Source organism: Prionailurus viverrinus, chromosome F1 (genome assembly GCF_022837055.1).
Source record: "Prionailurus viverrinus isolate Anna chromosome F1, UM_Priviv_1.0, whole genome shotgun sequence".
In the NCBI taxonomy this organism is placed as follows: domain Eukaryota; kingdom Metazoa; phylum Chordata; class Mammalia; order Carnivora; family Felidae; genus Prionailurus; species Prionailurus viverrinus.
This window is the reverse complement of record NC_062577.1, coordinates 52,406,635-52,478,723: the sequence shown is the minus strand read 5'-3', so window position 1 is coordinate 52,478,723 and position 72,089 is coordinate 52,406,635. Positions and strand designations below refer to the sequence as shown.

The 72,089-nt window shown below is 41.7% G+C and overlaps 2 long non-coding RNA genes across 4 annotated transcripts; both read left to right on the top strand.

Annotated features, from left to right (window-relative positions):
• The first annotated feature begins 20,808 nt into the window (after positions 1–20,808).
• LOC125155382 (uncharacterized) lies at positions 20,809–25,324 on the top strand. Its single transcript, XR_007148187.1, has 2 exons — positions 20,809–21,011; positions 25,219–25,324. It is a non-coding gene; the product is annotated as an uncharacterized LOC125155382 (long non-coding RNA).
• Positions 25,325–28,109: 2,785 nt separating this feature from the next.
• LOC125155383 (uncharacterized) lies at positions 28,110–59,387 on the top strand. 3 transcript variants are annotated; one of them, XR_007148188.1, is made up of 3 exons: positions 28,110–28,303; positions 57,482–57,775; positions 59,082–59,387. It is a non-coding gene; the product is annotated as an uncharacterized LOC125155383 (long non-coding RNA). The 3 variants fall into 3 exon arrangements; XR_007148189.1 differs by lacking the exon at positions 28,110–28,303 and adding an exon at positions 41,172–41,256; XR_007148190.1 differs by lacking the exon at positions 28,110–28,303 and adding an exon at positions 57,119–57,194.
• The last annotated feature ends 12,702 nt before the right edge of the window (positions 59,388–72,089 follow it).

The following is a 72,089-nucleotide window of genomic DNA, read 5'->3' as shown; positions in this document are numbered from 1 at the left end:
TTACTTAGCCCATTTCTCATCCAAAAGTAAACTGCCTAAACCTAGTGTCTGGCTTTTTAAAGAAGACTTCGTGGAGATGATTCAGTGAAAAGGAGTTCCCCTTCAAAAGTGCACGCGTGCGCACACACACACACACACACACACAACCTCCCAACAAGACTCTCCATCATTTCTTCATGATCCTATAAAAGGGACAAAGGGGAAGACAAACATTTATGGAGAAGGAGATTTTTCTCATAATGGCCCCAATAAATATGTTTGTTGTAGAGAAATAAATGTGGAGGAAAGACATGCAAGCCTGATGTTGAAGAAAGGCTTGTTCATGCTTAATACATTGGAGAAATTTTCAAGAGCTGTTCAACCATGTTAAAAAATATTACCCCTGTAATGCTGCCAAGGACAGGGAGACCTATGGTGGTCAGCTGAGTAAGTGCTGGCCGTCCAAGTTAAAGTGCCTGGGGGCAGAAATAATTTACGCACCCAATTTTTCCAGCATGTCAACAACTGAAATTTCAAGGAGGAATACATGTATCATGGGCATATGGGCTACTTGTTTATTATACACACACACGTGCACACACATATATACACATACACTGGAGAGTCCCTGAAATTTGCCCTTTTTTCTAGAGAGGGAAAAAAAAGCAGAGGAAAATGTGTTGTCGACTTCCAACGACAAGTGCTCTGCTGTGTCTCCGGTGTTCCAGGATCATCTGTGGGCTATGAAAACAATTAAAAAAAATCTAAGGATATAGGATAATTCCAGCAAATGGGGCTAAAGGTGGTGTGGTATGCGTTAGTCACAAATAATAAAAAGAAAAGTCATATTTCTGTAAGCTACTTCAAACTTTATCCTCCAAAGGAAATTACTGCACATCCTGAAGACAGAAGACTGCTATAGTTCCTTCTTCCCAATGATCCTGTTCACCAGTAATAAGATGGTTAAAAATTCAGATTTCACAATGGAATTGGGTTGGTAAAAAATCCTTCTCTGCCTGTGGCAAAATTTATTGCAACTCTGAAAGCTCTCTGCCAATCACAATTATAATCACGAAACTGAACTAGTATTGCAGGTCATATAACCAAGTCTTCAAGGAGAGGATGACAAGATGGATAGGAATTTAATGGATTTATGGTATTAGACAATGAAGAAAAATACCTGTCTGGACTAATCATAAACTTTTCTTTAGCTGCAATTAACCTCATGTTGAAATACTATGTGGAGGCTATGTAACTGATAGCACTTAAGGACAGCAATGAATGTGTAATTGTCTGGAGCTTTTTGGAAAAGAAGAGCTCTTGAAAAGGAACATTTGCACCAAATAGTATAACATTACACTTGTATTTAGAATGTTCTCGAAAGAATATTGTAGAGCTTTCGCTTACAGTAATTATACCCAAGCATTGGTCCCAGCACCATAAAGATAGTGACCAAAATATATCTGTTGCTCAAAATTTTTTGCTAAATACTTAACTGGCCATGTAAATGATAAGAAGGGTATCATGTCTATTCAATTAACATTTGAAGCAGATACAGCAACAGAAAGAAACCGGAAATTAAGGGACAGGAATCAGCATCTTAGGAGCAGAGATCTTACCTTTTGTTGTTACTACTGTCAGTTTTTTCTGTTCCTCCCCATTTCACATCCAACACTTCTTAACACAGTGCTTGGAACATAACAAGTGCTCAAATATTTGTTAAAAGTATGTTCAACAAATAAAGTGGTAAAAATGGTATCTGGTCCCTGACCCAACATTTCAAGCCATGTCATTGACCTTAACTTACCCTGCCCCACCCCCCCGGGGAAGGTAGTTAGTCCTATAACAATCAGGAATTGTCTTCTACCAGAGTGGGAGGGAAATAATAGTTAAATTCGGTCAAAAGACTATTGTGGCTGTTAGATTTTACTGGATTTCACTTGTTATCCAGGATATTTCCACATTCTTGGTCATAGATTCTTTACCCGATTTTTTTATTTCGACTGCCTGCATGACCTTTCCATGCAAACAGTTTTAAAGGTATCTCCTCTTCCTGATTTTTGTGCCAGCCTTGGACTGACTCATAGTTTTCTTTAACCTAGATATGCCCATGTCCTTTGATCTAGCAAGGCACACAAACTTTCTTGGTCAGTGCATTCTCTCCATCTCCTGCTCTCTCTTTCTCTGTTTCGGAATTTTGCTTTGATCCCTAATTATGTTTAGAATCCCAGACCATGGTGAAGGGTTTCTAGTCTTGTCCAACGTAATGGAATTGGAGAATGGGGCTCCAATAACATACATAAAATATACAGAGAGATACATTCTTTGCTTTCAGAATATATTAATTGATGGTCTTAATTTGGATACACAGAAATACTTATTCATAGGCTTGTGATTTTTTTTCAATTAAAAAGATTCTTTGTTAACCATAAGAATAAATAAAACCTACGGAAAGCCTAGTGGAAGACAGCAAGTATGGAGTGATTATTTATTAATTGTCAAATGATTGGAATTTTTGCAACACAGACTGGGTTTGAATTTACTAGTAAATACCTGAAACAGCTATTTTTGAATGTGTGCGTGTGTGTGTGTGTGTGTGTGTGTGAGAGAGTGTGTGTGTAAGTTCTGTTTTAATTTGGAAAGTATTCTGTAATACATGGTGGAGTGATCGTATCATTCATTGTCCAAACCAGACACTTCTGAGAGGGGGAGTTTTCACGACGAATAACTCCTGCAGACCAACAGGTTTAAGTTGAGACTGTTCTGAGAAAACTAGGATGTATGGTCACTCCCAAAGAAGTGATGGGAGTCGTTTTAACAAAACTGACAGACACCTGAAGAGAAGCTGCATGGCAGCATGCACCTGAAAACCTCTGGCCAGCAGGTGCCCACCTGCAGCCAGATTGTGAGTCATCATTCTGGAAGACATTGGGTTTTCAGTTTAGACTTTAGCAGTGTTTTGTGATACATTTCCTAAAGACCTGCCAAGTTCTGGGTTGAACACATGGACTCTCAGAAATCATCCATCTTGAATGATTTGGGGCAAAAATAGATTCCAAAAGTCCCAGGGAAATATGACAAGATTTCTATGAAACAGAAAGGAGGACTAGAAGCATATACAACAGAAATGATAGGGCAGGAACATGAGAAATATTGGGAAAGGAAGCAAACATTATTAGAGGTAGCTGATGGTTATGGGTATATAGATAATTTACATGTATCATATGTAAATATGATATATTGATTATATTAGAAAATTAAGTTCTAAAAGAAATCTTCTGTTACTGTTTTGAGATGTAACTTTTTGGTTATTTCCAAAATCAATAGTGTGGTCTGATTTACCTTGGGGTCCTTAAAAGAATTCACTATCTTTTCTCATGCACCAAAGTTCCCCTAAATAGCAGATCCCCTCCAGGTGTGTATCCTGTCCTAGATACACACAGTTTCATATCCTCATAGTATAAGGTACTGAGACAGGTAGACTTCTAAAATGGCCCTAACATCCCCCTTCGCTGGTCCACCTGCCCTACACAATTTCTCCTTCCCTGAGTATAGCAGGGACCTGTGATTATGATAGGATAGTCCCTTCCTTGATGGGGTAATGTTATATGACAAAGATAATGGGATAGTCAGTTTCATGCTCACCTTACTGAAAAAGTTGATTTTTGATAAAGTTTCACGTGAGGACAAAATAGGCTTGTTAGACCATTCTGAATTGAATGAAGCCTCCCAGTCACAGACTGGGCTAGAAAACCACAGGCTATGACATTTTCACAATGGGGAGGAGCAGAAAAGACACATTCTCTGCACACACCAGATCCCAGAATATCAAGGGGCTTAACTGAGCATGCTCATAACTTCTCTCACACTCACCAATCAGATAGCTCTCTCATCCCACTTTCCTGGTAACCGGGGGGAGGGGCAGGGAGGAGCAAGAGGCAGAAAAATAGCTCTAAGGGAGTTACCTCCATATGGTATAATGAAGGCAGAGGAAAACAAGTCTTCCCTCACCAGACAACTAGGGATATATGTAGTCAATCTCTTTCTGTTACATTATCTTGAACCTACAATGGCTTAAACGCCCCCCTTTCCCCATGAATTGAAAGAATGATGTGGGAATACATAAAGAACTGTCAATTCAATCATAAGAAGGCAAACAACCTGATTTAAAAAGAAACGAGAGATTTGGACAGATACTTCACCAAAGAAGACGTATAGCCAATAAGCCACTAAAATATGCTCACGCCGTTAGACATGAGAAAGAATTTTCTTAGGACTAACTAAGGAAATGAAAAATTGACACAATATCAATACATGCCCAGTAGAATAACCAAAATTAAAAAGTCTGATAATATGAAGTGTTGACAAAGCTGTGGAGCAAGTAGACTCCCATATATTACTGGTGGGAATGCAACACGGCACAGCCACTTGGCAAAAAAAAAAAAAAAAATTGGCAGTGTCTTAGAAATTTAAACCTATATTTACCTTACAGTTCAGCAATTCCATTTCTAAATACTTACCTGAAAGGACTGAAAATATGTCCTGGGAAAAGAGTTGTATGTGAATGTTTATGGCACTTTCTTCATAACATCCAAAGGTTGAAAATAATCCAAATGATTATCAACTGGTGAATGTGTAAACAAATTGTGGTATATCCATCCAATGCAATACTATTCAGCAATAAGAAGGAACAAACTACAAATGCAAGTAACAATATGTTTGAATCTCAAAATTATTATAGTAAGTGAAAGAAGCCATTATAAAATATCATATTTTATTCATGGATGGGAAATTCTCAAGTAAAGAAAGCCTATGGTTCTAGGAAGCAGGTCAGAATTAGCTGAAAACCAGAGGTAGGGAGGAGGGTCTCACTGAAAGGTAGAACGAAGGAACATCTGGGATGATGGAAATACTCTGTATCTTGATTTGGATGGCTGTTTTGTGAAACCACACGAGACTGACATTTAAAATGGATTTTATTTTACACAAGGATTGAAATTTCAGTCCTAAGATTATTCCATCTCTTAGGATCCTGGAGAGTGAAAATCAGGGCTAGTGCACATGGTTATAGAAGTTATACGATGGCTCCTGTACAGCTGAATGCTGAATGCCCTCTTGAGAACCCCCGTAACTCCAGCTATCCACTAGCTTGTATTGTTTCCCTTCCCTTGTTTCACCCAAACAAGGGCAGAGACCATCCCGAACATGAATTGGTAATTAAATTGCCTTCTAAAGTTGTAGTCAGGAAATCTTACCCACAGAAGTATAAGCACCCTCAACTAAGTACAAGTCTTTGCCACATTTAGTAGAATGGAGACTGAATAGATACTAATACATGTAGTGGACACATCGAGTTTGTCTGCTTAGTACCTTGTTGTTTGGACACTATGCCTCCTCCATGCTATAATTATCCAGTGGACTCAATACAAATTACATGGGCTGATATTGCCTCTCCCCTACCCCAGGTCCCAAGGCTGGGCTCATAACTCAGATCCAGGAAGAGTATTTCATCCCCCTAGCTACAGTATTTGAATGCGTGGAAGGTCATGTGACCCAAACAGGACATCAGGAGATACATTCCTCGGGATTGTAAAGTAAAGAGACCATGTAAAACTAAAGCTCTTAGTAGCTTTCTTTGTACTTCATAGAAAGAGCCTGCCTGGGAATGTAGCCAGAAGCTAATTGCAAAACTGCGAGATGAAAACAAACAGAGCCCTGACAATACATTCTGGGCATTTGAATCCCGCCACGCATGGACTTTTCAGGTACGAGAGCCAACAAATGTCTCTTATGTTTAAGCTGGCCTGAGTTGAGTTTCTGTCACATGCAACCAAAAGACTGCCAACTACTACAAAATATAGAATATTGCAGACTTTATACGGTAGAACAAAAACTAAAATGTAGAAAAATTCACTCAAAAATATAAGCAGTTGATATATTGAATATTGAATTGGAGTCAAGACCCTCACCCTAAGTCTAAAATTAACACCGACTGCCTTTGTAACATGGAATCAATATCCCAGACTTTCTAGGACTGGTTTTCTCAGATCCAAAATGAGAGCACTGAACTGATCCAGGTTGAACTCTAAATGCTGCAGGGACTTCATGACTGGCAGAATCAGAGCCCTGAAACTGTTGGTGCAAACAACTCTCCTCCAAGACTTTCCAGGACTGTTGTATGTTATCAACTACTGATAAGCACAGAGACCTTATTTTATAACTGTCCAGAGAAGGTCTGGGTCTGGGTAGGATGAGAAAGTTGCCATAACAGTAACACTGAGACTGGTCTGTGGGAGTTCACAGCATGTATGGGAGCCCTCTTCAGGGGACTTTAGGAAATAACTGAGGTATATTCGATCAGCAACAGAAAGTGAAGATATCTGTAGCCAACAGACCAGTGGTGGCTCAAGCTTTGGCTATAGGGTCATTAAAGATAACTAAAATATAAAACTATACTTAACTCTGTTCATAAAAAATGAGAATTAAAATAATGTTGAATCATATTTTTAACATATTAATTACTGAATTTAAAAATTATTCCAGGGACACCTCAGTCGGTTAAGTGCTGACTTTGGCTCAGGTCACGATCTCACGGTTGGTGAGCTGGAGCTCCCCATCGGGCTCTCTCTCTGTTACGAGCAAGGAGCCCGTGTCACATCTTTCCCCCCCTCTCTCTCTGCCCCTCCCCTGACTTGCACTGTCTCTTTCTCTGTTTCAAAAATAATATAAACATTTAAAAAATAATTAAAAAAAGAAACACAAAAATCATTCTAAACCTCAGTGGCTTAAAATTACAACCACTTATTACCTCTGATGATAGTATGGGTTGACTGGACTCGGTAGGGTGGTTCATCTGGAGGTCTGACTAGGCAGGAACAATCAAGAAGGCTGATTGAAGTGGCTGGTTCTGGCTGCCTGGTAGCTCATCTGGAGCTGTTGGCCAGACTCGGTTCTCCTCCATAGGGCTTGATCCTTTTTGTCAGGGTTCCACACGAGTGAGTATTTCAAGCTTGAAGAAGCAAAAGCTGCAGATCTCTTAAGATCAGCTTCAGAAAGTGCACAGTATTACTTCCACAGCATTCTAGTGGCCAAAACAATTGGGGCCCAAACCTCAAGGCGGGGAATATAGAGAGATCCTACCTCTTGATGGTGGAGATGGCAGAAATTTTGTAGCCATCTTTATGTATGTATGTATGTATGTATGTATGTATTTTATTTGTTTTGAGAGAGAGAGAGAGAGAGACAGTGCATGAGAAAGGGTGCTTGAGCAGGGGAAAGGGCAGAAGGAGATAGAGAGTCCCAAGCAGGCTCCACACTCAGCGCAGAGCCCAGCACAGGGCTGCACCCCACAAACCTGGGATCATGACCTGAGCTGAAATCAAGAATCAGATGCTCAACCTACTGAGCCACCCAGGCACCTGCAGCCATCTTTAGCCCACCACAACTTGTATAGAAAAAAATTGGAGGTATCTATAAGAATATAAACGTATATGTACTTTGACTCAGCAATTTATTCATTGTAGTATTTTTTGTCCGCTAAATGACCATCAATAAAGGGTTCATTAAACAAATTATGGTACATCCATAGAATGCAGTGACATGTGTCTGTCTGAGATATGCTTTATAATATTTATTTATGCTTTATAATATTATGTGAAAATATATCTAAGATAAATTACATGTAAAATATGCATATTATTTTGTGAAATATGAAAATATTTCTAAACACAGTGATAAACAACAAAAAGCATATTGTGAATTTCATTAAGATTTCTGGGATCAAAAGGGTCAAAGAATTCAAAAGAATAGATCCAGTCTATAATCTCTTACCTGCAATCCTTGAGGCCAGGTGGTTTTAGAATTCAAAATATTTTCAATTTTAAAAATGCATTATTGACCTTATACCCCTTGTATAGCCTGAAGCAGCACCCCCTTAATCACATACATTGATATTTTGGTGGTAAGATATTCGAAGATGCATGTCAAGTAAGACAACATAAGACCATACGTGGGGATTTTTCAGAAAGGCAGGGAAGGAATTATAGGCTTGCTAACACACACACACACACACACACACACACACACACACACCTTTGCCTACGTAATATACACATAAATGTAAATAGGTTTATCTAATTGTTGGCTTGAATATGGAAAAAATATTTTTTGAAGGACATACAAGAAAAATGGTAACACTGGTTGCTTCCTGAGAGGCAACTATGAGATCAGCGGACAGGTGTAGGAAGGTAAATCCCCTTTCATAACTTCCGAATTTTATACCATCAGATTGTCTTCTTGTTGAAAAAACAATTGAATAAAATTACATTTTTCCGAGTCCAAACACTATGACAGCAAATTCCGCTTCTCGGTATCTACTCCCAGAGAAATATAAATCTAGATATATAAGGAGACACGTATAAAGGTGTTAGCACAGCACTGTTGTAACATGGAACATGTTAAGTATGGAACATGGAAATAATCTAAGTATTTATCTAGTGGCATGGTGAATAAATCATAGTATCGCTATATTATGGAATACTATGCAAAACTTTAAACCTTAAGCCTTCTATATAGTGACACGGAAAGCTTTCCAGGAGATGCTGTTAAACATTAAAAATTTAATGCTCATAAAAAGAACTATGAATTCAGTATAAAAACATTATTAATATATATGTAATACACACACCTATATAGATGTTCTAATAGTAGCATAGAAAAGGATCTGGGGGCCAAGGGGGAGTCAGTGTGGTGCTTTCATACAATGAAAATTATTTATTACTTGTAAAATTATATATTAATCAAATGAAATAATATTAAAAGTAAATGTCTACTTTTGTCTCAAGTTGGTAGACTAGACTCTTTTTTTTTTAAGTTTATTTATTTACCTTGAGAGAGAGAGGGGTCGGGAGGGGTAGAGTGAGGGGAGGGAGAAAGAATCCTAATCAGGCTCTGCACTCATGTGAGGCTCAAACTCACGAATAAACTCATGAACTGTGAGATCATAACCTGAGCTGAAATCAAGGTCTGACTGAGCCTCCCAGGTGCCCCTAAGATACTTTCAAAGAGTGGCTCTATGTGTGCCTTCGTGGGGTCACTTTTGTCTTCTTCTAACAGACTTCATCCCACTTGATTGAAACAGAAGATAGGGACAAGAACAGCTAAAGCAAACAGAGGTTATAAGAATGTACTGGGGCGCCTGGGTGGCTTGGTCGGTTAAGCGTCCGACTTCGGCTCAGGTCATGATCTCACGGTCCATGAGTTCGAGCCCCGCGTCGGGCTCTGCGCTGACAGCTCAGAGCCTGGAGCCTGTTTCCGATTCTGTGTCTCCCTCTCTCTCTGCCCCTTCCCCGTTCATGCTCTGTCTCTCTCTGTCTCAAAAATAAATAAACGTTAAAAAAATTAAAAAAAAAAAAAGAAGAATGTAGTTATAAGTAACAGGAAGGAAGATTAGAAGAGACAACTAAATAAAAACAAAATAACACCATTACTTCCACTACCAAGATGCCAGGTAATTTGCTAAAATGTGCCATTAAAATAATAATTTTACAGAATGAAGTGCATGTTGTTCAAATCAGTGAAGCATAGGCTTGTTAGCTGTCCTTCAACACATTCTTGAAAAAAAATAATAAAATCCCATTTTCAAATAAGAATGAGATTAGTAATGTGCTATAAACTTTCATATAGAATCCTTCTTGAGTTGAAACAGGTGTGGAAAAAAATGTACCTTATTCTATATTTACCGGAACAGTAGAGTGAAGGTTTCCTTTCATCATTAATTCATTTGAAGACAGGTCTTGACCTTCCCCGTGAGGTACACAAATTCTGCACAGCATGGTAGACGAGACAGGTATTTAAAGACACACAGGAAGCAAATGTCTAGGAATACGGCTGACTACTAATTTGGACTTGAGGGAGGCATGCAAGGGTGATTAAAAATTACCATTAATGGGGCGGCTGGATGGCTCAGTTGGTTAAACCTCTGACTTTTGAGTTTGGCTCAGGTCATGATCTCACAGTTGGTGAGTTTGAGTCCCAAGTCGGGCTCTGCACTGACAGTGTGGAGCCTGCTTAGATGCTCTCTCTCTCCCTCTCTCTCTCTGCAACCCCCACTCGATCTCAAAAATAAATAAGTAAACTTAAAAAAATTACTGCTAATAATATTTTAACATCTAATACTTTGAGTCCTTACCAATGCCAGGCACTGTGCTTTAAGCTTTACGTACATTTGCTCTTTAATTTTTTCAGCATGATGTAGATACTGTTATCCGGGTTTTGGCGTAAGGGCTCTGATAGTTAAAAGACTTAAGTAATTCCTTCATGGTCCTGCAGTCAATCCAGTGAACCCTGGATTCCAGCCCACTTCTTTCTAACTTCCATGCCCTTACTTTTTTTTTCTTAATTTTTTTAATGTCTATTTATTTAGTCGGGGGAGGCAGAGAGGGAGGGAAAGAGAGAATCCCAAGCAGGACCCACACTGTCACCAAAGAGCCCGACATGGGGCTTGAACCCACAAACCGAAACCAAGAATGGGATGTTTAACCGAATGAGCCATCCAGCTGTCCCTGCCCTTACTTTTTTAGGAGTCATTCAACATCACTGGTCTCAGCCAGTGGTTTTTGATGGATTGTTAGGCTTGCACTATGCGACTTGGGGCTAGGCATAAGAAAAGGTAGCATGAAAACCAACTGGTGGTTTAACTTGGCTGGAACTCAGGGATTATGAAGGAAAGTGTCAGGACATGAGGCTAGACACATAGTCAGAGGATGAACCATAAATGGTTCTATGCCAGTAAAGGGATTTGCATTTTACCAGATGCACCATAGAAGGCTATGGAAATGTGAGGACCAGTCAGGATCACAACTCTTACACAGAGTGCAAGGTATTCCAGAAGTAATCTGAAGTAAAGAGATTAGTTAGGAAGTAGGAAGATGTTTAAAGAATCCAATCAAGACCTAAAAGTGGCTTGAATCAATAAGAGTGGAGAGAGGGTCAATGTGAGAACCCTTTAGTCTCTCGAATTCATTAGTTGCCAACCTTACCAACCTCCTGAGAGAAAAGCAGTAGAACCGTGCTAACTAAAACTCACTATCGGGCTCCAAATGTACTAAGCTATTAACATTCATATTCCAACACTGTGGCTACAGCCATATGTTGCTATTTCCTACCTGATTTTAATCCTTGGGCCGTTGACTCTGGTCCCTGAGCAACTCTTTTATTAACATTGGGCTGAGATAATGTTGATTTGAATTGTTAGGATTTCATAGCTCAAAAGATTGAAAGATAGAGTGCAGAGTTAACGAATTTGTCAGTGGCTTACAAAATGGAATGTACCGTCATTGCTAAATATCAGCTAGTTTGCTAATATGCAAGGTCTATTGTGTTCCATGTTTCTCAGTGTCCCAGGGTAAAATCCCCAACAGGTCTTGAAGTGGGAAAAAGATAAAACTCAAGCCAGTTAATTTTGCTGCTTGATTGCAGCCATAGTAAAAAGCTTGGTACACAGGAAGATTGAAAATATTGGTTAGAGTGAGACTTGGGATTATTTGTTTTATCCAATTATCCAAACACCATGGAAAATCAAGAACTAGTCACACTGTCAAGAACACTCATGTGAAAAGAACACATCTCATGTAAATGAGTGCTGTAGTGGATTACTTTGGGCTTCTTTCTCAAGCTTTAGGGTGTTGATATTTTAAATGTGCCAATTTTTTAAAAGTATCATAGCTACTACTTGTCACTATTCAGGCAAATATGTAGGAACTCAAAGAAATTTTAAATGCAAGGACAATTCTTTTCCCTAAGGAAAACTATTGGTTATAAATCTTTTTGTTATCAGAGAAAAGAATTTAAATCTTTTCTTTCTTTTTTTTAATATGAAATTTATTGTCAAATTGTTTTCCATACAACACCCAGTGCTCATCCCAAAAGGTGCCCTCCTCAATACCCATCACCCACCCTCCCCTCCCTCCTACCCCCCATCAACCCTCAGTTTGTTCTTAGTTTTTAAGAGTCTCTTATGCTTTGACTCCCTCCCTCTCTAACCTCTTTTTTTTTCTTCCCCTCCCCCATGGACTTCTGTTAAGTTTCTCAGGATCCACATAAGAGTGAAAACATGTGGCATTTGTCTTTCTCTGCATGACTTATTTCGTGGGTTCAAGCCCCACCTTGGGCTCTGTGCTGACAGCTCAGAGCCTGGAGCCTGCTTCAGATTCTGTGTCTCCCTCTCTCTCTCTGCCCCTCCCCTGCTCATGCTCTGTCTCTATCTCTCAAAAATAAATAAACATTAAGATTTTTTTTAAATATTTTCAAAATTTTGAATCCTAATGACAATCAATACTAACCTAAAAGACTTGCTTTAAGTCCTCCTGTCACAGAAGAGGCAGGGTGTGTAAGGAGTAACCATGTAGACTGAGAGTTGAGGCACCGGCTTCCTCCTCTGCACCTACTGCCATGTTGGTATATCACCCTATACCCCAGGGCTTCCTCATCCCCAGGTATCAACTGGGGGTCCAAATGTTAAAAAGAGCGGGGTCCGTGCCAATCACCTGGTGAAAAATGAAGATTTCAGTGAATGGACTGTTTTTGGTTTTTTGAGACCATAGCAACAAAGAGAGTGTTTGATTGAGTTTTTCCACTAAATTAAGGGACTTTGAGTTTTGCTGAAGTGATGGAGTTGGGCAGCACTTTGGTTCTCTTTTCTTAGACTGACCCCACATCTAGTCAAGCCCACACCCTTAATGATTTTATCCTCCAAACATTCCTCATAACTGCCTTCTCCTTTCAACAGCCACACCAATTCCCTGGCTTGAGGACATGGCACAGCATCTTTCTACCAGTGTTGCAGTACCTGCTTAATTGACCTCCCTGCCTCCGTGTTTGCCTTGCTTAGATCTCTTCTCTTATTGTAGCTGGGGTCATTTTTCTACACTCAATCTGACCTGTCTGTGGCTCCCTATTTCCATTGGGATAAAGTCCACATTCTCTAGCCCAACCTGCAAAAATTTTCCTGAAATGCTCTCCTCTGTCTTCAATTTTTGTTCCTCCTCCTACTACCTGCCTTGTGTTTCATGCCCCGGTAACACCAAACCTCTTGCAGTTCCTTGTATATCCCAGGCTATTTCATCCAAGACTTTCTTCTGCATGGGACATTGTTACCACCTGTTTTTTGTTTTTTTTTAGTTCACTTATTTATTTTGAGAAAGAGAGAGAAAGAACACAAGCAGGGGAAGCACAGAAAGAGAGAGAGAGAGAGAGAGAGAGAGAGAGAGAGAGAATCCCAAGCAGGCTGTGCACTGCCAGTGCAGAGCCTGATGTGGAACTTGAGGCAGGGCTTGAACTCACAAATCGTGAGATCATGACCTGAGCAGAAATCAAGAGTTGGACACTTAACCAACTGAGCCACCCAGGCACCCCTCATTCCCACCTGTCTTTACCCAGGTCACACTTCTAATTACTTAAGGATTCACTGGCCATCATCTCCGCCTGGAATCCTGCCTTAAACATTTATTTGATTTCAGCCTTCACCTTATTTCAAAGCCCTCTGTGCATGTCACTACCCATGAACTTATTTCCATACTAACATGGCGTTCTCTCACAAAGCTACAAGTTCTTTAATAGCATGGACTAGATTATTATCATCTGTGTCTCCAAAACTCAGGACAATGGATGGTTGAAGGTTACATTCAGTAATGCTCTTTGCTCTGATTCTCCTTCACTCTTATGTCCTCATTGTTTTACTTCTTCTTTAGAAAGTTAAAGCTGGACTTAGAAAGCATTTTTTCCTATTCTTTTCCCTCCTACCCCATTTACAGAAAGGAAAACTGAGATCAGAGTTATGTACCCAACTTCATACAACCAAATAGTGGCAGAATCAGAAATACAGCCCAGCTCTCCAGAGAACAAGAGCTATGCTAAGTGAAATAAAAGTTATGGTAAAGTTCTTGGCAGAATGCCTAGCACATAGTAGGCACTTCATAAATGATGGTCCATTTCTCTTCTTGGTCTAGTTGTCATTCCACGATACTGCACTGCCTTTCTCTTCGAGAAACTCTTCCCGTTGCTTTTTTTTTTTTACTCCCCAGTCTCTTGGGTAGATACAGCTACAGAGATTGTAGCTCTGAAAGTACTCGAGAGGAACAGTATTTTATAAATCTAACATTGCCAACTGCTGAAGGTATGCCATTAAAAATGGTAACTCGCCAGGACCAGAAACACCCCAATGAGAGTGCAGAGTTTTCCTGTTACATTTAATTAAAAGATCATTTTTATGACAACATCATATTAGGGGTGATAAAAGGATCGTAAATTGCTTCATGAGGTCACCAAGAAAGTTCCAATGCCCCATTAGTTTTCATTGTCCAGTCCCCAGATATCAACACTCACTTTTATCACAAAGTACATAAAACATACGACCTTTCTGGTTGCAGTACACAAACGTTCCCCAAAATCATATTGAGCTTCTTTCACATCCTAAACTTATTACCGCCAAGGGCACATGCAAAACGTGACTAATATTTTACATGCAGTAAAATGATGAAGTCCTGGAAAATTACGGATGTATGTGATTTGATCTATGAAACTTCACATATCCTTCTGTAAATATCACGACTCCAACCTCCTAATTTTGCTTTTAGAACTACAACCTTGGGGCGCCTGGGTGGCTCAGTAGGTTAAGTGTCCGACTTTGGCTCAGGTCATGATCTTGCACTCCGTGAGTTCGAGCCCCATGCCGGGCTCTGTGCTGACAGCTTAGAGCCTGGAGTCTGTTTCAGATTCTGTGTCTCCCTCTCTCTCTGACCCTCCCCCATTCATGCTCTGTCTCTCTCTGTCTCAAAAATAAATAAACGTTAGAAAGTAAAATAAAAAAAAAAGAACTACAACCTAAAACACGCAGTGGAAAACCGCATGTAAACAACACTGAGAAATAGGAATGATAACTACATAACCGAAACATGTGAATTTGTTGTTTAGAATGGAAAGCATTTTAATCTCATTATTTTATTTTATTTTATTTTTGTTACTTATGGAAATACAGATGCTATTCTGCAAAGATGTATTTTATCACAGTCCCTAATAAACGGTTTTATAACAGTATCAAAGGCTACACTATTAACCATGATTTGGTGAAGAACCCATTCATTTCCACAGAAGGGACTGAATCTTCTGTGTCTTTGTATCTTTGGTTTGGACATGCCTGCTTAATATTCAAAAAACCACAGTGTGAAGGAATTTCCAGAAGTCAGGATCTCCAGCGTGGCTTTACAAAGGACTAATTTCTAAAGCCTTTATAAAATGATTTTATTAAGACCTTCACTGAAAACCTTGATTTCTTTCTTTCTTTCTTTCTTTCATCACCTGGTTTTCTCCTCTTTCCAAAGGAAGTGACCAGCCAAAACTGTCTGTATGCAACAAAAAGATAAAAATTTCAATTAGGCTCAGTGCTGTCATAAGCAGACCACATGAGAAAGCTTGAGATAATCCACATTACATATTGATGTCTATCAGCACAGAGACCACAGCCGTGTTTCATTCCAGGCCCCTTTTGTAGGTTTGGCAGCCACTGCACCCAATAAAGGCCTAATCATATTAATTTATGCCCCTATCAATTATACATTCAGATTCCCCAGATAGCTTGTCAGTTTTTATTCACTATTTTCCGAAAAACGCGCCTATCACAGTTACTGTGCAAATAGTCGGACTGTCAGAAAGAGAGATTTAAAGAATATTACTTAAAAGAGGTGGGCTTCCTTAATTTATAAATGTTGTATTATATGTCATACATGTGCTAGTTTTAAAATCAGGTGCATTGTGGAGACGGATGTCACATGAAGGACTTTCAGGAAAGCAGGGGATACCTTCTCAATCACTTCGTCTTGTGTTAGTGGTTCTTTACAGTGAATAATCTTTGGCCTATCTCTGTAACACATCTCGGGTATTTTTACTTGTGATGATCACTTATTTTTGTCCCGCGAACAATAATGATCAATTACATAAGACTTTAAAGGGCACAATCCCCACATTCTGTTTCGAAGGTCTTATGAAGGTGGTTCTCAGAGTGTCTTGGGGCTGGGCAGGTACAGGGTGCCTCAGCAGGGTAGGAGACTCACTCTCTTAAGTCAAGGGATGAGATAGTATCAGGATCGCCGGGAACATGGTGCGGTGAGACATTTCTGCATTATAGAGCAATTCGAGTCATAAAATTCTGGGAGTCGGTCAGTGAGTTAACCAGAGCAGAGGGTGGGGAAGCAAAGCAAGTCTAGCCTGGTGGTTGTGTGTTTGTCCTTTTCTTGTCTCCATTCCCCAAATCAGCTAGCTGCCCTCTCACTCCATGCTCATAGGTTTTGTTAGCTGACCACTAGCTCTTGATGACATAATTCTGAGTTGGCTCAAAGCTGAGCCTTTCCCAGAAGAGGTGCAAAAAAAGATCTCTAGGAGGGTGCCTTGAGTAGTTGCCTAACCACTATACAGCAGAATAGGGAGGCTGGATTTGTTTAGAACATGTTGGGCAGGGGAGAGTCCTTCATTCATTGAACAAAAACACAGATGTCCATAAAAGACTTGAAGGCTGATTCATGGAGCTTAGATTCTACCAGGAGAGTGGTAAACCAACAAAGATATATTGCAAATTATGTTAAGGGCTATGAAGACAGATGTGAGATAGTACAAGAAAGCCAAACAAGGGGCCTCATTTTGATGGGACAATCCAAGAAGGCTTCCCTGAGGAAGTGACGTTGAAGCTGAGAGTTGAGTAGGAGTCGGCAAAGGGAAGAAGAGCAATGTGAAAAGACATATTATCTCCACTTCCCTCCTAACTCTGCAGAAATGACAATAAGAAATTGAAAAGTATACACTACAAGGACAAAAAGAGCAAGAGGAGAAACCACAGCAGATATATTAACAAGATATTGGAAGTTGGAGAGTCGAGTCTTACTGCGGGTTCTTCCTGAAAACAGAGGTGAGAAAGGCCTTATTTGAGATGTGAACCAAGACAGCAAAAATGAGGGGGTGGGGAATGTGAGATGGGAAAGGGGCGGTCCTGAACTGGTTACCTCTGAGCACAACTGGGTCTCAGGTTCTTTGGGAGCTTTCTGAGGAACCATGTAGAACTGGCTCAGAGCAGGTGAGAGCTTTTATTCGTGACTCTCTCCCCCAACCCTCAAGGGCTGCTTCCGGGACTATTAAAACTTTCCCACTTCCGGGCTGTTTCCAGGCAGGGGGTTCAGACAGTCCCTGGGCAGCAAAGCCCAGAGAGACTGAGGTCATGCTTCATGTGGGATACAGACTCTCCATCACTGCCCTGAAGTCAGCTGGACTGAGGGTTTGTGCCTCACAGTGACCCACAAGTGTCTGCTAAAGGCAGAGAGCAAACAGACGAAGCTGGACTCTGACTGCCTTCCAGAAAAAGGTATTTTTGAGACCGCAGCTCTCATCACCAATCTCACAGCCCATGAAATCGGGGGTGTGAGGTCGTGTTGACAACAGGGAATTGCTTGAATGTCTGTGGAAGAGGTGCCTGAGACCCCTCTACCCCCTTCGCCAGCCCCAGTGTCAAAACAACTCCTCCTCCCCCTGCCTGAAGAGTGGAGGCTCTTTCCTAGGGACCCCAGGGGGTCAACACTAGAAACAACCACTAGTAGTGTTCCCTTGTTCCCACTCCCTGGTTATCTTTCTCTGTCTTTCTTTCTCTTTCTTTCTTTCTTTCCTTTCTTTCTTCCTTTCTCTTTCTTTCTTTCTTTCTTTCTTTCTTTCTTTCCTTTCTTTCTTTCTTTCTCTTTCTTTCTTTCTTTCTCTTTCTTTCTTTCTTTCTTTCTTTCTTCTTCTCTGAGTAGCTTTAGTCTTTGTCTCTACTTCTTTCCCTGTTTCTTATTTTGTTTATGCGGTTCTGTTATTTTTTTAATCGTACAGATTTTATTTTACGATTTACCTACTGCAAATCACTATAAATTAACAGCTGTGCATGATGAAGCTGGTTGGATAAAATATAAGCCAAATACATCAAAATTGTATATGGACAGAATAATGGATAGGTGAAATACATTAAAATTTTAAATCAAAACTGTCTCAAAACACTTTTAACCTTAAGTCTTGATGATTTATAGCGGCTCCATCACAGGGCCTCCCCTGTGGCCCCGAGGCACCCGCAGCACAGGCGAGGTAGCACAGCACACAATTCTCTGGTTTTCTGTAAGGATCCTCCTCTACATACTGTGAATCTCAAATGAACGCTTGTGTGTGTGCGTCACCAGAAGCTACTGAGAATCATATGAATGTTTCCTAATTGCCACTCATCCCAGGAGAAGGAAAGTCTGCCTACTTGCTCTTCAGCCAGACATCTACTTCCGTTGCTTTCCTTGTGATAGATAACCCTCAGAGGATGCCGTGTCGAGCTTCTTCCCACCCTCCTCCATCCTTCCCACCCCGCTTTGGCTCCAAGCCTGAAGGTGCTGTGGATTACTTCCACAAACATATCATTGAATAGAGCTCGTCATATGGCCCACTGAGGTACAAGGGAAGCTGGGAAAGGAAGGCTTCCTGTTCCCAGAAGGAAAACAAAAATAGCAAGTAAACATATTGCCTGTCTCTATGCAGTAACTCTGTTCGATGCAGTTTCAGAATTCCAGAATCCCTGGGATATTATTCTCCTGCCACTTCACCCCAAGCCCATACGATCTTCACTCCTCTCTATTTGCGCACTGACGTCTGGGGGCCAGATTTAAGTCATCCAGTGCAGTGCCTGGGATGTCCTCTGCCTCCTGCCAAGAGAATGGATGTCCCCTGCAGTATATGAGAGGATGTTGGTGAATGCTGGCGTGGAATTAGAGGAGACAAGACTTGTTTCATTTAAGAAAAGTGAATGGCACAGGAGCAGACAGATGAATCTGATGTAAGGAGGCATCACTGTGAATATCTCTTGGAAAGTGCAGCCACTAGAACCGGTGGATCCAGAAAAGATGAATTCCACGAGGAGAAAGAAAATGGACGAAAGCAGAAAGAAAATGTCCTAGTTAGCTTGGGCCGCTATAACAAATACCATAGACTGGATACTTAACAGATATTTCTTTCTAATAGTCCCAGAGGCTGGAGTTCAAGATCAAGGTGTTAGCAAGGTTGGGTTCTGGTGGGAGCCCACTTCCTGGATTGCAGGTGGCTGCCTTTTCACTGTGTCCTCACATGGCTGTGGGGGGGAAGCTCTGTGTCTCTTCCTTTTCTTAAAAAGACACTAATCCCTTCACGGGGGCTGCACCCTCGTGACTTCATATACATCTAATTACTTTCCAAACTTCCCACCTCCTAATATTACATTGAGGGTTAGGCCTTCCACCTACGAACTTTGGGCTACAGGTGAAGGTGGGGTTGGGAACACAAACTTTAAGTCCATAACAGGGAGTTAGTTGAGAAATAAAATTTATTGATGAGTGGCTTTTGGCAAACATGTCATAGGGTGCCTGGGTGGCTCAGTCAGTTGAGCATCAGACTCTTGGTTTTGGCTCAGGTCGTGATCTCTTGGTTTGTAGGCTGGAGCGCCCCATCGGGCTCTGAGCTGGTGGTGCAGAGCCTGCTTGAGATACTTTCTGTCTCTCTCTCTCTCTGCCCCACCCCTGCTCATACTCTCTCTCTCTCTCTCTCTCAAAATAAATAAATAAATTTTTTAAAAAAATATTTAAAAACAACATGTCAGAAAGTACAGAAAGTAAGCATTAGGACCTTCCTATTTATTACAGGATATTTGATTACTTGTTATTAATCAGAACAGAGAAGTTCAGGATGAGCAGCTGGCAGGATAGTAACCCATGGATCTGGGTACCATTTGCTATATCTTACACACATCACTGAGAAAGAAATCCTTTAAAAAGAAATTTGACATCGTAAATTCCTTTAAAAGATAGTATATTTTACCTGAGTGTCTAAAAGACAAATTTGTCTCCTATTTTTTAAAGAGTTTTCTATTGTTTTATCAACTTAAGTTATGCAGATTTCACATAAAACTTGGCTCAACTGGGGTCTTTGTATTGCAGGCAGCTCTCAATTTTCCATGATGGGATAACACTCTTCACTTGGCATTTGAGAATTTTATTTAACAGTTGTTGTTAAAATATCCACTCTATGCAAGATACATTTATTGGAGTGAACAAAATAAAGTCCCTGTTCTCATGGAGCTTCCACTCTTTTTCACAAAGACATGTGCAGGACAAGTAAATGAACTAGAAAAAGATCAGATGGTCATAAGTGACATGAAGAGAATTCAACCAGAGAGTAAAATAAGTGGTCAGGAAGTGGGAGAAAGTCTGTCTCAGAGGAGCACATTAAGCTGAAGAGTCCACCAGGCCAACATCGGGGGGAAGAATATTCTAGACAGTGGGAGCAGCAGATTCTCTGAACCAAGAACAAGCTTGTTCAATTAAATTACAGAAGACCATTATGGCTCAAGAGTTGAGGCAAGAAAAGAGAGCAGATGGCAGGGGATGTTGATAATGGGGGAGCCTACGCATGCTTGGGGACAGAGGTCAGAGGAAATCTGTACCTTCTGCTCAATTATGCTCTGAACCTAAAACTACTCTACAAAATGTCTATTAAGAAGAGAGAGAAAGAGTAGATGTGTTGAAGAGGTAGATGGAGGTCAGATCACGCAGTACTTCGAAAGCCATAGTAAGGATTCAGAATTATCATCTATGTGTTATTGTAATTTTTCTCGTCTCCTGTTTTGCACATCCCTCTTTGTAATGCACCTTTGCATTGGTCTCATAAATGCAGACCTCTTTATGATCTCATAAAGAGGTGGAGGCTATTTCTCTGCCTCTAGAATCATGGTTTGCTTTGGCCAATGGGACATAAGGAAACATGACATAAACATAGGCTAGAAAAATGCTGGTACATTGGGGCTTGCTCCCTCCTGCTACTCTTTGGAACTTGGAGTCTACCATGGGAAGAAGTCTGGGCTAGCCTGCTGGAGTGGTAGAGACCACATCTGAGAAGAAAGGAGCCATCCCAGTTATATCCTCTACTCCTTGACCAGCTAGGTAACAACAAAATCTGTAAGGCCTCTCCCTAAAGCATTCAGCCTCAGCTGATCACTTTATTTTTTTCAGCTGAACACTTTAGACCATTCAGTCAACAGAAACACACAAGGAAGAACTAAAATGAGTTTGTGTGGCTTTAAATCACTAAATTTTGGGGTGATCTGAAATACAATAGAAACTAATTTCGTGTGAGAGGAGTCCTCTGGAGGGTAATAACAAAGTGGCCTACACGGATTTGCATGTATGTTTTTCGAAATCACTGTAGCAACAGTATGGAAGGTGGGTACAGGGAGAGCAGTTAGAAAATTAACAAAGAAGTCCAAGTGAGAGATGAAGGGGGCTTGGGCAAGTCTGAAAATATTAGTAATAACAGTTTCTGTGATTTTGTCCAGTTTTATGGTTTTAAATGTCATTTACTTACTGATGACTTCAAATGTACATGTGCAGCCTGGACCTCGTCCATGATTCCTGACTCGTATGTCAAGTGTGCCTGCTGGATATGTGCATTCTGATGTCTACTTGGCATTCCAGTTGAACAAAATCCATGATTCTACTGATCCCACCTGCCAAGAAGACATCAAACCTGCTCCTCTGATAGTCTACTATTCTCAGTGATTGACCATCCCACACTTCTAATTGCCAAACACCTTATAGTCATCCTTGACACCTTTCTCTTGCATTCTGCAACCACTCCATCAGCAAGTGCTGTTGGCTTGACCATCACAGAATGGATCATAGATCCAATATGTACCCTGATCCAAGCCATCATCCTCTCCCATATGGATCATTGCTATTTCCTCCTTAACACGTCTGTCTGCTCTCTGCCACCGTCGTCAGCTGGGTTTGTTCTCTAGTGCTGCATAACAAGTTACTACCCATGTAGTAGCTTCAAACAACACCAATGTATTATTTATGGTATTTGTCTATTACTTATTATGAAAACAACAACTTGTTTTCTCAGTCTGTGCGTCAGCGGTCCAGGTCCAGGTTAATTGGGTCTTCTCGGGGTCTCCTCAGGCTGAACTCAGGCTGTCAGCAATCTCTTCTGAGGCTCTTTCAAGCTCACAGGTTGTTGGCAGCATTTCATTCCTTGTGATTGGACGACTGAGGTCCTTGCTTCTCATCAGCAGTTGACCAGGGACTCACGCTCAGCTCCTAGATGCTGCCGGTAACGCCTCACCCTGGGGCCCACATAGACACTTCACAGCGTGGCTCTTTGTTTCCTTCCATGCTGGCAGGTTCCGACCTGCTGCTGCTGCTTTCCTTTTTAAGGGCCTACCTCAGGCTGAAGCGGCATAATTTCCCTTGTGATCAGCACAGTCGATTGATTAGTAGCAAAATCACAGAAGTGATACTCTATTGTATTCACAGATTCCACCCACACTCGAGCAGTGAGAATGGTGCGGCGTGTGTCCAAAGTGGGGAGGGTCCTCGTGGCCCATCTAGAATCCTATCTGCCACACCAACTTTAACTCGGGTCTCTGAGGAGCAGATAGAGTAATCCTGCTTTAAAAAAAAAGTCAGATCATGTCAGTCTTCTCCTGACAACACTCTAATGGCATCCCATCTCAGTGAAAGGAAAAATCCAATCTTTTTCTGGGTCTGCAAGTGGTCTGGTTCTCCCCCAGTTACCTGACCTTTTCTCCTCTCACTCACCCCCTTGCTCAAGTCATTCCGGATGTCTTGGCTCCTTGCTGGTCCTTAAACACACCAAGCACGCTGTCATCTCAGAGTCCCTACACTTGCTATTGCCTCTACCGCAATATACACTCTTCAGATATTTGCACACCTCGTTTACTCATGAGTTAACAGATTCTACCCATCTGATTAAAAAGGCATTCAATAGTTCTATGTATTCTGTGATAATTCTGTCTCTGAGTCACTTTCTGTCTCCCTGATCCCATTTAATTTTTATTTCTCCTGCTGACTCAGTCTGCATCCTCCAAGAAGCAGATGCTAAGGTGGATTTAGATGTGCAAGAGCTTTACTGGGGGAAATGCCTTAGAAGGATAAAGCGAGAGGGAGGAGGAGAAGATGGGCAGAGCCTTCGGACTTGAGTGCAGGTCTGATACCAGTGAAGGAACAGAGGAAAGGGGGGAGGGTTGGTTAGAAGAGCAGGTAGGGAGGGCCTCAGATTGCAGTGTGGCCCTGAGAAGGTCTTGGCCAGCCTGATGGGGAGCCCTCACGTGAAGACAGCCTGTTAGTGGAGTCTCCTGTGAGGAGAAATGACCTAGCTCTGGCACCCCTGATCAGTCAGTTTAGAATCAGCCTGGGGGAAGAGATGGGGGCAGAGAGGGGGGTACACAGTAGGTGGTCCGGAGGAATGACAATTAGAGATCAGCAGCCACCTCTGTTCCTCATAGCTGGTTCTCTTAAAGGAATATCAGTGACTCACGTCCGTAGTAACTGTAGCGGTCACGTATATTTATTCATTTCTACCACCACCTCCCAGCTCCCATTAGAAAGTGGGTTCCTTAAGGCCAGAATCTCTGCTCTGTTCACTGTTAAATCCTCAGAAACTACAATAATGCCTATCCCATAATAGCCATTCTACAGTATTTGTGAACAAGGGACTGAGTAACTAGTATTTTTTGAGTGTTTACGGTGTACCAGGGATTGTTAAAAGTGCTCATACTTTGGGGCACCTGGCTGGCTCCGTTGGGAGAGCATGTGACTCTTGACCTCAGCATCATGAGTTCAAGCCCCACATCAGGTGTAGAGATTACTGAAATGAAAAAAAAATTTAAAGTGCTCATACTTTAAATTGATTAATTTCACAACAACTTCACAAAGTATGTGCTATTTTGCCTTTCTGTCACAAGTGACAGAGTGGAGGTATAGAGACCCTAAACAACTGAACTAAGGTCTCACTTCTAGCAAGGAGCAGAAGCAGGGTTTGGATCCAGTGTATAAGCTCCTAACCTCTGATCCATACTTACTCCCAGAGAGAATGCATGCATTCAAACTCAGGATACAGTTGTAGTTGAAATCAACTAAGATACAAATGAATTTAATGTGAAAAATAGAGAAATCAGAGAGCTCTTCAGTATTTGTCTTGGGCAATTCGGCAAATAGTGGGTTTTGAAATGAAAAAGTTTAAAGTTTTCTAATCTTCTGTAGGTTTGAGGGGGATTTTTTAAGCAGGTTAGTTTTGAAAAATGTAATAACGGGTCATGAAATCATAAAGTAAATGTCTGAATACCTAAGACTGGATTTCTAGGGACCCGGAAATATGGATTTGAAAATCATCATCATAGAGCTGGTATTTACAGCTATGAGACCAGATGAAGTTACTTGGAGAAGCTATGGAGATAAAAACGGGAAGGAGACTCAGGGAAGACCCCTAGATAGATCTTAAGAGAATTATTATTGAGTGAAAACAAAAAGCCAATCATGACACATATTGTATAATCCCATTTAGGTAATGCACTCCAAGGAACAAAATTATAGAACAGATCAAAGTTGCCTGGAGGTTAATCTTATGTGAGGTGGGTGGTGTGGGGGTGGTGAGGTGTGAATATAAAGTAATAGCATGAGGAAGTTTTTTTGTGGTGATGGAATATTTCTGTATTCTTTTTTTTAATGTTTATTTATATTTGAGACAGAGAGATAGAGGGAATGGGGGAGGGGAAGAGAGAGATGGAGACAAAATCTGAAGAAGTTCCAGGCTCTGAGCTGTCAGCACAGAGCCTGACGTGGGGCTTAAACTCATGAGCTATGAGATCATGACCTGAGTCGAAGTTGGACACTTAACCGACTGAGCCACCCAGGTGCCCAAACATTTCTGTATTTTGATTGCAATGATGGCTGCATGAAATTATACGTGGGATAAGCCTTCTGACAACCATCAACAAACATGCAAAAAAGTGCTTGTAAAAACTGGTGAATCCCAAATAAGAATAGCTGTGTGGTTATATGTATTATAGCAAAGTCAGTTCCCAATTTTGAACAAATGCATTCTATTATGTGAGATGTTATCAGTGGGGGGATCTTGGATGAAGGCCAAACAGGGACTCCATGTACCATTTTAGTAACTTCTTGTGAGTTTTAAACTCTTTCAAATTAAGAGTATTAAACAGTATGAAGATATTCTCTCTGGAAAAGTGATATTTGTACATCTATTTAGATTTCCTAAAATGCTTTTCCATACAATTCTATAATTCTTTATGGCCCCTTCCCAAAAGAAATAGATTCTAACTAACTTCCTTTTGCTCCTGGACAGAAATATTTAATGAAAGAAATAGGATGCAGTGAAGAATAATTTATGCAGAAGGCCATTTCATTCACTCAGTTAAACTGGAGAACCCATGATATGCTGGGCAATAAGCTAGGCAGAGAAAGAAGCACGTGTCAGTAAATGGTGCACAGTCCTGGCCTCGGGGACATCTCATCCTAGCGTGGGACAGGCAAGTAAACTAATAGCTACAATGCAGTATTTTACAGGTGATTTAAAGTTCTCATTGTGATTACCTAATTGTGGTACATATGGAAAGGAAAGCAAGTATCAGTTTAAAACTCTAAAAATACTTTTTTTAAAAAAAGGCAGAGACATTAACCTTGTATTAGTCTTCAAGGTCTAAGGACAAGATTATTTTGGCTTCTAATTTTACCAGACTTCAGCTCCTAATACTATTAAATCATTTCCTAAGCAAGAAAAATGACTTGGGTCAATAATAATTAGGCTATGCTTCTACTGCTCAAACCTTAGAAGTAAATAAGCCATTGGAAAGCCTGCCCGGTTTTGATGTGCACTTAGTTAAGTTGCAATTGGCAGGAAGGGATCCCTGGTACAGATGGTAGGAAGGGACACAAGAGTAATAAAAGGACTGAGTCCGGATTCCAAGGAGCTGCTGCTGGAGTTGGTTTGTTCTTTTTGTTAAGATGCAGATCAACCTCTTCAGTTTTCTCCTAATAGAAGCCTTAGCAGGGATCCAGCAGAGACAAGCTGTGATTCAAAGAGGAGAAACCTAGGGGTGCCTGCAAGGCTCAGTGGATTGAGCATCCCACTCGTGATTTTGGCTCAGGTCATAATCTCACAGTCATGAGCTCAAGCCCCACATCAGGCTCTATGCTGGGCATGGAACCTGCTTAAGATTCTCTCCCTCTCCCCTGCTTGCTTGCTCGCGCTCTCTCTCTCAAAAAGAAATTAATTAATTAAATTCAAAAGGGAGAACCCTAAACCGTGAGAATGACCTGCCTTGTCACCAGGGGCAGGAGATTAGGAGTGACTGAAGGTTAGTGTCACTTCTTTTTTGCCCACTATACTCAGTGAATTATTCCCTTTTCCTTTAAAAAAAAAAATGGTTGTAATTTGATAAGGAACAAGCTGTTTACATAGTCCCAAGTAATTTTCCCAAATTATTTATAAATCTAAAATACTATCTTTTAGGGGTGCCTGGGTGGCTCAGTTGGTTAAGCATCTGACTTCGTCTCAGGTCATGATCTCAGGATCATGAGTTCAAGCCCCACGTCGGGCTCTGTGCTGACAGCTCAGAGCCTGGAGCCTGCTTCCGATTCTGTGTCTCCCTCTGTTCCTCCCCCACTCATGCTCTGTCTCTCTCAAAACAAAACAAAACAAAACAAAACACATTAAAATACTATCTTTTAATAATAGAGCCACCTAGCAGACATACCTTAGTGAATCATAAGAATTAACATCCCCAGCATCAGGACAGACTGACATCACTCAATGAGGCATTGAGAAGGACACAGCATCACTTCTGTGGTGCTCCTGCCAAAAATGATGAGGCTAAATCTAATCATACGGAAACATCAGATAGAGCCATACTTCAGGACATTCTACAAAATTAGTGTCCCGTACTTTTCAAAAATGTCAAGGTGAAGAAACAGAAAGGCAAAAGAAATGTTCAGGTTAAAGTAGACTCAAGATGTATGACGACTAATTGCAATGCATGATTCAGTATTGGATGCTGGACTGGGGGGGGGGACAGGAGAAGGGATAAAAATAAGGACATTATTGGCACAACTGATAAAATCTGAAAATGGACTATAGACTAGGTAATAGTATTATGTCAATGTTAAATTTCGTGATTTTGATTTTCGTATTTTAAGTACGTAAGAGGATGTCCTTGTTTTTAGGAAATACACAGTGAAGAATTTAGGGGCAAAAGAATGCAATCATTACAAATTTCAAATATTAAAAATTCACACGTGTGTGTGTGTGTGTGTGTGTGTGCAGAGAGAGAAAAATAGTGCAAATGGAGCAAAAGGGTAATCGGTGAATCTGGGAAAAAGGGGAACATGGAAGTTCCTTTCACTATTCTGGCAACATTTCCCTAAGTTTAAGATCAAATCAAAAAGTACGATTTGAGGAATATGTCTTTGTCATTGAGTGCTCACTTTGGTTAGCTCCTTTTTGTGCATTTAGTTGCATCAAGGTAGCAATTTTCCTGAGCTCCTAATGGGTTCTTGGAGTCCATTCAACAACACAAAGAGACAATAATAAAAGTTTGCACAGAGACTGTAAAAGCCCAGAAGAGAGGCTCCCAGCTCAGGCTGTGTGTGGGTAATAAATTGCTTCCCAGCACTGGTGATCCTTGAACTAAGTCTTAGAGTATGAAGAGTTGTTAGCCGGTCAATGGAAGTTTTCTTGGTGGCAGCAATGTTCAAAAAAAAAAAAAGATTTTGTATCTTTTCTTGCCCCTAAAATAACACTCTCTGTCCTCCCTTCTCCGTGCCTGGGAGGTTGATGTCTATGGACTGCATCACTTGGACTCCCTTGCTCTGTCTCCCAGAGGTTTGCTCACTAGAAGACACTAGCAGGAGATGCAGGGGCAAGCACAGAGGGGAGTTGGGATATTATCCCCACTGTGGTTTCAGCAGTGCCTATGGAGAGCTACTGCTCCTGTGACTTGACCCCTTTCCTAGTTCTGGCATTCTCCAGGCTTCAGTGCTCCACATATCCCTCTTGCCTCTTCAGTCATGGAGTAGTAATGGCTTCCTGTTATTGCTAGTTTCTTGGTGCATCACTAACTTCATTAGTTCCTTTAATTTCCCAACTTCCTGAAAATAATTCCTCATCAAATAATTTTTTTAGTTAAATTCTTTTAACCGAGCCATGTGTTTCCTGGTAGGATCCTTCCTAAACCACAAAGCGTAGCTGAAGCAGAAAGCATATGGAGGAATGGTGGGTGAGGAGACTCACATGAGGCATGGGCCAGACCAGGAAAAGGCCAGATTTGGCTTTTATCCTGTTACTGCAACATTCCAGACATTACAGAAAACAGACATGACAGGGCTGTGTGGAGGAGAGACTTCTGCAGCTAGACCTCAGTTGTGCGACCTTGGTAAGTGACTTAATCTGCCCAAGTGTTTCCTCATTTATGAAGAGATTAACCTCACAGGGTCCATGTGAGGAATAGATGGGGGAATAGAACAAGTTTATCTTAAAGTCCAATCCCAGGACCATCTCCTTCAAGAGTCTTCTCTGACTGGATCACTTCCTAGTGACCTCTTCCTTCTCTGAATGTCTGTTGTGCAAAGAGTCACAATCCATAGTTTACATCTCAGTGTTTGTAATGATTTCATGGATGTATATGTCTATTCGGTTGCTGTGATTCTCCAGCTAGATCTTACCATGGTTCAAGTAAAGGGCCATGTTTTACACATCTTTGACTTACCCCATGTTGGGCATATGAAAGCCTTAATATACCAGTTGGTCTACAAGTGGACAGAAATGATTTTGAGTGTCATGGTATTTAAGGGCGCATTCCTAATTCTCTCCCATTGTTTCTGACTTCTCTACTTCTGCTATAATATTGTAAAAGTAAAACAAGTGAAAAGTCTTTCCTTTCTTCCTTTTAGCATACTTTTTAGCATCCCCTATATGTACATAGCTACAGACATTTTAGGTCTGTTTCATTAACTGTAATCATTTAGGAAAGGGGAAATTGGAATGGATATACATTTCTTTTTTTTAATATGAAATTTATTGTCAAATTGGTTTCCATACAACACCCAGTGCTCATCCCAACAGGTGCCCTCCTCCATACCCATCACCCACCCCCTCTTCCTCCCATCCCTCATCAACCCTCAGTTTGTTCTCAGTTTTTAGGAGTCTCTTATGGTTTGGTTCCCTCCTTCTCTAACCTCTTTTTTTTTTTCTTCCCCTCCCCCTTGGTCTTCCGTTAAGTTTCTCAGGATCCACATAAGAGTGAAAACATATGGTATCTGTCTTTCTCTGGATGGCTTATTTCACTTAGCACAACACTCTCCAGTTCCATCCATGTTGCTACAAAAGGCCATATTTCATTCTTTCTCGTAGCCAAGTAGTATTCCATTGTGTATATAAACAACAATTTCTTTATCCATTCATCAGTTAATGGACATTTAGGCTTTTTCCATAATTTGGCTATTGTTGAAAGTGCTGCTATAAACATTGGGGTACAAGTGCCCCTATGCATCAGCACTCCCGTATCCCTTGGGTAAATTCCTACCAAACTCCACACCCGAAAAACAAATAATCCAGTGAAGAAATGGGCAGAAAACATGAATAGACACTTCTCTAAAGAAGACATCCAGATGGCCAAAAGGCACATGAAAAGATGCTCAACGTCGCTCCTCATCAGGGAAATACAAATCAAAACCACACTCAGATATCACCTCACGCCAGTCAGAGTGGCCAAAATGAACAAATCAGGAGACTATAGATGCTGGAGAGGATGTGGAGAAACGGGAACCCTCTTGCACTGTTGGTGGGAATGCAAACTGGTGCAGCCGCTCTGGAAAGCAGTGTGGAGGTTCCTCAAAAAAATTAAAAATGGATATACATTTCAAAAGTGAAGCTATATTCATGTTCCCCAAATCGCACTGGCTGAAATGATAGATGGTACTTCAGAAGTGGACAAACAGGGTCCTTGCTATAGCTGTGTCGATTTGCTATTTCCTTTGCTAAAGTTGTTTTGATAATTGGTTTTTTTTCCCCTCCATCATCTGTAGTCCTAGATATTTCCATTTAACAAATTTTTCTTTAAAGATAAATGAGAAGCATAAAATAAGTAGAATGAAGACTAACATTACCATAGCACTTACTTGATCATTTGCTCACATTGTCTCATTAATGCTCAGGGCATCCACAAGGTCACTAAATATGATTATTATCACTTTTGGCCAAATTAAGATACCAAGGAACAGAGAGGCTAACCGAGTTCACCACTCCCTACACACAACGTTACTGCGTAAATGTAACTCACTCTAAGATTCAGCCTGATATTCATGGTTACTTCTCTATGCCCCTCTAAATGCCTTCTCCAGCAAAGAAAAAAAAATTAGACGAGATCCTAAACCAGAGAAACTAGAGTTGTTGTTTTCTTAGGTCTGGAGGATGTCTCCTTTTTTGTTATGCTCAGGAAACAACTAAAGGCAGCCCTCGCCTGGACGCGGTCAGCAATGAAACTGGTCCATCACATGGACACCTGGGTGGCTCAGTTGGTTGAGCCTCAGGCTCTTGATTTCGGCTCAGGTCCTGGGACTGAGCCCCACATCAGGCTCTGCACTGAGTGTAGAACCTGTGGGACTCTCTCTCTCTCTCTCTCTCTCTCTCTCTCTCATTCTCTCTGCCCCTCTCTCCCATTTATATCAGGCCAGTGTAATTCCCTCAGGACTTTTGCCTGTGCTCCTTTCCAGACCAGACACCCTCAAAAAGTAGGGTTTTCCACTAGTCATGCAGTCCTGGCTCCGGGATTGAGGTAGGAAAGTAGCTTCCGAGCTTTCCTGACTTCTGTGCTGAGAACAGGGCAACTATTCACCAGAACCACAACGCCAAGAAAGGAATGTCTCCTAACTTGCCACAGTGTATTTATTCCCCTGTATTCATCAGTGACAAAGTGATTAGCACAATACCAGCTATTGGCCCTACCTACAGGAGGCTGGTGGGTTGTGTACCTGAAGACAGGGAGCAGAGTAGATACACATGCATCTGCATTCCTGGGGTGAGTGGTCAGCCTGGGCAAGATGCCCAGCACAGGACCAGTCTGAAGAGACAGCAGGCTGCTTTGGGCCCAGTGGGAATAAATACAACGATGTTTGAAAAGAAGCAAGAAATCTAGATTTATGTGGTAGGATGATTTATAAAATTATGTGAATTTTGTTTAAAATGTTGTACAAGGCTAACATTCCATTGGTAACCACGTTATGGCCCCTTTGATAAGGAGAGATGCTATTTGACTGACAAGCATGGTACTTGTCTTAGTTTGGGGTCACCCAAAGTGGACCCTGAGACAAGGTCTTAGGTGCAGGCAGTTTATTGGGAAGGTGATCCTGGGTAATACACATGAATAAGAGGAAGGAGAAATGTTCATGGAGTGTGCATTAAAGGACAAGTTACCTCCATGGACAACTGGGGTTCAAACTTAGTGGGACCCACTGAGAAGCCTTGGAACACACTTGAGCATCAGGAAAACGGGCTGGTCGGGGCACGTACATGGACTCAGATCCCTCATTGGCTGAGTTGCAACATTCTCAGGAGCAACTTCCAGATTGCCCGTGCTTACAAGGTAGCAAGTTCCATGGGACCAGAGAAAGTCTCGGGCAGGGACCAGAGATATAGGTCAGGTGGGAAACTGCTGCATGCTGGGAACTGTCTTATGCCTGCAGGTAAAGTCAGGTGGGCCAAGGCCACGCGGAGCCAGGCATTGGCAGCATGTGCTGCACCTTTCTTGTCCAAAAGATACAGGCATGAAGGGTAAACATCCAAGTGGAAAACGTCAGGAGCTGAGGATAACAGGATGCTGTTAGGACCGCTCCTTTTCTATGTGTGGGTCTAGCTAGGAGATAGACAATAGATAGAAACAAATATTCTGGTGCAGGTTAGAACTGAGAAGAAAAATGTGGCAGGGGAGGCCTGGGTGGCTCGGTAGGTTAAGCGTCTGTCTCTTAATTTCAGCTCAGGTCATGGTCCCAGGATGGTGAGATTGAGCCCTGCCTCAGGCTCTACACTGAGTGTGGAGTCTGCCTAGGAATCTCTCTCTCTCTCTCTCTCTCTCGTTAAAGAAGAAATCATACACAATCCTGGTATGGGTGGGTTAGATGACACCTTGAGAAACTGAGAAACTCACACCACAGCCTCCTACTGCATTCACCTCTGGTCCTTGGCGGGGCTCACTTGTCGTCTTACATAGTTTTGCTATCACTGAATTTTCAATGCTTTGTTCATTTATTTTTGAGAGAGAGAGAGTGTGTGTGTGCGCATGAGTAGGGAAGGGGCAGAGAGGGAAACAGAGGTCCCAAGCAGACTCCTGCTGTCAACACAGAGCCCGATCTGACCTGACAGATCAAGATCATGACCTGAGTGGAAATCAAGAGTGTGGAGCTCAACGCAGTGAGCCTCCCAGGTACCCCTTGCCATCACTGAATTTTTACTTCCTTTGATTCAAGAGAGTATTTGAGTATTGGTTATAGTTGTGGAGAAATTTGCACAGGTTTACTATTGAAGTTTCCAAGATAAGGATAGCTGTTTACATGTCCTGAACTTTGAGAGGCATACTGTAGGAGTATACGTGTGTGTATTCATGGGCATGAATGAATGATGCTCGGGTAGGTGGGGGACCAGTGATATTAGAAGCTATTTTCTTTTTTTTTAATTTTTTTTTTAATGTTTTATTTATTTTTGAGACAGAGAGAGACAGAGCATGAGCAGGGGAGGGTCAGAGAGAGAGGGAGACACAGAATCCGAAGCAGGCTCCAGGCTCCGAGCTGTCAGCACAGAGCCTGACGTGGGGCTGGAACCCACGAACTGTGAGATCATGACCTGAGCTGAAGTCGGACGCTTAACCGACTGAGCCACCCAGGTGCCCCTAGAAGCTATTTTCATAGGGAACCAGCATCAAATAAAATCAAGTATTTACTTTTTGCAAACGCTGACATAATGGTGTCTGGGATTTTTTTTAAAGGAGTTTCTTGTTTGCTTGTTTGTTTGTTTTTGTTTGTTTGTTTATGCCATTAGTATAAGGTCAGGTTCTGTTGGACTTTCCAAGGATGGTAGTTTTTGTCTTTGTCCAGTAGTTTACAGTCAATATTTACAGTGTTTGTAGCTGATTATTTCCACCCCCACCCCATGCTGACCTATACTCTAAAAGTCTGCCCAGTGCATTTAAGGGCATTCAGTTTTGCGATGATTCCATTCTACCAATAGGTTGCTAGAGTTGATTCCGTCCTCTGGATGTCCTTCAAGACATGCTATTGAAACTACTGAAGGCTGCAACACAAATATTTAATGCCAAGAGAGGGTTGATTGCGTTCAGTAATGTGGGGTCTGGGTAGTTTCACTTCACATGATAGGCTTGTGGGTGACATGTGACCAGAGCCTTCCCTGTCCTCATTAGCCAGCCATGCCTCTGTCGAGAAAAGAATTAGTGTTAGTCATGGACTGGAACAGGTCTGTTGGTTTTCGCTTCCACCTTGCGTTTTGGAAGCAAATATATATTGAGGATGTCTATAGAATCTCCCCAAATGTGTCCTGTTTCCTTCCAAGAAATGTACGTGAAGGATATTGAGAGACCATATTATCATTTCTGTATGTACCTTAGGAAAAGTTCCATCTAGCCTGGAGTCTGCTTTAGCTGCTGCTCCTATTTAATAACTTTGTTTCAGGTGTTCCAAAAAGATATGTTCTCCTTGACTTCTGAGGATGTTAAATGTTCTTATCGTTCAGATGGCTGCTCAACTTTTACAGAGGCATCACTAATACCAACATGCTGTCTCTTAAGTGGAAAGTGTTAATGAAACTCTTCTACCCTTAGTGGAGACTTCAGTTACAGTCTTTATTCTTCCTGTAGTAATAATTCATATGAGTAACAAATATCATATGAGATAAAAGTAGGAATGATGTAGAGAGGGGAAGAAAAAAAATAATGTAGTAATGGTTGTTGTGTATGTCAGCTCAAGGGCCGTAGAAAAATATCACGAACTGGGTGGCTTCACAGAAATATATTTTCTCCCAGTTCTGGAGGCTGGGGGTTCAAGATTAAGGTACTTTCAGTGTTAGTTTCTGGTAAGACCTCCCTTCTGGCTTGAAGATGGCCACCTTCTCACCACTGTATCCTTACATGGCCTCCTCTCTTTGTGCACATGGAGGGAGAGAGAGACACAGAGACACAGAGACAGAGACAGAGAGACAGAAAGAGAGAGATCTGATGTGTCTTCCTCTTTTTTCAAGGATACTAATCCTATAGAATTAGGCCCCACCCTTATGACTTCATTTAGCCCTGATTACCTCTACAAATATGTATATGCAATAAATCTTAACACATCTATATACAATGTGTGTATCTACCTATAGATACATTCAGCTACGCAGTATATACTTATAAACTGAAACCTCAGGTTACTTCTCCCATAATCCACCAAATGAAATACAAAAGTATAAATACATATTTTAAGGCTTCTCGTCTTTGAATTACCAAACTATAGTCATTCTCAGGACTTAAGCTGGACAAACTTCTGGTTTGTTATTCACATTCATTTTTCACTTGGCAAGCTTTCTCCTTTTACAAATGACTAAAACATGCCTCTCCCATCTTTCCATTAATACTTGTCTTCATTTTTCTCTCAAAGTTTAATGAAAAGGTAGTTTTTGGGGCATCTGGGCAGCTGAGTCAGTTAAGCTCTTGGTTTTGGCTCACACCAAGATCTCACAGTTGATGGGTTCAAACCCCGCATTGGGTTCTGTGCTGAAAGTATGGAGCCGACTTAGGATTCTCTCTCTCCCTCTCTCTCTGCCCCTCCCTGGCTTGTTCTCTCTCTCAAAAAATAAATAAACATTAAAAAATAAAAAAGGTACTTTTTGTGAGGGGAAGGGGGAGAGGGAGATAAGACAGCAGGTGGTGACCTCCCTACCATGCCCCCTTCTCCCAGACATGTCTCCCTTCAATTCAGCATCCTGTGAGCACTATTAGGTAGCATTAGTCAGATTTGTCCTTTTTGGGTGTTCTTAAATATTTGTTTGTACTTCCTCGAAGCACAGAGATTAAGATTGAAGCTAGAAGATGCCAAGCAGCTCATCAACTGAGTAAGAACAAAATTAGTCAAGCTCTTTACTTAACTGCATCCACTGTCTGCTGACACAATGACCTCACTTGGGCTACATGGTTTTTGGATCCTCCAACACAGAACATCACCACAGTCTATATTCATTAGTTACTCTCAAAGAATGTCGACAGAGGCTATGTCTGTGCCATAGAAAACTAACTGGTTGACAAGTAAAATCTTAGATCTGTAAAATTATCTACTGAATGCCAAACAACTGAATTCACTAAAAACAACAACAACAACAAAAGAAACAAGTCACGTTTTGATCTGAATTTGCAGGCATGGCCGAATTTCTGACATGAAATGACCTTCTTAACTTTTTTGTGGGGAGGAAGTACACAAATTTGTTTTTAATCTCAGAACACTTGCAATATATAAATATATATGTATATATATATATATATTTCTATATGAAGAAATATAGATATTCAGTAATCACATTCATTCTCTACATAATGAGAGTTTTTATTGGTCTAGTGAAATAAAAGAATTTCTTCAGTACAGAAGATCTTCTATAATCAGTATCAAGAGTTTACACATACTGATACACACATACAGAGTAAAACCTCTTATATGAACCCACTCACAGTAAGCAAAGCAAAAAATAGTATAGTATAGTACCAATTTTCAGGACTTTCTTACACCAAATCTTTATATTAGGACCAACTACCCTTGCAATTTCTTTTTTTTTTTTTTTAATTTTTTTTTTCAACGTTTATTTATTTTTTGGGACAGAGAGAGACAGAGCATGAACGGGGTAGGGGCAGAGAGAGAGGGAGACACAGAATCGGAAACAGGCTCCAGGCTCCGAGCCATCAGCCCAGAGCCTGACGCGCGGCTCGAGCTCACGGACCGCGAGATCGTGACCTGGCTGAAGTCGGACGCTTAACTGACTGCGCCACCCAGGCACCCCTGCAATTTCTTTTTTTGCAATCAACCAAGGAATAGCTGACTGCTTGTTTTGAATCCCCCAAATTATGTGCCCTGATGGGTATGTACTGTTATTGGTCAGGTTGATTCACCACCCTCTGTAAAATCAAACCAAACAGAGCAACTGATCTACAAGCTCCTCTCACTGTGTAGAAAACAAAAGAAACAAGGTTGCATTCACTGTGGTCCCTTCCACCAGTTGCCTGGGGCCAGCTAGCAAGAGGCAGCAACAAGGTCTCCTGGCTTTAATGATGCTTCTGTTGAAACCATTTGAAACAGTGTTTTCTTCAAGTGTGCTCTGGGAAATACTTGCCAAGTGAGATGCTCCACAAGAGGAAGGTTCTATGGTCAAGCAAGTTGGGGGAATACTGACCACTTGTCTCCCTCCAGGACATTCTTCATGTATGTTAGCTTATTACAGGCATTGCAGAGCCCCAGAGTAAAGCAACCTATTGAACTTTATTTAAAACAATATTTTCTAAACATAGATAAGTATTAAAATTTTTTCTCATAACATTCCTTTGGGAAATGCTGGTTTACAGAATTTTAGTCTGGTCTTGAACTAAGCAAATTGATCTAACTGTTCAATGATAGAAAAACATCCAGGGAATTTTCCTTTTCGTGGTTAATTAATATAATGGAAACCACAAAGCTACTCAGAAATTCCAAGAGAAAGCAATTATGACAAGGAGCTCATACCATTCCTCAAAAGAATAAAGGCAATAAATGACACAATACCAGATATCTAGTACTGCTTTATTTCTTTTCACTGCTATCAAGCCGGTTTTTCAGCTGATTCAAACCCTGTGCTGCACCAGCTGACCCAGTGGGATCACCACAGGCTATTTCACATGAATTTACTAGAGTAAAGTGGTGGAGAGTCTCCACTGTATATATTTACACACCAAGATTCTACACTGAAGAGAAATGTATGCTGTAGTATATCTGAGTAATGACCCTTTGGACACTCTTATTCTGTGTCTTTTGGGTTGTGCTTACTGCCAATACATCTTAGAGATGATATTTGCCTGTGAAGGGGTGTGTGTGTGTGTGTGTGTGTGTGTGCACTATCTTTGATAGTAATGCCATTTGAGGAATATAAGAAAAGCTAATACATCACGCCAGTGGTTTTTTCCAAACCTGTATTTTATCAGTGCTTTGTTGTACCAAGAAATGATGGCATGAGTAAGTATTTGTCCTGTCCTTTGCTTTCTTCCAAGTAGTATGTTTTCTTGGCTTTACTGTCATCTTGAGCCTTATTTTGGAGGGCAGAAGAATGCTTAGGTCATGTTTAGTTTTTATAGCCTCATTTAGTGGAAATGGATCCTTTGGGCCCAGTCTATGCCCATTGCCTAAATTTAAAGTTCCTTTTCTTGCAGGTGGCTTAATTTATATTTGTTGATGGCACAATGAATGCAAATAACCACACAGGTGACCTTTAGGAGGCTGTGAGATCCAAACCGGTTATGTGAGTGAACTTAAATTCAGAAAGGGGTTGTGATACATTTTTAGCATTTCTATAAATACTCTTTTCTTGAGGAAGGAACATGTTTCATCACCCAGGAGGTATTTTGGAAAGATATAGAGAGTTAATCCGTGGCAAACGATCAGGTATTTCAATACCACACTGCTAAATGAGTGATATGGTAAAGGGAAACATGAGCTGAATTATGGAACCCGTAGAATGGATTATCTGTTCAGCCCATTTCATCACATTCCTTTACATCCTGGCAGGACTACACCTTTACCTAAAATGAGAGCCTAATTAAGACTGAGTCATGGCCTAATATGATGTGATATTTGAGAGAAATAAACAGTTTTTTCATGATCCGACAGCTCTTCTGTCCAAGAATCTGTCCAAAATGATGCTTTGGCTGCAGCTAATAATGGAATCTGGTAAATGAAATACCTGATTAACCAAACCATTGATTAATATTCTATAGGTTGCCAAAATACCTACTGGTGGTTAAATAGTTTTTTTCTCAGGAAATAAAAAAGGTGTTTATAGAAATGTTAACAATGAAAGAAACCCTAGGGCACCTGGGTGGCTCGGGCCCTTGAGCATCCAACTTGTGCTCAGGTCATGATCTCATGGTTTGTGAGTTTGCGCCCTGCATTGACTTGCTGCTGTCTGTGCAGAGCTCGCTTTGGATCCTCTGTCCCCCTCTCTCTGCCCCTGCCCCATTCATTCTCTCTCTCTCTCTCTCTCTCTCTCTCTCTCTCTCTCTTTCTCTCTCACAAATAAGCAAACAAAAAGGAAGAGACCCCTGTCTGGAAGCAACAATACAGAAGTTACTTGATCCTAAATGTTCTGCTCTATTTGATTAGAGCTAATCACATAAATCTACATATTGGAAACTAATAAAGCTTAATTCAAATAGAAACATCTCTGATCTAAAAACTGATTTTGGGGGTGCCTGCGTGTCTTGATGGACAACTCTTGGTTTCAGCTCAGGTCATGATCTCACAGTTTGTGAATTTGAGCCCTGTGGCAGACTGTGCCCTAATTAGCACAGAGCCTTCTTGGGATTCTCTCTCTCCCTTTCTCTCTGCCCATACCCTGCTCTCTATATTTCTCTTTAAATAAATAAACATTCGTCCAACACCTTGGAATCTAGTATTGTGACTGGAGTCACCCTGACCCCTGGAACTCCAGTCGTGAAGACTGATGTTCCAACTTACCCCACTGTATCCAGTCGTCCGTCCCAGTAACCCACCTATACGTCAGTCTTATGGAATGAGTGCTTTCGACTTGTTGACAGTTTGGAAGCTAGAATCTGATCTCTGAAGTTCGTCCTAGTTGCCTAACTTTTGGGCTGGCGAATCAACTGTCTCTGTATTCCCCGCCACCAGCCTCCCAGGGGCTCTCATCATCTCCTGCTGTGGTCTACCCACACTCTGCTTTGTTTGCAAGGTGACTCAACTGATTTCACCTCTCCAGCTGTGTTCTATGACATAGCAGGTGTCTCATCTGTAATGAAATTGAAAAAATAAGTCTATAAAATCCCAGTCTTCTTAGAAGGTAAAGTCTTCATTAGAAAATTGCCCGATAGGAATTTTAGAATCTTTGTTGACTTGCTAGGATCATTTATGTGTTTTTTTGAAAGGATTTTAGCATGGTTTCAGTATTTATGTTAAGTAAGAGTATTTAAATTGTTTAAAGTTAATAAAGAATGAACAGAGTTTTACCTGGTAACTCACTGGTTGGAAACCCAAAAACAAAACTATTATTGAAAGAGAATAGGTAAAATCTCTTATGATGAAATTGGTAAGAAACAACTTTGAAATATATGCAATCAGAAAGCATATATTATATTGGGCCAAAAAAAAAACAACCCAAAAACCAAAAAACAAAAACAAATGAACATTGAAACTTGATTGGGTTACTTGTCCTTTCCTGTGCAATAAAGTAAGAAAAAGAAAAGACATACAAATTGCAAAGGAGGAAATACAATCATTTGCAAACAACATGGTTGTCTATGCGCAAAATGCCAAATAATCTGTAAACAATCTAGAACCAATAAGTGAGTCCAGCAAAGTTGCAGGACACAAAATCAATGTGCAAAATTAATCATATTTCTATATAGAAACAATAGACAATTGGAAACTAAAATTGAAATCAATAACATTTAAAATAGCTTCAAAAAGGGGCATCTGGATGTCTCAGTTGAGCATCTGACTTCAGCTCAGGTCATGATCTCACAGTTTGTGGGTTCGAGCCCCACATCAGGCTCAGTGCTGACAGCTCAGAGCTTGGACCCTGCTTTAGATTCTGTGTCTCCCTCTCTCTCTCTGCCCCTCTGTGTGTGTCTCTCTCTCAAAAATAAATAAACATTAAAAATTTTTTTTAAATAATAAAATAGCTTCAAAAAGAAAAGAAATGCTCAGGTATAAATCTAGTAAAACATACAGAAGCTTGCTAAGGTAAAAACTACAAAAAACTGATAAAAGAAAACCTAAATAAATGGAAAGACATATTTAGTTTATGGGCTTAAGACTCTACATAAGAATGAAATTAATTCCTCCCCAAATGATCTGTGAGTTTCATGTAATTTCCATTAAAATGCTGGTAGTGTTCTTTGTAAAAAGAGATGAGTTTCTAAAAGTATATGGAAAGAAAGGATTATAAAGAAAGAATGCAGACTAGCAAAAAGAATTCTAAAAAATAAGAATAAAGTTGGAAGATTCACCCTTTCTGATTATTAGAATTACCGTATAGCTACAGAAATCAAGATGGTAAGGGTATTGACAGAGTGATAGACACAGAGATTAATGGAAAACATCAAGAATCTAGAGACATACCCACACAAATAGGGCTAGTTGATTTTGATAAAAATGCAAAACCAATGCAGCGGAGAAAACACATGCCTTTCAGTAAATGGCATTAGAAAAATGGGGGATGTATAGATGAAAAAAAAGAGCTACAATTGAATTCTCATACCTTGTACAGATTTTAACTCAAAATGCATCACAAATCTAACCGTAAAATTATAAAATATTTAGGAGAAAATCTTGGTGCCCTAGGATTAGGCAAAATTTCTTATTCATGATACCAAAAATGCACACACACACACACACACACACACACACACACACACACACATAACTGATAAACTGGGTTTCATAAAAGTAAAAAACTTACTCCACTAAAGACACAACTAAGAGAATTAAAAGACAAGCTACAGATTAGGAGGAAATAGTTGATTTCTAAATTAAACTAAAGTAAAGGTCTGTGACAGATCCCAGAGAGCTTTATACATAGAAAGAAAGTCACAGAATGATAGAGAAAGGAAAAATGTTCATTAGGTAACATTCACAGCATGTAATTTTTCAGGATATTATTGCTATTTAAAGTAATTATTTTTTCCCAAAGTAAACAACTTCTGTGGTTCTTGCTCCATAACTAGACTAAAATCTAAAGTCTAAACTGGTTATTCTAATAATGTATATAGTGAAATGGGAAGAGTGTCTAACTAGGAATTGGAAAATATGGATTCAAGTCTTAGTTTCTCCTAAGAAAGTGTACTGATCTTCTCTGATCTGCAATCGTATTTAAATGGGAATAACATTTAAATGTTATTTGCCCTCTTTGCCTGTGTCACAGAATTTTTATGAAGACCACACAGGTAAAAATGTGAATTTTGAAAAGTGTAAATCACTATATACATAAGGTATTATTATCATATTTAACAGATGCAAATGAAGAGCTCCAAAGGAGTATTAATTCTACTTGAATACATTTCATTGTGGAAAGACAAGACTTTATTTTATCTGAACATTCAAGGTATTTGTGCTTTTGATGATTTCCTTCCAGTCCAGCTCAAAGGTGACTGTTTTCTTATTCTTCTGCTTAAAGTCCATTTCACCTCCTGTTCCCTCATGCTCTCCCACCCTGTCCCCAAAAATCTCCTCTCTGAAAATAATTAAAAGTCTAAAATAGGAAATAACCCCTTTAATAAAAAAGATAATCTCTCTTCTCCACACCCCTCCGCATCAAAAAAGTAATTGTGAATTATAGGATTGTGCCCAGAGAGTGCAGAAATATTTGTATTAACATGTAAATATGAGCTGTAGGTGAGATTGGCTTTTGGCATGTGTAGATCTGATTTATTTCTTAAAATCTTTTTTATTTAGAAATAAATACAGGCTCCAAAGAAGTTGCAAAACAGGACAGAGAGGTCCCACATATCAATCGCTTTGCTGCCTCCGAAGGGTCACATCTTAAATAACCAGAGGTTAACAAAACTAAGAAATATACATTGGCACAATTAACCAGACTGCAGACGGACAGCTAAAGATACAAGTTTGCCGATGGCAGGGAATTAAAGGGAATTTTAGAAACCAGAAGACAGAACCAAGATCAAGCAGAAGGAATTAGAATGTGGTTGGAAGACAGAAGACGGAGCTCATAGACCAAACATGAAGGAGAAGGGGTGGTGTTTGAGGTGGTGTCCAGAGAAGTAGGTCTCCTTCAGTTTCTCAGCGATTTAAGATGATATAAGAATCATTGTTAAGTTTACACCAGAGGTTTCGGTGAAAGGTGAGGAAGAAAGAAGAACAATTCAAATATATCCTGTCCCTGAGAGTATCTCAAATTGAACTGATCATGTTGAGATTTTCTACCCGTAGCTTGTCTAAATTTTCATTCTCCCAGTGTCTGGGCAACCCACACCAGGAGCAAACGCCGTAGATGGGAAGGATGTATTGCAGAACGAGGAGGTTTACGGGGAGAGGGAGGGGAAGAATCACAATATGAGGAGCCCAGCCTCGGGAGGAGAAAATCCGAATCCTTTTGGCAAGTGGTGAAGTAAACATTTTCGGCTTGCCGGGGGCTTTATTTCCTTTCGGCTTCAATGAGAATTCTTTTTAAAAAAAATTTTTTTTCAACGTTTATTTATTTTTTTGGGGACAGAGAGAGACAGAGCATGAACAGGGGAGGGGCAGAGAGAGAGGGGGACACAGAATCGGAAACAGGCTCCAGGCTCTGAGCCATCAGCCCAGAGCCCGACGCGGGGCTCGAACTCACGGACCGCGAGATCGTGACCTGGCTGAAGTCGGACTCTTAACCGACTGTGCCACCCAGGCGCCCTTCAATGAGAATTCTTAAAGCAGCCCAGATCCAATTCTGTTGCACCAATCGGTCTCAGCCAAAATGCGTGAAGAGAAGAGCAAAAACACTTCCGGTATTCCAGGATGACAGAAAAATTTGAGTTTCACTTTTATTTATACTATTCGCTTTAGTCTAGACAGAATCATGTGTTCAACTGGTAAATGATTTCAAGAGCCCTCTGCTCTCCTCAGAATCATTCTACACAAGAGTCACACAAAGAGTTCGAGAAAAGTCTAATTTTTGTGTCTTTGAAGCACTTCACCTGATCTTTACATTTTGACCTTGTTGGTATTTTCAGAAGCCATGTGTGGAATTGTGGACTTGGTCAATAATATAATCCAATCATCGATAAGATACAAACTTCTTGTTTATTAATACATGATTAAAAATGTATATGTGAAAAGATATTGACCGTGGCCAAGCGTGTGGATGACAAGAACAATTATGGTTCAGACTCCTAATCACTGTGTGAGCCACCTACCCAGGCAAAAGTCAATAGTCTGTTTTAAAGTCACAACACATCCTTTCTTCTTCTTCTTCTTCTTCTTCTTCTTCTTCTTCTTCTTCTTCTTCTCCTTTTTTTTTTTTTTTAATTTAAAGTCCAGCGGTGATGCTGTTATCTCTTCTATCTGCATTTACTTGTATACCTTTAATTCACTGAGGAAACACTTCTGGCACCACCATCCTGGCTGTGGCCCAACACTAGGCTCTGGTGTGACAGAAAAACTCCCTGCCCACAGGGGCCATGCTCCCTGCGTGCTATCTAAATCTCCGAACTGAAACAAAGCGTAGGGAAACCAGGAGCATCGATGTTTTACCATCCTTATTCGAAGATCAGTCATCAGTGCGCATGAGCTTTGAGCAGAGACACTTTGGGCTCCACTTGCTTTTTCCTCAGATAAACACATCTTCCCGAGGCCGTGCAGACTGGGGGGCGCTCTGTGTGACCAGGAAACCGAATGAGGAGGACTGACCATACCAGCCCCCCGGGTGCTTCTTTGGCTGAATTAACCCACTAAGCAGCCCAGACAACTAAAGTTTTGTAGAGACTACAATTATGTTTCTATAAATAAAGGTAGATACATACATGTGTGTGTGATTTATATTCCAGTAAATCTGAAATAGTTGAGCGGAGGGCTTCCAGGGGGTTGTAGCCAAGCTGGATGATTACTGTTTATATCAGATATAAGGAAGAATCTGTATATCTTCAAGATGAAAGAAGAGGAGAAAGTCTTTTTTTTTTTTTAATCTTAATCTGGGAGCCATTCTTCCCAGCAGATTAGAAACTACGAATCACCAATGTCCAGCCTCTGCCCCCCAATGTCCACAGGTAGGAGAGATGGTGAAATTACAATGCTTCACAGACCAAAATCACTTGTGAATATTAGTGCTGGTGGCATCACTTTGCAGGGCTTGCTTGAAGGAAAGCAATCCTCTTAAATGCGGACTTGGAACAGATCTGGAAAGCAGCTATAGTTTAGCAACATAGGTGATACAGGCCTTGCATGAAGTGTGAACTTCGAAGAGCTAACGCTAAAATTTGAGAGCCTGGGCATTCTTTGCAATTATTATTAGAAGCCCTCGTACACAGAAATAACTTCAATTTATCCTCACATGACAGTTGCACCCATAGGAAAAGAAGGACGAAGGAAAAAGAATATACAGTAAAACCTTGGTTTGTGAGCATAATTTGTTGCAGAAATATGCTTGTCATCCAAAGCACTTGTGTACCGAAGCGAAACTCCCCATAAGAAATAATGGAAACTCAGCTGATTCATTCCACAAACAAAAAATATTCATCTAAAAATGATTATAATATGGTAATATAATACAAAACAATAAAGAGACTACAAAATATAAAGAAAAATAAACAAATTAACCTGCACTTGCCTTTGAAAACCTTTGTGGCTGGAGTGAGGGAGACAAGAGAGAGGAGGGTTATTGTGTAGGACAAATTTCACTATCACTAACAGATGTTGACTACAGCACAGGATTAATAAACTCTTCTCATAGACTGTATTGAACGTAACTGGCAATAAGGCAGCAGAGGAAAGGGTCTGCAGGCAGCCTGACCTAGAATGAAGCAAAGCGTTCCCAGGCTCACTCTTGGATGGAAAAGCAAAGGACTGTCCACAGGTGCTTTGAAGGGACAAAATACACTAGTGAAGCTTGTGGGCACTTTCCAACGTTCTGAAAAATCACTGATTTCTTCCAAACACCGCAGCCTGAGACTGAGCATCTGAGCATGGGACACTATCACCCACAATCTCACAGCAAGAGAGAGAGAGAGAGGGACGAACCATTGACTCAATTGAGCTCATGTGACATTTGGCCCCACGTAGTACTCGTGCTGCAAGTCATTGTCATTTATCAAGTTACAATGTATTAGAAATGTTTGCTCATCTTGTGGAACGCTCACAGAACAAGTTACTCGCAACCCAAGGTTTCACTGTAAAGGCGTTTCCTAAAACCAGCCATGGATAAGAGTTTCAGTTTGTTTAACAATTAGAAAACCCGTACGGAAGCCGATATCCTCACTTTATGCCATTTGTAATTGCCTACAGTATCTTTTTGCTGATACTAAATCACACCCATCCATAGTATAACTTTAGGCATTATCAAATAATCCTTTTGTAGCCATTATAAAGTTCCTGCTTCAGTTTGAATGAAAGCACACTGAAAGATGAAGGTATCATTGGAAAAGGTCAACCAGCTGCCTGCCAAGAGACTTCCTGAGATAGTGTGTATAGCTCATTGAGAACTCGCCAGGTCCAGAATATCATTCTTAATATCAGAAACTCGAATTTGATGCTACGTCAAAAGCATCTACTGCCAAGGGTTAGATTCCTATCACTACAAGTAATGAATGCCTGATGTATAAAACCGGACAATGCTTTGAAATGTGGGTTTAGAATGAACCAGACTGGTGTTTGAATCCTGGCTCTGCCATTTACTTAGCTGTCTGACTTACACAAGCCTTTTTTTTTTTTAACCAGCAAAGTGGAGATTAAAACTTGTTTTAAAGACTTTTTAAAAAAGATTATTTGTAAAATGTATGTAAACTGCCTGACACACAATAAGCACTTAATAAATGGTGGGTATAGAACATGAATTTACAAGGAATAATGATATACCTGTTCTAGGATACAGGTCTTGGGTATAGCTGTACAATCTCTGGACCATTAGCCCTCTCTTACCTGATCGCACCCAGTTTGTTCAGAAAATATATCCTCAGAAAAGATGCTTCCCAAAACAGGCTTGTTCATACTGAATTAAAAATCACACACCATTCTTGTCTTTCTGAGGCTAGATTTGTGCCACCTCATTGGGAGTCTCGAGTGCTCCCTAACTTGCCATATTTTATAGGCAACTCCTTGGTAGACATTCTCAGTGTTTAATCACATTACCGCATATTAGCCAACCTTATTTGCTTAATTTCTAAATTGTTTAGAAGAATTTCCCTCACACCTTCAAGCCCTGCCCACTTTCTGTAGCTAAATACTCTTGCTTGCAGATAGATATCTGGTCTAGATGGTCCCACCTGACAGTGAAACTTATTTTTATGGCAAATAGAGTGGACAGACCAGATAAATAGCCAGATGACTGCCGTATATAAAGGCTTTCCCTTACCTAGTGTGCTTCAGATACATTTTTAGGAAATAATAGATATGATTTTCCTTTTCATGAGCATACCCAAAAATCTGTTAAAAAAAATGAAACTGAATCGAACCCATAAATTCCTAATGCAGCCCGGCAGGTGTCAGAGAGTAGAGCACCTCTGTATATCTCCGCTTCTCATCAGTAAAACAGGGATAATGGAGCCTACCTCAAGAAGTTGCATGAGGGGGCGCCTGGGTGGCGCAGTCGGTTAAGCGTCCGACTTCAGCCAGGTCACGATCTTGCGGTCCGTGAGTTCGAGCCCCGCGTCGGGCTCTGGGCTGATGGCTCAGAGCCTGGAGCCTGTTTCCGATTCTGTGTCTCCCTCTCTCTCTGCCCCTCCCCCGTTCATGCTCTGTCTCTCTCTGTCCCAAAAATAAATAAACGTTGAAAAAAAAAAAATTTTAAAAAAATAAAAATAAAAAATAAAAAAAAAGAAGTTGCATGAGAGTTAACTGGGAAAGTACATATAGCTGTCCCAGCACAGTGTCTGGCACAAAGTGAGTACTCAGTAAATGACAGGGCAGATGGCAGTGATGGGGACTATAATGGTAGAGAAAAATTAATATTATCCTCTTTCCCAACTAAGCTAATGCGTGTTTCCCAGTTGTATAGTATACCGTGCTCCACTTAGTAACAAAATATGTTCGTTGTCTGTCTTGGAAATATTTCTTGGCGGTGAACCCCGTGTACTAATTCATGCTATTTACAAAGCTATCTTAACATTTAGTGTTGCATGCATATTCCTTCGTTATTAGTGGATAGAGATAAAATATTATAGAAAGATTTTGCAAAGCAGCAAGACCTAGGGTCTAAGAGTTAGGATACGCTAGTAACAAGTTATTAACATCATAATTATTGAGATTTTTTTAAATTAATAAACTTTATTTTATAGAGCATTTTTAGCTTCACAGCAAAATTGAGTAGGAAGTATAGAGTTACCACACACTCCCTGCCCCCACACATGTCCAGCCTTCCCTATCAAATCCTGCCCCAGCAGGGATATTTGTTACAATTGACACTTTGTCATTTTGTCATCACCCAAAGTCCATAGTTTACATTAGGGTTCACTCTTGGTGTTGCACATTCTATGCGTTTTGACAAATGAATGATGACTTTATATCCATGATTGTAATATTATACTTAATTTCCCCACCTAAAAATCCTCTGCTCTTTATCTATTCATCCCTCCCTCTCCCCTAACTTCTGGAAACTGCTGATCCTTTTAGTGTCTCCATGGTTTTGCTCTTTCCAGAATGTCACATAGTTGGAATTATGCAATACGTAGCATTTTCAGATTGGCTTCTTTGACTTAGTAATATGCATTTAAGGTCCATCCATGCCTTTCCTGACTTGGTAGTTCTTTTCTTAACCTTGAATAATATTCCATTGTCTGAATGTACCACAGTTTATTTCTCCATTTAACTTACTGAATGACCTGTTGGTTGCTTCCCAATTTTAGGAATTAAGAATAAAGCTGTTATAAACATCCATGTGCAGGTATTTGTATGGACATAAGTTTTCCATTTATTTGAGTAAACGACAAAGAATGTAATTGCTGGATCATAAGGTAAGAGTATATTTAGTTTTGTAATAAATTTCCACTTCTTCCAAAGTGGCTGTACCATTTTGCATTCCTACCAGCTTTGAATGAGTATTCTTTTTGCTCTACATCATTACCAGCATTTGTTGGTTGTGGTATTTTGGATTTTGGTCATTCTAGTAAGTGTGGTGTTATCTCATTGTTGTTTTAGTTTGCCATTCCCCAATGACATATGCTATTAAGCATCTTTTCATGAGCTTACTTGCCATCTGTATGTATCTTTGGTGAAGTGTCTCTTCAGATCTTTCATCCATTTTTTAATTGGATTGTTAGTTTTACTATTATTGAGTTCTCAGTGCTCTTTGTATATTTTGGATAACAGTCCTTTATCAGATGTGTGGTTTGCCTTCTCATTCTCTTGATATTGGCTTTCAGGGAGTAGAAGTTTTAAATTTTAATGAGGTCTGACCTTATCAATTATTTCTTTCATAGGTAGTGGCTTGGTGTTGTATGTGAAAAGTCAGCACCATACCCAATATCATTTAGGTTGTCTCCTATGTTATCTTATTGGAGTTTTCAGTTTTGTGTTCTGTATTTAGGTCTATGATACAATTTGTGTTACTTTTTGTTAACAGTGTGAGGTCTGTGTTTAGATTCATTTTTGCATGTGAATGTCCACATTGGTTGGACAGTATTTGCTCCGTTATTTTGCTTTTACTCTTTTGTGAGAGATCAGTTGACTATTCTTATATGTATCTATTTCTGGGGTCTCTAACCTGTGCTATTGATCTATTTGTCTATTTTGTCACCAATACCACACTGTCTTGAATACTGTAGATTTAGTAAGTCTTGAAGTCACGTAGTGTCAATGTGCCAACATTGTTCTTCTTCAATACCACCTTGGCTATTTGGGGCCTTAGAATCAATTTGTTGATACTCACAAAATAACTTACTCAGCTTTTGATTGGAACTGCACTGAATCTATACATCAAGTTGGGAAGAACTGACATCTTCACAATGCTGAGTCTTTCTATCCATGAACATGGAATATCTCTTATTTATTTAATTTTTCTTTGATTTCTATTTATCAGAGTGTTGTAGTTTTCTTCACATCAATGTTGGACATATTTTGTTAGACTTAAACTTAAGTATTTCTTTTTGTTGGCACTAATGTAAATGTAATGAGTTTTTAATTTAAAATTCTTTTTGTTTATTGCTATTATGTAGGAAAACAATTGACTTTTGTATATTAACCTTGTATCTTGCCACCTTGTAGTTGCTTATTAGTTCTAGAAGGCTTTTTTGTTCTTGGTGATTCTTTCAGATTTTCTACATATAAACAATCATGTCATCTATGAACACACAACTTTTTCTTTCTCGATCAGTATACCTTTTATTGCCTTGTGTTCTGTTATTGCATTAGATAGGACTTCCAGTGTGATGTTGAAAAGCAGGTTGAGAAGGGATAGCCTTTCCTCGTTCTTGATCTTAACAGGAAAGCTTTTAGTTTCTCACCACTAAGCATGGTAGTTAGAGGGTTTTTGTAGATATTCTTTATTAGATTGGGAAGTTCTCTTCTATTCCTGGTATTCTGAGAATTTTTATGATGAATTGGTGTCAGATTTTGTCAAATATTTTTTTCTGCATCAATTGATACCTGTGGCTTTCATGTGACTTTCTTCTTTAGCTTGTTGATGTGATGGATTACATTAAATGCTTTTTCAAAAGTTCAACCAGCTATGTATATCTGGAATAAATCCTCCTTAGTCATGGTGTATAAATCTTTTTATACACTGTTGGATAAGATTTGCTAATATTTTGTGGAGGATTTTTGCATTCATGTTAATGAGAGATTGGGTTATAGTGTTATTTTCTTGTAATGTCTTTGTTTGATTTTGATATTAGGGTGATTCTGGCCTCATAGAATGAGTTAGGAAGTATTTCCTCTGCTTCTATCTTTTGAAAGAGATTGTAGATAATTGGCATCATTTCTTCCTTAAGTGATTAACGGAATTCACTGGGCCTGGGCTTTGTGTTTTGGAAGTTACTAATTAGTGATTCAATTGATTTAATAGATATAGGCTCTTCCAAATTGTTTATTTCTTTATATGTGAGTTTTGACAGATAAAGTCTTTAAAAATTTTTTTTCCATTTCATCTAAGTTATCAACTTTGTGGGCATACAGTTGTTCATAATACTCCTTTATTATCCTTTTAATGTCCTTGAGATATGTAGTCATCTTGCCTCTTTAATTTACGATATTAATAATTCATGTTTCCTCTTTTTCCCTCTTTCTTTTTCTCTATTTTTCCCATTAGCTTGGCTAAAGTCTTATCATTTTATTGGTCTTCTCAAAGAACGAGCTTTCAATTTTGTTGATTTTCTCCATTGATCTCCTGTTTTAAATTTCATTTATTCCTACTCTAATTTTTATTATTTCTTTTCTTTTGTTTACTTTGGATTTACTTTGTTCTTTTCTAGTTTCCTAAGGTGTAATCTTAGATTATTGATTTTAGGTCTTTCTTATTTTCTAATATATACATTCAATGCTTTAAAATTCCCTTTAAGTGATGATCTTGCCAGATCTCATAAATTCTGATAAGCTGTATTTTCATTTTTATTTTGTTCAAAATATCTTTTAATATCTCTTGAGCTTTCTTTTTTGACTCATGAGTTATTGACAAGGGTGTTGTTTAATCTCCAAGTATTTTGGAATTTTCCAGCTAAATTTTTGTTATTGATTTCTCGTTTAATCCTATTGTGGTCTGAACAGACATTGTATACTTTCTATTCTTTTAAATTTGTTAAGGTGTATTTTATGGCACAGAATGGGGTCTATTTTGGCGAACGTTTCATGTGAACTTAAGAAGAATAGATGATCTGTTGTTGTTGGATGAAGTAGTCTATTTTTTTTTTATTTTTTTTTCAACGTTTATTTATTTTTGGGACAGAGAGAGACAGAGCATGAACGGGGGAGGGGCAGAGAGAGAGGGAGACACAGAACCGGAAACAGGCTCCAGGCTCTGAGCCATCAGCCCAGAGCCCGACGCGGGGCTCGAACTCACAGACTGCGAGATCGTGACCTGGCTGAAGTCGGACGCTTAACCGACTGCACCACCCAGGCGCCCCTGGATGAAGTAGTCTATTGATGTCAATTATACCCAGTTGCTTGATGGTGCTGTTGTCTTCAACTATATCCTTACTGAGTTGTTGCCAACTGGATCTGCCCATTTCTGATACAGGATTATTAATATCTCCAACTGCAATAGTATATTAATTTATTTCTCCTTGCAGTTCTATCAGTTTTTGTCTCACATATTTTGATGCTCTGTTGTTAAATGCGTAGACATTAAGGATTGTTAAATGTTTTTAAAATATTGTGCCCTTTATCATTATGTAATATCATTATGTAATGTCATTTATGTAATGTCAACTTATCCCTGACCCAACTTTCATTGTTCTCCTTTGCCTGAAATTAATATAGCCACTCCCATTTTCTTTTAGTGTTTGTGTGGTATATTTTCCTCCATCCCTTTACTTTTAATTTCTGTGTGACTTTATATTCAAAGTGGGTTACTTGCAGGTAACATAGAGTTGAATCTTATTTTTTTGATTCACTCTGACAATCTTTGTCTTTTTATTGGTATATTTAAAGCTTGGGTGTTTAAAGTGATTATTGATATAGTTAAATTAGTATCTACCCTATATGTTACTGTTTTCTATTTGTTGCCCATCTTCTTTGTCCCCATTTTTGTCTTCCATGATTTTGTCTGCTTCTGTGATTTTAATTTTTATTTAAAAAATATTTCTTAGTGTTTATTTATTTTTGAGAGAGACAGAGAGACAGAGCACGAGCAGGGGAGGGGTAGAGAGAGAGGGAGACACAGAATCTGAAGTAGGTTCCAGGCTCTGAGCTGTCCACACACAGCCCAATGCAGGGCTAGAACTCATGAACCTTGAGATCATGACCTTAGCCAAAGTCATATACTCAACTGACTGAGCCATCCAGGTGCCCCTGCTTTTGTGATTTAAATGAACATTTTATATTATTCCATTTCCTCTCATTTCATTGCATATCAATAATAAGTATAGCTTTATTTTTTAAGTGGTTGCTTTAGAGTTTGCAATGTATATTTACAACTAATTCAAGTCCACTTTCAAATAACAGTATACCATGGTTTGTACAAGTACATTATAATAACAAAATAATTCTATTTCCTCCTTCTTGTCCCTTGTAACATTGCTGTCATTTATTTTCATTTATACATAAGCTATAATCATCAAATATATTACAACTTTTATTATTTTTAATAAATTGTTATCTCTTATTTCAATTAAGAGAAAGGCAAAAATGTTTTTATTTTATATTCACTATTCCTTCTCTAAAGCTCTTCCTTTCTTTATGTAGATCCAAGTTTCTGACGTATATCGTTTTTCTTTTATCTGAAGAACTTCTTTTAACAGTTCTTATAACCAAGTGTACTGGAAACAAACTCCTTCAACTTATGTTTGTCTGAGAAAGTCTTTATTTCTCCTTCATTTTAGAAGGATAATTTCAAAGGGTACAGAATTCTAGATTGGTAGTTTTTTCTCTCAATGCATTAACTGTTTCACTCCACTCTTTTTTTGCTTGCACAGTTTGTGGAGGAATAAGATGTAATTCTTGTTTGTTCCTCTTTAGGTAAGATTTCTTCCTCTGGCTTCATTCAAGATTTTGTCTTTGATTTCCTAAAGTTTAAGTATAATATACCGAGGTATAGTCTGGTGTGTTTTATTTTTGTTGTTGTTTTGTTTTGTTTTGTTTTTGTTTGTTTGGTTTTTGGTTTTTTTTTGTTTTTTTTTTTTTTAACATTTATCCTACTTGGTGTTCTCTGAGATTCCTGGATCTATGGTTTGGTGTCTGACATCAGTTATGAGAAGTTCTTAGTTATTACTGCTTCAAACATTTTCTGTTCCTCTTTCTTTCCTCTTATGGTCTTCCCATTGTGTGTGTTACAATTTTTGTAGTTGTCCCACAGTCCTTGGATATTTTATTCCTTTTTTTCTTTTTTCTCTTGGCTTTTAGTTTTCAAAGTTTCTTTGGTCATATTCTCAACCTCAGAGATTTTTTCCCTCAGCTGTGATAGGCTACTAATGAGACCATCAAAAATGTTCTTCAATCAAAAATGTTTTCGATTTAGAGAATTTTTGATTCTTTCTTAGAATTTCCATATCTCTGCTTACATTATCCCTCTGGTCTAGCATGTTGTGTACTTTTCCATTAAAGCCCTTGTCATATTAATCATTTTTTTTTATTCCTGGTTTGATAATTCCAAAATTCCGGCCGTATCTGTCTGATTCTAATGCTTTAAACTGTGTTTATTGCTTTTTAGTATGCCTTATAATTTTTGTTGAAAGGTGGACATGATATACTGGGCAAAAGAAACTGCAGACAATAGGTTTTTGGTAATGCGATGGTAAGGTGTCGGGGTGGTGGCCATGTTGTGTAGTCCTATCATTAGGTCTCAGTGTTTGGATGAGCTTGTGCCCCTGGACTGTGAATTTCACCAGTGTACCTCAGTTTCACCCCATTAGGTGGGACATGATGGCTAGAGGGGGCTGGAGTTTTGTATTCCCCTTCTCTCGGGTAGGTTAGGCTCTGATGAGCCCCCATAGGTTAGACTATGGCAAAATAGTTTCTCCTGAAGGCAGGCTTTGTGAAAACAAAACAAAACAAAACAAAAACCGACATATTAAAAAGTGATTCCTTTTCCCTTCCTCCTTCCAGAAGTATGAGGCAATTTTATCTGATATTCACAGTGAGTACCCAGTAGAGCTACTGGGAATAAAAGTCATAAATATGTGGGATCTTATCTGTGATTAGCTTCTCCTGGAGTTGTAAACTCTCAGATTTGTCCATACTGAGCTCCCAGCAACTGTCAATTGCAGTTCCTATTTTCCTACCCCCGTACTGATTCCCAAGGAGGTTTTCACACTTGGAATTTTACTACCATAAGTTGTGATTGGTTGTTTTCATCTGTCTTTCCAATTTGGGGGATGGGATTTTTCCCTGTGACCTCACTTCTCTGATGGGTCTAAGATTTGTTAATTTTTCAGTTTGTTCAATTTTTTCTTGTTAGAACAGAGTAGCAACTTCTGAGCTCCTTATATGTCAGACTACAATTATTGACTTTTGAATGTCCTTATTACCTAGTTCGTAGTTCTTGGCCATAGAATTAAGTACTGACTTAACAAAACTTCTGTCCAGTTTTGGTTTAGATTTGCCGAATCAACGGTGACCCATTGTAATGGCCTATGGTTTATCTTTGTTAACCATCATATTTCAAAGAGCTTATGATGTTGTGTCCTGTGACAAGGAAAGCCTTAGAGGAAGAAAGAGAATTATTTTGAAAACAGCCAAGATATGAATAGATAAGCAAATAAATAATTCTCCCAGATCCCCCATATCCCAACATCTATTGACACAATTAATACATCTAGAAATGTTTAATGGCAAAACACAATCTGAAAGCAAACAAATTCTTTCTTTATCTTAGAGAGAATGCACACTGAGGTAGTAGCATCTGATTTGTAAATGTGTTAAATGACACAATACCAGGCAGGTGTAGTAGTGTTCATCATATCTAAGCTCTCCTGGTAGCCTTAATTAGGTCTTTTGTTCCCTGTCCCTATTCTCTAATAAATCTTGCCAGAGATATTTCATTTGGGTTGTAGACATATATACATAATCTCTTCTGTACTACTGCAAAAGATGTGTAGTTTGAAATTTTTCAATGTTTATTTATTTATTTTTTGAAAGGGAGAGACAGGCACAAGGGGGGGGAAGGGCAGAGAGAGAGGGAGACACAGAATCTGAAGCAGGCTCCAGGCTTGGAGCTGTCAGCACAGAGTGGAGTACAGACCTCCAACTCACAAGCTGTAAGATCATGACCCGAGCTGATGTCAGACGCTTAACCAACTGAGCCCCCAGGTGCTCCGGTGAGATGTGTACTTTAAAAAATAAATAGTTTTCTTTGGTTTGTGCAAATTCATCTGCCTTCTCATCTGTTCGTTTTGTTACCTCTGGCACATAATTGTTCATGGCGGGTCTGAGTTGGGGGACGTAATAATATGCAGCTGTTGAAAAGAGTTAGCCACAGGATCAATTCTGGCCCATGTTCTAAACTAAACAACTAAGCTAACTAGCCCTAATAATTGGCTGTTCGTTCTAGGTATCACTGAAATAATTGAATAAAATAATTAGCTCATTAATTTTCCATTATGCAATATCAAGCAACCATTTGACCCACATTATACTGGATTACTGTTTTAAAGCTGAAAAGTTAAAAAAAAAAAAGCCAGCGACTTTTGTTCAACGGAGGGCAGGGGAAATTTGTTTTGATACTTAAAATATCTAGTATTCAATTGAACGGCAGAGATCTTAGCTACCTTTTGGTTAGGTCAAACCAATCTAGTGCTATTTGCAAGCATCTGGAAACAAGACATAAAAACAATTATTTAGGTTCATGCATATTTATTTGTTATCAGGCATGCCCACTTATACAGTAGTGCATATTAGTTCCAAGCGTTGTAGAAAAAAGAAACAGATGACATCATTTTACTAATTATTGTCATTTCTTTGTTTTCCTTTAAATACCTTCTCTGATGACCAAAAAAGCTACCAAAAATGGAGAAAAACCCACAATATCTCTAGTAGGATATCTTCATGATTCCTAAGGATTATTATCTTTTAGTTACCTAGTTGTGTGTGTGTGTGTGTGTGTGTATGTGTGGAAGATTTATGTCTTACTTTGTAATACACCTGTAATGCACTAGTACTTCAAAATTTGAGCATGGTTATTCTCAAACAATCTCAAAGAACACTGAATGTGAGCAGATACGAGGTGATTTTTAAAAATTTGCTTATGTTAGTCTCTTGGTTTGAGTCCGTATGCTTCCTAGTCACCCTGACTTGATGACTACACTTTAAATGTACAGTTTTCTTTAAAAAAAAAATGGCCTATGTGTTGGGGTGCCTGGGTGGCTCAGTTGGTTAAGCATCTGACTCTGGCTCAGGTCATGATCTCATGGTTTGTGACTTCAAGCCCCGTGTCAGGCTCTGTGCCAACAGCTCAGAGCCTGGAGCCTGCTTCTGATTCTGTGACTCCTTCGCTCTCTGCCCCTCCCCCACTTGTGCTCTGTCTCTATCAAAAATAAATAAATGTAAAAAAAATTTAAAAAAATATTTAAAAAAATAGCCTAGGGGCGCCTGGGTGGCTCAGTCAGTTAAGGGGCCGACTTCAGCTCAGGTCATGATCTCGTGGTCCGTGAGTATGAGCCCCGTGTCGGGCTCTGTGCTGACAGCTCAGAGCCCAGAGCCTGCTTCCGATTCTGTGTCCCCCTCTCTCTGACCCTCCCCCGTTCACGCTCTGCCTCTCTCTGTCTCAAAAGTAAATAAACGTTAAAAAAAAATTTTTAAATAAATAAATAATAAAAAATAGCCTATGTGACTGAACAGAATCAGAGCAAATAAGAACTCAGTTTCTTTCTGATTTCAATTTGACATTGTGGTTCCTGCTGTTTACAGATCACTGGAATTCAGAGAGAGTCAGACATATGAAACAAAGTTCAGGCAGGATTAGATGCAGACCATTGCTGTGGATATGAGACGATGGCCTTTGCACGACTCATACAATCTCTGAAGAGGCACACATCTTCTAGAACTGCTCTTGCGGTTTCTGATGCCACCACTACATGCCAGTGTGGAAAGGTCTTAGCTACCCTGAATCAAAAATATTACCTCTATCAAGTATCAAGAAATGAAAACGAATGCCATAAAGGAGAGTTTAATGAAGTTTCTCTGTTAAGTCACAAAGCAAATTAGCAGAAGAATGTTGATGACGGCATAGATATGGAATAGAACCGCCACGACCCCTTTCTTTGGGTAATTCTATACACAGTTAATCCATCCTTATAGGTTAAAAAATGTAACCAGAAAGGCTAGTTACTTCACATATTCCAAAATCCTCAAAAGATACAGGTTGTTATAGGCCAATTAGATGCTGAGGGCCTGAAGGACACAGGAGGATTCATGTGTCTTTAAAGTCTATATGGTTCTCCTATAAGCCACTTACCAGCTTCCTTTGAGAAAGACAGAAGGGGGGGGGGGGAAGATAAATGCTCACAGGAACTGATGATATAACACCGTGCAGCTGCTAATGCATATGGATGTGTCATGCAAATGTCCCCAGCAGAAACACATTCTTTAGTTTCAACCTGCAACCATATTCAGCAATAAAAGAGTTTCCAAATCAAACTGCTGACTCCCTTTTTTTCCTCTCTTATCAAAACACCCCAGCATACATCTTACCAGGCGGAGTAAATCAAAAGAGCCAGCTGGAGTTACCAACTCCTGTTTGTCCCTGGATATCAGGTGTGTGCTGCAATTTTGCAGATCAATTTGCGAGCTGAAATAAGTAGCTGTGGTCCACTAAAACTCAAAACAAAGCCATTTGGGTAATGCTCCTGCTAACTTTCCAAAGGCCTTATCTTTGCAAAGGGACACTGTAATTTACTAACTTGATTGTTTTGTTTTCCGACACATCTGAAGATGTGTGTTGATTATACCTTTCTCTGAACATAAAAAGATCTGGAGGAACTCAGAGGAATTATTGATAACAGATCTTCGCTTTCTTGTCTATATCTTTTCTGTTCTTTCAGTTTTAAATTTTTGCAGATTCTCCGATACATTGATTGGAAAAGCAGCTTCCAGGGAAGGACAAAAAAAGGAGAATAAGAAGAAAAAAAGAAGAGAGGTGGAAGGAATTTGGGGAGCAATCTTGTCACATTAAATTTTGCAAAGCATCGACATAGTGAGAGCATACAGCCATGAATTTATTGCGACATATACTTCTCCTCGTGCTGGTGCTGAGTATTTATTGAAAAGTTCTGTATTGGGGAATGAAAAATGTCAAACAAGAAACTTCAGCTGTTACCTGGAGGGGACGTTAAACGGTAACTTGGGAGTGATTCACTCCAACTTTTTTATGGCTAAGAGAAGGAATACCACTTTGACATTTTTTTATAGGGAGGTATGCTGCAGCTGAGCATTTAGAAGAGCGAGGCCGTTGAGATTAGATGCGGAAAGAGAACATGAGTACGTATCTGGGGATTAACCCGCATTTGTGCTCTACAGGGAAGCAGGCTAGGCACTCACTTGGAAGGCACCACTCCAGTGAAACGCCATCAATTCTGAATGAAATTACTTAGGGTGAATTGCCTATCTGCGGGTGGCGCCGGCCCGTGCCGCGCTCCGGGTTTCCTCCGCCCTCCAGCCGGGATTTGACTGGCCTGCCTGGAAGATCACCCCGGAATAGTCGAGCCTTGGTGACCGGGCCTAGAGTCCTAAAAATAGCCGCTGGTTCCTTTGCCGTAGCTGAAAGCGGTGCGCTCCAAGGAGGAGGGGGGACACCCATTCCTTGTTCCCAGACGCGGGCCCCCGAGGGTGGTTTAACCTCGGGGAGCCCGGGGCGAAGGGGAGGAGGCTGGGAGTAGGAAGGCCAGGACCACAAAAGGCAGCCGCTGTCTGGTTCTCTGCTTCCACCAGGCTTCCGGGCCATCAATTCTCCTCATTAACAGGAGAACTCTGCATTTAAAGAGCTCAGGCCCTCCACCTCAGCTCAGGCCCAAGTCAGACCGGTTGGAAATGGTTCAGGGCGAGTCTCCTTTCTTCCTCCTAAGTTCCCCGCCCAGGGTCAAATCACATTAAGGACTGTAAGAAGCCCTCTTCTGGAGCCGGTCGATTACTCTTTTTTCTTTGTTTTCCTAGAGGTAAGGCGAGAAAAACGTTCGCAGGAAGAGCGCGAGCGGTTGCAATTTGCACCCCCTCCCGCCCCTCGACGCAGGCAATTCCTCGCACGCACCTGGCGGCGCGGGCCGCGCGGCTTCCGCGCGGCTAATATACATATTTCGAGGGGGAGGCTGGGCGTCTGCTTCTTCGCCGGGTCAATGTGTTAATTAAAAGTTGGTCCGAGTTGGTCAGCACGCAATCCCAGATGTGCTTAACAGCATGCAATTAACACATAAGGCAAATCTTTTTGAAGATACCAGAATTGAAAACCCCCCAAAGAAACCCCGCCCGCCCCCGCCCTTAACGCGGAATAGCAACGGCAAGTAAGGGAAAAGTCATTAAAAGACGTAATTAAATGTGGGCCGCCGTTCTTGGAGGGGGTCGGGCTGGAGAAAAAATTCTCTAAATCTATATTTTTCAAAAATAAATAGCAAATTGATTTTTTTTTTTTTTTTTTTTTTTTTTGTGCAGGACGTGCAGGCCCACGATCCGTTTCCCTCCGTTCCCACCCCATGTATATTAAACAGCCGGCGAGCGGCGGCCGCGCGGCGCGGTGACCTAGCGAGCGCCCGGAGTCCCCGGCCTCCACGCGGGTCCGCGCACGGCCGCCGCCGCTGCTGCCGCCGGCGATTGCAGAGGGGCGTCTCGCAGCCAGATTGGTTTCTACATCCAGGGATAATTACCGCACTCTCACTTGCCTAGCGCCCTTAATGTTTTCAAAAAGTGCAGGGGGAAGAGGGAGAGTGAGAGTGAGCGTGTGTGTGTGTGTGTGTGTGTGTGTGTGTGTGTGTGTGTGTGTTGTGACAGAGTCACTCTTGATAAAATTTATTAAAACTTAAAAGTATTGGTGGAGACACTTAATATCATCATCGCCCCCAGCGGAGAGGCTGGTCCGGGTTCCGCTCGCCCAAGGCTGCCTCTGCCAGTTCACGCCTGCCGGTAGTTTTCTACCTTATTTAGCCCCCTGCCCTGACTTCGCAGGCCTCCACGAGCCAGTCTGTTTCTACCTGTCTTTTAATTCGGGTTTACTCGTGTATTCCCCGCCCCCCCCCCCACCTCTCATAGCAAACAAAGACCCCGATCTGTTTTACCCCTCCCATTCTTCTGCTACACACATTCACGCGGGCACGCGCTACGCGCGCACATACACACACACACACACACACACACACACACACACACACACACCACTTTGCAACTTCCTCGCTTCCCGGGTCTTTCGGAAGCCAGATGAGGACTTGGTGCCCAATTGGGCACATGGACACCACACCGAGCCCTCAGCCAACTTCTTGCTTATCATCTTAGACTTGTGAATTAGGATGGTTTGGTTTCGGGGATGATATGGGATTCCAACACCAACACCACCCATAAAGGTACCAGGGGTAGCCATTCTAACCAAATAATTGTATGTGTCGCATCTGAAGGGCGTGCCTTATTGATGACACCTAATGAAGCAAATAATGGATTTGCAGTATCTTAGCTATTCATCTGGTCGTTCTGGAAACCTGGGTGTTAAGGACAGATGGATAGTGATGGATGGAGAGAAGGAGCGAAAGAGGGCAGGGTAGAGGGGGGGAGAAGGGGTCGGCTGCAGATCCTTGGAAACGGATCAGATTTGTTGAATGTCAGCTTGAAGAAGGCAGTCTGAACCATGATTTAAACACGGGCAGTATCATTGTTAACTAGTGTCCAACGACTACCCCCCCCACCCCCACTCTGCCTTCCTGCCTCTCCCTTCTTTTCTCCCTTTTGTAGGATACAGAAGGTGAATAATGAAACCATTTTGCTAATAGTTTATGAGCCATGAGATTGGAAATGTATATGGATAGACCGGAGCACCAGACTAAAATCATTTGAAAGAAGCGTGAGGCTTGGCAGGGAAAGAAACCCGCGGTGTCCTCTCTCCCCAGCCTGGAGCGGAATGGGACGGATGAGGTGGCCTGGTGCCTCTCCGCTCCATCCGAGGGCAGCGGCTTGGCCCATCCTCCCGCCAGCCCCTTACTCTCCTCCTCTCCCCGAGGGGCTGGAGAGAGAGGGAGATGAATTGGGGCGATGGCGAGATAGCGCGAGCAGGAGATAATCGTTATCACCAGGATTTTTCTTCCAGTGATGGGCTCTAAAAAGATCTATCACACTGGGCAGCTTTCCCCGAGGCAGAAAACAATAGACGTGAACTTCGCGCTGAACACAGCCAAGGGAACGCTGCCTTGTGCGTCGTTTTTGTCTCCATAGGGCCTGTTCCTTTAGTACGATTACCCAGAACCTTAGAGAAAAGCCGCAAGCACCCACCTGACCTCCACACTCCACCAGCAAGGTTTCCATCCGCTTTCCTTGCGGAGTTAACCCAAGGGAATGGGGGGAGGTGTGGGTGGGGTGAAAGGTAAGGCGCTGGCCTGGACCCTCTCTTCCCAGCCCACCAAGGGGATCCCCACACCTGGGGAAATGCTCTAAATCAGCTCGAAACAGTGACCCAAGCCAATGGCCCGCGAGAGACCGCCCCATATCTGGCCCAGCGTCCGGGAGGGCGAGGGCGCGCCGGGAGAGGGCGGGGGCGGGTTCCGCTAGACGCGGCGGGCTCCAGGCCCGGCTTCCCAGCTGGGGTGTCGATCGGAGCAGGGAGGCTGGGACAGGTACGTAGCAAGGGAAGCGCCAGCCAGGCTGGTGTGCCTCGGGCCGCCCGGGCTCCGTCCACCTCCGTCTGGGAGCACCCTTAAGTGCGCTTCAGTCCGGGCCCTTGGGAAGCGCGGGGAGCGCAGCCTTCAGACCCCGCGCTCGCGGCGCGGTCTTGTGCGTGTGTGTGCGTGTGTGTGTGTGTGTGTGTGGAGGGAGGGAGGAGGGCCTGGAAATGACCCGCGGGCCTGCAAGAGTAGAGTCAGGGGCGGTGGGCGCACCCCTCAGGGTGAGTGGCCACTGTAACCCCTTAGCGCCTCTGCTTTTTTCCCTCTCCTTACAAACTCGGCTGGTTTCTGGGAAAAACAAAATAACTTTTCCGTTTCTGGGGAGGGAACAGTCAGAAATTGGTGTTGGAAGAAGCGTGAATGGGGCAGCAACGCAACCACAGCAAGTGCGTTAGGAGCCCTCTCTAGTCTTCTCCGGGGGATGAGGGGTAGAGGTTAGGCATTTGACATTTCCGTTAACAGGGGGCGGGATGGTGGTGTCGGGCTGGGGTAGGCAATGGAAAGAAAAAGCAGCACCGTTCGCTGGCTCCCTCTTCCCTCCTCCCAGCTAGAGGCCGCCTTTAGGCCCATTAGGCGGGCTTGGCCCCCGCTCCGCAGGCCTTGCGTGGAGGACGGAGCCTCCAAAGGGAGCAGAGCAACCTCTTTCAGCTGCGGGTTTTCACCTGCTGCGCCCTCAATTTCTCCAACCCCCACTCCCGCCCCTATTGATACACTGCTGACTGTGGTTCCTGTGAAACATCCAGGATAAATTTAGTGAAGCAATCTCCTGAACTAGGGAGTTTGGAGAGTGAGTGTACGCCGTCCTCGGGGGCTTTAGTTTTGAAGAAGCACCTGGAAAGAAAATGAAAATCGAACCAACCCAATCGCCATTGGCAATCCGGCCTTGGCGCAAGGAAAGGGGGCGGGCGGACGGCTAGCGGTGTTCAGTACTCCTGGTCGAATAGATCTCTTCCGGTCGGCAGGTGTGAGCGGGCTCGGCGAAAAGGTGTCCGGCCTCGGGAAGCCAGCGAGCCAGACCTTGGGGCACCAGCCGGCAGGACGCGCTTCTTCGAGAGCTTGCGGCCCCCAAGGCAAGCAAGGACTCAACCCCGGCGTGCGCCTTCGGTCTCCCGGCCCCGCCAGGCCCGAGGGTTCAAGTAAAGTTGCCGAGAGGGGGTTTGCTAGCACCGGAGGGTTACTGTTGCCCTGGGAAAGGAAACCCGTACTCTAGGAACTCCTTTGTGCCCTCTCCACTCACCCTTTCGCACTTCCCTCCCAAACTCGAGATTACCTAAATTCCCTTCCTGGCATCTGAGGAAACCCCCAAACGCTGGCAGTTTTCCGCTTTCCTTCTGTCGCTCCAAGTAATCCCCAGGGAAGCCCGGCTCCGTGTTCCCCTCCCCCACCCTGCACTACACTCAACCCCTAGGATCACCGCTCTCCAGGACCTTTGCCCTTCATGGCAGGTACCTGCGCGCCTAGCAGCGTGTGGGGGTGGGGGTGGAGGGGCTGCAGCCAAGGTAGGCGGAAAGGGAGGGTCAAAGAGGCGGAGTGCCCCCCTTGCAAAAATACCAAAACTACCGAAAATTCCACAAAAATTAAACTCCACCTCGCTTTCCGAATCTGTCCCCTCCCAAATCCTGTCTGGAGAGGGGCGGGAGGGGTGGTCGGGTCGTCCCCGGAAAGGGGGATTGCGCGCAAATGTACGCCCGCTCCTCTCATTTGTTAGCTGATTCCGTCTAAAAGTTCGCTATTTATAGGCTACTTGCGGCGGCCCGAATCCCCGTGCCCGCTTTCCTGCGCGAAGTGCGCGAGGTCCCCGCGGCGCCGAGCGGCCCGTCTCGATTGTGTCCCGTGATTTGTTTTGTTTTTGTTTCTGCCCTTGCACCGCAGGCGGCCGGGGAGAAGATCTCGGGGAGTCCCGAAACCACCCACCCGCAGTAGTTGAGAGCGGCTCTGCAGTCCGACCATGTGAGTCCGCGCTTAACCCCGCTGGGCGCTCGCGGATGGCAGACGCGGGGGAGGCGCAGCGGCTCCGCCGCCGCGCCCGCGCCCGCGCCCCTAGGGCTTTCCTCCGCCTGTGCCCCGGCCCCTGCGACCTCCAGCTCCGCTCAGCGCTCTCACCCCCTCTGATTTTTCTCTTCTGTCTCTCTTTCCTTGCATCTCTGACTCTGCCCTGCTCTCAACTTCCAGCTGAGTTTGCATCTGGGCACAAAAAGAGACGGCACTGGCCTTTACGCGGGAGGCGGGGTGGGCTGGGCGTGTGTGTTTCATCAACAGGGAAATTGTGTGGGGCTGAGGGCGGGGGAGGGGCGTGATGGAGCGGGTCTGGAGCGCGGCCCCGCGCGCTGGGGGAGGGGACTAGGAGCGTTTGGATCCAGACCTTTCCTTTTGCCGTGGCACGGATCGCGGGATGAGAGTTAAGTGCTCGGGAAGCCTCGCCATTTAGGACCCTCCCTCTGCGCTGCTGGGACAGATGTCTTAATCAAAATCTCGGAACCACCCCAGTAGAAAGGAGGGAAGGACGTGGGTGCAGGATAAGGCTAGCTGGGAAATAGGGTCAGCGTCAGTTCCCTAAATTCCACGTAGAATTGGGCGTTGCGATGCCCCCTTTTCCCCAGCGGCTGCGGACAGGACTCGCTTGCGCAGACCGCAAAGGCGCAGGCGGATCTCGGCGGTCCGTGGGCCTTGCCCTTGTCCTGTTTTTTATAAATGCCAGAACCGTGGAGGATGCCTATGTGTTTTAGAAGTGAGACGTCAACAGGGCGGGGAGCCGGGCGGGCAGGAGCGTTTCCCGAGTCCCCGGCGCGAGAGGCGCGAGAGGCGCGAGAAGCGCTCGGCGCGCGTTTATGGCGCGGGGAACGGCTGTGCGCGCGGAGCCGCCGCCAGGCCGGCTTTCTCGCAGGCGCGCGGCGTCAGGCGTGAGACTCGCGCCCCACAGGTCCAACCGCCCTCCTCTCCCCCGCCCCCGGAACCGTGGCACTACTTGCGGGGGCGGGGGCGGAGGCGGTTGTGACTGAAAATAACCCGGGGCTCAGATCCGTTTGGCCGAAGGACAGAGCCCCAGAACGGAGGTGGGGAGGGTTAGGAGCCAGTGAGGGGAGAATTGCGGCCTCCCCTCTCTCTCGCGCGCGCGCAGGGCCCCGCGCCCTCGCCGGCTTAACTTCTTACCCGCCTCCAATTTCTGCTCTCCCAGTGGATGTCACACTTGCAATCCCCCTGTGGCCACATCTCCAAAGCGTTCAGTCGACCGCGTGGCTAGACTGGTGGGCAGCGAAGAGCCAAGAGGGGTCTATGGCAGTGCCCGGGAGAGGGGACCTCACTGTCCAGCGTGCGTGCACCCAGAGTTCCCTGGCACAGAGGTGGGGGAGGGGTCTGATCCCAGCCCACGTCCCTACTTCTCTCCAGACCTGGCCCTGCAGGGACATTCTGGTTCTGACAGGACGGGGGCCGCCCATACCTGGCCCAGAGCTGTCCCGATTCTCACCCCTGCCCGCCCAAGACAGCTTTCAGCCAAGACAGTTTTCAGGAACTCAACTGCCAAGTTAAAAGCAGAAGAAAGCTTCTGCTACTCTCCCTGGGCCACATGAGCGGTTATGGGTAGATGTCAAACTTAATGCAACTCTGCACCAGAAACTAGCGGTAGGGACCGGTAAATGTCCGCATTCGGGGCCTGGGGGAGGGACGTCTCAGTATCTCCCCCTCCCCACCCCACCCCACTCCACTCCCGACCGTAAATGCCACTCTGCTGTCCCGTGGCGCGTTTTCTGAGCCTCTCCTCTTTACGCAAGTCTTAAGAGGAAGACAGGGAAGGAAGGGGAGAATGACATCAAAGAAAGGTGGAAAGGGGCAACGAGAGAAAAAACGCGCAGTAAAGGGACCGGTATGGTCAAAAAGAATGACCTCTAGCTAGCTGTTTTTTCTCCTAGTCCCCCTTGAAAAGAACACACACGGCGTTTGGAGGCCGGTGGAGTTGCCCAAGACAAGAACCCCCAGCCCAAGTTCTCTGGCCTCGGCTGGCTAGTGGGTGCATCAGCTCACACAGTGACTCACTTGAACTCAGCCTCCTCCGCTCCTGACCCTCAGCCACGTTCAAATACTCTGTCCCCAGTGTTCTAGGACACGCGCCACTCAGAAGCAGGTCAAAGATGGAAAAGGTCCAGCTTGTCTTTCCCAACCCTGGCGGTTCTACTTTGGCATGGAATCTGGGGCCTGAAGGTGGGCAAGGCCCCCCAGGCTTTCAGACTGGACTGTGCGGGGAGAAGGGGGCTCACCCAGCAGATTGTGCTGTTAGGAATTCTGGGAGCCGGTAGGGCTTTTTTCTGGTCTCTAATGGGCTCTTAGAACATGGCAGCTTCCTTGGCTTAACGAAGTAAGATGAACTTGCCCCAAGCTCTGGTTTAGCTCTCTCCTCTGCTGCTGTGCTGCAGGATCCTTCTTGTTCTGTCTCTAGGCTTCAAGTTATTTTTTGTCCCAGTCCTTCTGTGCTCTGCCTCTGCTGAGTGGCCTCCAGCCCCCCCCCCCCCGGGGGTTTTACCTACAGGGGCTCTGGATAGGAAGGACCCGAGTTTTCTACCTGAGTGTGAGTGAAGATGACTTTCCACCCTCCAGACAGAACTAGAGAGTTCTGTGCCCAAACTTTGTGTATGGGAGGAGGTGAAGGCAGAGAAAGAGGAGGCCTTTTTGTTTCCAAATGTACTAGTGAACAGAAGAAATACCCTTTTCTCCAAAATAGCTCATGTTTTCAAGAAACTGTGAAAGTGGCAGGATAAGGGACTGTCCTCTTCAAATTCTTTGGGTCTGTGACCTAGAAGCCTTGAGAAGAGGCCATAAGCAGGGAACCAATGCAGAGGCAGGGTTTGGCGGAGGTGGCCCACTTGGGAGCAAGGCCTTGCCTTTCATAGATGGCCTTAGATCATGGTTATAAATGGTGTCACCGTTTTATGAATAATCAGTTGACAGTCCCTAAATCATGTTTTCATGGTGCCATGAGCTGCTGTGTCGCAAGGGTGAGATCACCCTGAACGCTCCCAGAGGAAGAGAGTGTTATGAGCCCTAAAACTTTCAGCTGCACTCTGCCAGCCCCTGTCTTCTTAAGCCCCACCTTTAGTCCCTTGTCTGCCCTCCTGTTCTCTCTACAGCAAAGCTGGGTCTTGTGGGGACTACGGTGGTATTAGAACCCACACCAGTTCCCCGTCTCCCTGTCCCCACACAGAGCTTTGACTGGGAAAAAAAAAAAAAAAAAAAAAAGCAGAACAAGAAAACTGTTTGCTGTGTGTGGATGGATGAAGGCAATAGCCACTTTTCTCAAAAGCTGGAGCAGCTCCGTTCTCTGTCACCACGAACAATCTTTCTTGGGTCAGAAGCCCCAGGACTCCAGCTGTGGGGTAATTCCTAACCTGTTCTCCCTCATAGAGACTCCTTTTACTAAGAAGTGAGAGTTTAGAGGATTGGAGTACAGTCTCCATCAGGATTCCATTTGATCATAAAATTTACACAGATCTGGGAACGGACGCCAGGCCTGAAAGGGAAATGGAGAAGGGGAATTCGTGAGAACCAAAGGAAGAACCGAGTGATTCTGTTTGACAAGGAATTTCCATTACCTCAGTGCTTTCCTCCATATGTCTCATCCTTTAACTTCATTTCCCCTCTTACGTGAAGAAACAGAACTCTCAGTTCAGGTGACTGTTTGGCCAAATGTTCAGATACATATTCTGGCTGAGTGTTGTTAAAAATCTGACCACTGAATACATAATGCGCTCCTCTGCCTCACCTAATTTTGACATAAAATATAAGCATTTATTTCCATCACATTCTTGTTCACCTTCAACAGGTTGGTTTTAGTTTCTGTATTTCTCAAATTTCCTTACAATAACAGTACATGAACCAGATATGTTCAGCTTCTATGAGACAGGATTATTCCCACTACAATTCTCCAGGTACTTCTGGTTAAAACTGCCTTTGCTTTTCACCTGAATGAGACACATACTTGAGATGGAAGTGAGTTTCTTTGTTTTAAACTTGAATTATTTAAATGCCTGCTCTTTTCCCTCCTCCTGCCTATTTGGAATAAACCTGGTCAGATTAACATTTAAATAGTTCCCTCATAAAAGGTAAATGTGCCTTTTTAATACAGAATTTTTCTTTGAGATTAAAAAAAATCGTGGCGTATGTTAAAAATTATTTAACATAAGTTCAGGAGATTGTATCTGTGAAATTCATTGACAACTAGATTTCTTTTCAGAACTTTGTGTGTGACTTTGTCATGCTGCTTTGTAGTTAAATCCTCCCATCTAACTGAGTCTGCCATCAACTGCTTATTAACAAGTATATATTCAAATTAGATTTTTTCCCAGCTTAAAGTTATTTTTCAACATTTTCCATTGTATAACCTAGTTGACAGGAAGGTTTGAAGGACAGAAAAATTAAGATTTTAAGCATATGGTATATTCTTCTGACCCATTCGTATAATCTATTTTATGGTTAACATTTAAGTAGTAAAAAAAGACATTTCTTCTTGGGAGAAAATATAGGTCTTCTTTTTGGGGGAGACTTACTAATTAGTTTTTTCTTAATGTTCTTTATTTTTTCTATTAGATATATCAATGTTCTCTTTTCATTTGTCTCATGTGGATTAATGATACAAATTACTGATTTATCGGGGCACCTGGGTGGCTCAGTTGGGTGAGCTTCTGACTCTTGATTTCAGCTAAGGTCATGATCTCATAGTTTGTGAGATCAGGCCTTACATTGGGCTTTGTGCTGACAGTGCGGAGCCTGCTTGGGATTCTCTCTCCCTCTCTCTCTGCCCCTCCCTGTTTGGGTTCTCTCTCTCTCTCTCTCTCTCTCTCTCTCTCTCTCTCTCAAAATAAACATTAAAAAATACTGATTTTTGATAAATCATAAACCTCCCTTTACCAGAGTCATCAATATTCTCTTATTTCAAATTAAACATTTTAATGCAATTTAGAAGGGAGAAGGTTCCCACATATATTCATTAACCAGTGATAGCCAAATTCGCTAAAGTTTTGATAAGAAACCCAGCATCAGAAAAGAAGCTTCTACTGACAAACCGACAAACCAAAACTGTTGTTCAAGAGCAAAGGGCTAATGATAAATGGCACCATGAAATGAAAGGAACAAGGACACGTTGTCAGGCACTGACCTACATGCAGTCTTTTGCTCCTTAATATCATTTGGGTGATACATTGTGCGCAGTTGCTTTGTATGGGAATACGGTTCTTGCTTTTCCTGTTGAGGGTTCAAGCCAGTATTTTTTTTTAATGAGATAAAATTCCAGATATCATAAAATATTTAAACCATTTGCAAACATATAACGTAACTCATTAGATTCACAATGATGTGCAACCAACACCACTGTTTGAGTCCAGAGCATCGTCATCACCTGTACCCATTCAGCAGTCTCCCCATTCCCCCTCTCCTCACAACCGCTCACCTGCAGCCTGTATGTATGGATTTGCTTGTTCTGGACATTTTATAATTGAGATCGTTTAGCATTGGGCCTTTGGTTTCTCGCTTTGTTACTTAGCACAGTGCCGTCGAGGTTCGTCCATGTTATAGATGTTTCAGTGCTTCACTTCTCCTTCTGGCTGAATGATCCTGGATTTCATGGATATACCACATTTTGTTTATACAGTCCTCTGTTGACAGACATTCGTGTTGTTTGCATTTTTTGGGTGTTATGAATAATGCTGCTGTGGACATACGTTTACAAGGTTTTGCTCGGATGTATGTTTTCAGACCTGTTGGGGATAGTCAAATTCCCGGGTCACATCATAATTCTGTGTTTCGCTTTTTGAGGAGTCCCCACACTGCTTTCCAGTGTCTGCACAATTATACAGTCATACCATAAATGTCTGAGGGTTCTAGTTTCTCTACATCTTCACCAACATTTATTTATTTTTTAATTTAAAAAACAGGCATAGCCACCCTCGAGGGTGTAAGTGGTATCTCACTGTGGTTTTAATTTGCATATTTGCCATGACTAACGATGCCAAGCATCTTTTCATGTGCCTGTTGTCCATTTGAGTGTTTTTTTCAGAGAAAGGTCTATTCACTGCCTTTGCTCATGTTTTTAATTGGGTTGTTTGTCTGTTTGTTGTTGAATTGTGAGAGTTTGTTATATATTCTGAATATTACATACTTATCAGGTATATGACTTGCATACATCTATATTTTCTCCCATTCTGTGTGTTGTTCACCTTCTTGATAATGCCCCACAATTCATAAAAGTTTTGAATTTTGATAAAGTCCAATTTGGTAGTAGTAATTTTTAACAATAGGTGCATTTCTCCTCCGTGAGGAGACTCAGTCTTAAACACAACACAAAACAAATATTCAAAACTCCATACCCTAGAAAAAGAGAAGACTCTTCTGTAATGCCCAGAGAGCAGCTTTGTGAAATGCAGGTTATCAGGCAGTAACATAAAGTTACTGCTGTTCAAGGGAAGGAAACAGCTACAGCTACACTGACCTTTTTCTTTGAAGAAGTCCTGAGTTATTCAGATAAGATGTCTACCCTGCTGAATGAGATCTTTGATCTCAAGAAGACAGTAGGTGTTTTTTAAAAAAATATCATTATCGAATCCATCTTCCAAGAAATTTTAAATAGTCTCCTCTGTTTAAATAACATTAAACATCTGCCTTAAACCAACAACAACCAGGAAAATGAAAGAAAAGGTTGACAGGGTGTTCCTAACTTAGCAGTTTTTACACACAGCCACACACGGGCCTGTGGTCAGGTGATGTATCTGTAAAGCCCCTGGGAGAAAGGTCTTAGAGTCAGAAGAAAGAGAAACTAAATTATTGCAATGGAATTTAAAAGCAAAAATTAATAAGAGAGGAGGAATATAAAGGGGCATTATTGAATGTAAAGGTTTTGATTATTCTCTCGAATTGGTTGGTTTTGGGTAATTCACATTTGGGTTAAAAATAACCACACGGGGTTGAATCAGATCTTCATTTTATTTCAGTATTTAGTTATTGAGTAAGAGGGTTTATGATGAACACTGATTGAGACATCTCTGGTTCTGTCCATCAGAAGTATTGGACCAGATTTGTGCATCTGCCATTTTAAGGGACACACTGTTGGGTAAATCACTGCACACTAAGCGTGCATGCCCAGGGTTCCTGCGTGAGTCACGTGCATGGCTGCCATCGTGAACAGTCCTGAGGGTTCTGAGGGAGACTCTGTTTCCTTGTCTACAGAGTCACATGTTTATCCACCAGTTATGGTGGGGAAAGATGGGATAACATGTGAAAATTATAAGGCATTTTGAAGTTTTAGTGTGAGCTTCCTTTTTTATGTGGCACTTGCAATGTTCCAGATATTATCCTAAGATTTAATGCATATTAAAAAAAAAGTTCTCAAATAACCCTGGGAGGTCGATACTTTCCCCTTGTTATGGATGAGAAAACCAAGCCCAGAGGTTTTGTATAACTTGCCCAAGGTCATGGAGCTGATAGGTGGCAGAGTTAAGTTTTGAATGAAGGCAGTCGGACTTGAGAATCTGTATTCTTACTACTATATTATGCTGCTTACATCTAAAATCTAGAGATTTCTGATGAAAATTGGAGTCTGATTAATGGATTCAGCAAATATTTACTGGGTACCTATTACAGGTCCGACTTTTCTGGAAACATTGGAAGGTCTAGGAATGCCAGGGTGGCATTCCTGCGTTCTCCCACAGCAATAATCTGCTGGAGTCAAGCTGTCACTGCCATCTTTTGATGGGGTCACCAAACTTGGCTTGATTCATTTACTTGGTTACCTGTGTGAGCCCTGTAATCAATCACATTTGTTCCTGCTAACACGAGACTGCTAATAGGCACGGGAAGTAGATGGCAACCAGAACATTAAGCACAAAGGCAATAATAAACAATAGAAAATAAACATTATGGCATGAATTCAGTTCTCCAAATTCACTTGCTGCTCTCATCAACCACAGGTCGATGAGCCAACGAAGTTTGTTGGGTATCCACTGAGTGCTTGAGCTATGGGAAAAACATTTAAAAATTTAAAGTTTAGTATCAGAAGGGCAAGAAAAGCCAACACACACACACACACACACACACACACAAATGACAACAAATTAATATATAGGATATAGAGTAATACACTAATTAGAAATTATTAATAGTCTTTGAAGCAGAGATCTTTCAGTGATTTTTTTTTCTTTCTTATTTTATATATGCAAGGTGGATAATAAGCAATATCAGATCTATTCCAAAGGACAGGTTTCAGAGTATACTGCAAAGTTAGGAAACAATCAACCCTATTTCTAGTGTTTTCAAAGGATTCTTTGTAGGGCGATTGAGCAGTTTTCATAGCAATTATCCTCAGTGCTACAGGCTCCAGAGAGTATTCATAATGGAAAGAGAATTAAATGCACTGAGGACTGTATTGTTGTTACATGTAGTCCATTGCATTCTACTCTTTGAACAATGATTAATTATTATCAATGAATATACTTGATAAATGGGAAATCTTTCCTTCTGTAAATATATAGATGCCAAAGAATTTAGCCGTTAGCTGACATAAGAATGAATTGTCCACTTTTTAAAATTTAAATTTAAATTTTATTTGAGAGAGAGAGAGTAAGGGAGAGGGGCAAAGGGGCAGAGGGAGAGAGGGAATCTTAAGCAGGCTCCACACTCAGCATAGAGCCTGAAAAAAGACTTGAACCCACAACCCTGGGATCATGACCTGAGCCGAAATCAAGAGTTGGACGCTCAACCTACTGAGCCATCCAGGCGCCCCAAGAGTCCACTTTTTGAAGGTCTGGTACAAGCAGAGGAAATA